Source organism: Lethenteron reissneri, chromosome 29 (assembly GCF_015708825.2).
Source record: "Lethenteron reissneri isolate LAM-NWPU_2019-01 chromosome 29, ASM1570882v1, whole genome shotgun sequence".
NCBI lineage: Eukaryota > Metazoa > Chordata > Hyperoartia > Petromyzontiformes > Petromyzontidae > Lethenteron > Lethenteron reissneri.
The window spans coordinates 14,922,745-14,994,833 of NC_083807.1; the positions used below are offsets into that span (position 1 = coordinate 14,922,745).

At 47.0% G+C, this 72,089-nt stretch overlaps 1 protein-coding gene and 3 non-coding genes across 6 annotated transcripts; 2 read left to right on the top strand and 2 right to left on the bottom strand.

The window, feature by feature from the left end:
* Positions 1 to 12,762: 12,762 nt before the first annotated feature.
* LOC133349287 (plectin-like) lies at positions 12,763 to 53,047 on the bottom strand. Of its 3 annotated transcripts, none has more exons than XM_061562666.1 (16): positions 52,684 to 53,047; positions 50,792 to 51,002; positions 48,592 to 48,720; positions 44,599 to 44,676; positions 40,813 to 40,974; positions 39,745 to 39,849; positions 36,211 to 36,306; positions 31,672 to 31,785; positions 29,210 to 29,362; positions 26,973 to 27,130; positions 26,003 to 26,129; positions 23,823 to 24,006; positions 22,725 to 22,870; positions 20,764 to 22,071; positions 15,168 to 18,161; positions 12,763 to 14,690 (listed from the first exon to the last, which is right to left on the bottom strand). In XM_061562666.1, the coding sequence occupies exons 1-16, from the start codon at positions 52,842 to 52,844 to the stop codon at positions 13,857 to 13,859; spliced, it is 6,960 nt and encodes a 2,319-aa protein (XP_061418650.1). In that variant the 5' UTR covers positions 52,845 to 53,047; the 3' UTR covers positions 12,763 to 13,856. The 3 variants fall into 3 exon arrangements, with proteins under 3 accessions (XP_061418650.1, XP_061418651.1, XP_061418649.1); XM_061562667.1 differs by having other exon boundaries at positions 20,845 to 22,071; positions 22,695 to 22,870; XM_061562665.1 differs by having other exon boundaries at positions 22,695 to 22,870.
* A 1,649-nt stretch (positions 53,048 to 54,696) lies between these two features.
* Positions 54,697 to 54,768, bottom strand: TRNAA-CGC (transfer RNA alanine (anticodon CGC)). Its single transcript has one exon. It is a non-coding gene; the product is annotated as a tRNA-Ala (tRNA).
* Positions 54,769 to 56,744: 1,976 nt separating this feature from the next.
* Positions 56,745 to 56,816, top strand: TRNAA-UGC (transfer RNA alanine (anticodon UGC)). Its single transcript has one exon. It is a non-coding gene; the product is annotated as a tRNA-Ala (tRNA).
* Positions 56,817 to 57,319: 503 nt separating this feature from the next.
* On the top strand, positions 57,320 to 57,391 carry TRNAA-CGC (transfer RNA alanine (anticodon CGC)). Its single transcript has one exon. It is a non-coding gene; the product is annotated as a tRNA-Ala (tRNA).
* The last annotated feature ends 14,698 nt before the right edge of the window (positions 57,392 to 72,089 follow it).

The window sequence follows — 72,089 nt, forward strand, 5'->3', positions numbered from 1 at the left end:
TGATGGCACTGTACACAGCACGCACTACTACTACAATATCGACGTGAGTCGTGACAGGCGTGCGTTAGCACAGGGCGACTCGGGAAGGGCAGGTGCAGACTTGAAATATGTCAATCGTCACGTGCGGGAGCTTACAGCCTGCAGGTTGGTGTCAAGCCTCTTCAGCAGCTCCTCAAACTTGGAGAATTCCATTTGAAAGTTGACGGGGAGACCGGAACCCTTGGGTAGGCTTCCTTTGGACCTGCGCAAAAATGGCCACACCGCACGCTCGCTGCATCATCCATCACGCGGCTACGGTTACATTCGCCCGTGCCGAGGGCTCGCTAAATGTATAATGAACTTCTTTCGCGCCGTACGTAGCCAACCGTGCTGATCGGAGGTATGGGGGGGGGGTACGCTATCTAGAAAAATATAGCAGCCAAAAATATGTCAAACTTCCTTCGACTTAAGTTTTGGTAACTGAGGAAGTAGTTTACTAAAAGTGGTTGCACGGATACTGTACAAGTGTAATGTTTCAAATGAACATGTACAGGATGAAGAATGTATGAGCAAAACTATTCTTGAGAGCATATGTTCTTTCTTGGCTTCTTAACTAATTAATTATATCAAGCGGCACAATTAAACGTCGCATTAATCGCAACCTCAAAAACACAGCACCACGCGCACTCACTGCGATTCTCGGCGTGATGCAAATCCGCGAAGGCTTTTTGCGCAAACCACAAACACGCACAAGTCAAGCCACTGCCGCCAACATCAACTCAATACTGCCATGAACACCATCGCCCACATCAACTCAATACTGCCATGAACACCATCGCCAACATCACCTCAATACTGCCATGAACACCATCGCCAACATCACCTCAATACTGCCATGGACACCATCGCCAACATCAACTCAATACTGCCATGAACACCATCGCCAACATCAACTCAATACTGCCATGGACACCATCGCCAACATCAACTCAATACTGCCATGAACACCATCGCCAACATCAACTCAATACTGCCATGAACACCATCGCCAACATCACCTCAATACTGCCATGGACACCATCGCCAACATCACCTCAATACTGCCATGGACACCATCGCCAACATCACCTCAATACTGCCATGGACACCATCGCCAACATCAACTCAATACTGCCATGGACACCATCGCCAACATCACCTCAATACTGCCATGAACACCATCGCCAACATCACCTCAATACTGCCATGAACACCATCGCCAACATCAACTCAATACTGCCATGAACACCATCGCCAACATCAACTCAATACTGCCATGAACACCATCGCCAACATCAACTCAATACTGCCATGAACACCATCGCCAACATCACCTCAATACTGCCATGGACACCATCGCCAACATCACCTCAATACTGCCATGGACACCATCGCCAACATCACCTCAATACTGCCATGGACACCATCGCCAACATCAACTCAATACTGCCATGGACACCATCGCCAACATCACCTCAATACTGCCATGAACACCATCGCCAACATCACCTCAATACTGCCATGAACACCATCGCCAACATCAACTCAATACTGCCATGAACACCATCGCCAACATCACCTCAATACTGCCATGAACACCATCGCCAACATCAACTCAATACTGCCATGAACACCATCGCCAACATCACCTCAATACTGCCATGAACACCATCGCCAACATCAACTCAATACTGCCATGACCACCATCGCCAACATCAACTCAATACTGCCATGAACACCATCGCCAACATCACCTCAATACTGCCATGACCACCATCGCCAACATAAACTCAATACTGCCATGACCACCATCGCCAACATCAACTTAATACTGCCATGAACACCATCGCCAACATCAACTCAATACTGCCATGACCACCATCGCCAACATCAACTCAATACTGCCATGACCACCATCGCCAACATCACCTCAATACTGCCATGGACACCATCGCCAACATCAACTCAATACTGCCATGAACACCATCGCCAACATCACCTCAATACTGCCATGGACACCATCGCCAACATCACCTCAATACTGCCATGACCACCATCGCCAACATCAACTCAATACTGCCATGACCACCATCGCCAACATCACCTCAATACTGCCATGGACACCATCGCCAACATCAACTCAATACTGCCATGAACACCATCGCCAACATCACCTCAATACTGCCATGGACACCATCGCCAACATCAACTCAATACTGCCATGAACACCATCGCCAACATCAACTCAATACTGCCATGCCATGACCACCATCGCCAACATCACCTCAATACTGCCATGGACACCATCGCCAACATCAACTCAATACTGCCATGAACACCATCGCCAACATCACCTCAATACTGCCATGGACACCATTGCCAACATCACCTCAATACTGCCATGACCACCATCGCCAACATCAACTCAATACTGCCATGACCACCATCGCCAACATCAACTCAATACTGCCATGACCACCATCGCCCACATCAACTCAATACTGCCATGACCACCATCGCCAACATCAACTCAATACTGCCATGACCACCATCGCCAACATCACCTCAATACTGCCATGACCACCATCGCCCACATCAACTCAATACTGCCATGACCACCATCGCCAACATCAACTCAATACTGCCATGGACACCATCGCCAACATCAACTCAATACTGCCATGACCACCATCGCCAACATCAACTCAATACTGCCATGACCACCATCGCCAACATCAACTCAATACTGCCATGAACGCCATCGCCAATCCGCCCAGCAGCCGTCACCACCCTCACCTGGCGGTGTTCGTGCTGCTGCTGTAGTTGGCCAAGTGGAGGCTGCCGCCCTTGCCGGCGTAGCGGGGGAAGTCTCCGTCGTAGGCGCCGAACTGGTTCCCTTGAGGCGGGAGCCCCATCTCCACAGGGTGCTGTTGCATGAGGGCGGTCGTTCGAAGCACTCTGGCCGAGCAGGACGGATCGGAGCGCAGCGCTAGGACCTGCCGGGTGACTGAACAGGGCACGGGAGGTGGGTGGGGGGTGGGTGGGGGGTGACGTCACAAACGCTGATGATCTGTGGTGGTGATGGTGGTGATGATGATGATGATTAACAACAGAAATGTCCGGTCAAAAAACGGCAGAGTTGGCCTACTGCTGCTGCGGGTGCAGGAAGAGGCTCGCGTCGTCAAGCCCGAGACACAGGGAAGGGGTAGGGCGAGGTGGCCCCTGAAAGTTCGCAAACAACCTGACACCCCACCGGCGATAGCCTTTCACGCGTCAAACTCCACCCCAGCCACGGGCGGTGGTTCACAAAGCCACCTCCCCTCCCCCCGCCCGCCACGGCGGACGGGTGAGTGAGTGGGTGGGTGGCTAGAACCGTCCCGACAAGTTCTCTCTTGCCGCCTCGAGGCACCCCACGTCTCCCTCCTTGCACCCTCCTCCTTGACCCCCCCCCCCCACACAGAGAGAGAGACAGGGCGGCAACCGGGCTCGTTATTTGAAGGCACTTTCAACAATGTTTTGAATTGCAGTGGGAAATGTTTATCGCGGCTGTACACGATACGAGGAGAGGTGGTGGCTGCGAAGGAACATTGATGTTGGTGTAGGTTTGAGGTTCACTTTGTCGGTGCTAAAAAAAATTGCCAACAACATTTTGTCTTGGCTGCTGCTAAGTCAACCACAGATTCCTTTGCTTTCACGTCATGGTTCACTCGCCTCTCGCCACCACCCCCTCGGGCGAGGCGCGGATCATGGGCGAATGAAATAATATTCTGCGAATGGCATAATGAGACCTTAAAAACACAGCCCCGTAAATTGCACCTAGTCATGCACTTACATGCAATTAGGTGATGGCGCATACCAAAGGTAATTATATTGTGGCGGAGTTAGCGCAGCGGTCCGCGCACTCTATGATCAACCCGACCACCTGAGTTGAATTCCTGACTATGGCTAAAATCGGTGGTGTGTAACACGTAAACCATGGGTCTCTCACCAACCCGCACTGACCAACGTAGTGAACTATGGCTAAGCAAAGCCCATGACCTACATACTGTGGAGCAGTCTTTAATCCAAGAGTGGATGTGTCATACGCCTTCTTTGCCTAAATGAGAACACTTAAAAGCCTCTACCTAAACAAGTACGCTCACACTCTTTGTATTGACAATGTAACTACAGTACATGTGTGTATGTTTTAGTGGGGAGCGGTAGTGGATTGGTTAGCGCGCTGCGCTACGAACCTGGCCACCCCGGTGTAAAAGGCTAAAATAACCTCTGCCCCGATTAAACCCGGGTATAGTTTGGCCCAGGCCAGAGTATACCCGGGGGGATAAAGTGTCCTAGGCTAAACTATACCCCCCGGGGGTTTAAACTAGACTGGGCCAGACCATACCCCTCCAGGCCAGAATATGCCCCATGTGAAAGTTCAAAGGCAATTATCCAGACAGAGAACAGCCGACAACGAACTTCAATCGATATCTAAAAAGCGTATAAATGGAAGTAAGAATCTCAATTTGATCAATTGAAACATTTTTAGGGTTAGGGTTATTAAAAATTTTCAGGTTGAAGCAATCAAAGTCTATGTGTTTACAGTTTTAAATAAAATGTTGGAAAATTTTAGTAATTCGTGTGTATATCGCTCAACACTATTACTATCATGGGGGTATGATTTGTCCTAGAGGGGCATAATTTGGCCCAGGCCATAATATACCCCAGAGTATAAATTGGCCAAGGCCATAAAATACCCGGGTATAATCTAGCCTAGGCCGTTTGAACCCCGGGTATACTACGGCCTGTGGGTACACTAAAGCCTGTTACACCGGTTCGATTCCCACTCACGGTCAACACCCATTGACGATTATCTGAACCGGTCCTGAGGCTCCCCTAGGTCGACTCAGCCTCAAATCAGTACCTGGTGCGTTCGTTATCTGCTTCAAGTTTATGCTGTGTTTGGTGCAGCGCCATCTGTCGACATTTTGCAAATATTCGGGTTTTTTTTTTACCCTTTCAGTGCTTGATCCCGCGATGCCGCATTGGCAAATCTATTCCGTGACCACCACGGAGGAATTAAACGAATTCCATTTCGACAGTGCTGCCTCTTTAAACGTGAAGACATGTAAACCGGTCATGTACACCTCCATATTTCGCTGTGCGGAACGCGTGCAAGATCGTGTGCTTACACGGTCGTGGCATGGAATACGGAGGATGAAAATTTCAAACGAAGCATTTCAGGCATGAGGAAGGACGTCGCAGCTTATTGTGCTTGACCTGACTTCACTTGCTATGTTCGTGAGGGACCACGTGTTACGTTCCGCACTGAATTCCTCTGTAAAACAACTAAAGCCGCTTTTCAATAGGCGCAGCCCATTTATGTAATTACAACGCTAAATGTATCTACTGACTACGTAATTGTTGCACATCAAGAGTGGTAAAAAGCCTCGCAAAAGAGACCCGTGAATCGTGAACTTTAGTGACAGCATGAGTTTTTTTTTTAAAGAAGGAACGTCTACTGCCGTGTCCCTTGGGCGATGTAACTTGCGAGATTTGTCTGCCTCTAACCTCATGATGCATCATACGATAGGTGTGCCTCTCTCCTAAAAAAAGACACCTTACGCTTACATATTTGGTAACTTACTGGTCTTACACTTTAAATGTTGAATATGCTCTCACGTATATTACTGTTTCTGCCTATATTACCACCAATATACCCGTGTCGTAAATACTTTATACTACCACAGCAAGTTGTTATAATTAAACTATTTCAAGATTGGTGAGAATTTTGAGACAGCATTTATTAGAAAGTGTGACAGTTAATACAACAAACTGGTGAGACCATGAAATCTAGTTGAGCTAGAGCAAGTACGCGTGTCTTTAGCAAATGAAATGTGTTATCCAAAATAATATTTTACCTACCATGTCACACGGATGAGACACTGGGACAATTGCAAAGAACATTAAAGAAAAGCTGAAAAGTGCACCAAGAAGTATAGGGAGATCTTGCTGGAAATTCCACTGGGAGAGAGGAACGCGTGATCATATTCTCAGCAACCTTTGGATGGCCATCGAACAAAGACGGTCACTACATCGCGCGCTTTCACATGCACTTCTGCGGTCGTCTGGAACGCCCTTCCTTCTGGAAGCTACTGGAGCCTATGCACTTGTAGTTTACATCGAAAACTAATTTATTTAGAACTGCTTTTTGCGTTTAGTTTGTTGCCCTCCCTCCGCACCTCCGATTGGCGCGGTCGGCTACGTGCGGTGCAAAATAAGTTCAACACACACACACATGCAACAAACACAAATTGAACACTTGTTTTTTTTTAGAAAGACGCAAGCAAGACAAGATGTCGTTAAAAGCTGAGACAATGGCCCATTGACGAGACTAGCGATGGAATGGCAGCAAAAGGAGTGAACGCACCCAAGCAGAGATGGAGAGATACGCCGCGCAGTAAGTAGCTCGCGCGCACGAGCGAGACGTATTGTGGTGGCATCGTGGGTCCGCGAGGGGTGCACGAATCTACGTTGAACTTTTTACCACCGTACGTAGCCAACCGCGCTAATCGGAGGTGCGGGAGAGGGGAAAAGGACAACAAAACAAAACACAAAAAACAGTTCTAAAAAAAACGAGTGTATCTATCTAGTGATAGTGGATACATCGTGGGGGACGATGATATGTTAATGTAAAGGTCTCTTGTCATTCACAATCCTCCCGACAGACTAATAATAGAGTCGTTTGAAGCAAAGCTTTTTTATGTCAAAGGTCAAATTGCAGCGCTGCAATTGCTTGTTCACTGAACGTGGAAGGTAGAGGGAGATATACAGAACCCCTCTATTAACCGCACCTTCGATTAGCACGTTGGCTGCGTACGGTGCAAAATAAGTTCAACACGCTGGGCAAGATGTCTTGGAATGGGTGGGGAGTACCCACAGTTTACCCCACCGCACGCGAGTCGCCGATCGACGAACCACGGTCTTCCCATGGAGACTGCCGGGTGGTGGATAGACGCGGGGGGTATTTAAACCTCTGATTTTTCACGTCCGGTGTTGTCCTCTACAGCAACTCATGCACAGCCCTACAAATGTCGGTTGATTAAAACACGGATTCCGTCTTGTCCCTCTCGATATCACAGCGCCCGCTCCCGCACGGGAACATCCCTGCTGCTTTTGTGCTCGCTGTTCCAAGACTCTACACATTCTCGTCTGTTCCGATGTATTGTTTGCCTCGCGTGCCAATATGTATCTTCCCCCCTCCCCCCCTATAAAACAGATAACAGAGCTGAAGGAATGAACCTTGACTGAGTGAAATACTTCAGTCGTATATCTATATATTTTTACTATTTCTAGACAGGATTTAAACTTTAAACAGCTTTAAGAGTGAAACAATGAGGTACCTCGTGTGTTTTTGTAAACTTATGGCAACTATGACCAAACTGGCGATAAATAGCAATACACAACTGCGTGATTTAAAAAACACGTCTTGAATGTAAACGTCGTTGCAAATGGTAAAACTGCATCGAGTCTTTAAGTTCAGCTTGGAGGTTTTTTTTTGTTATCCACATAAAAGCATTCCAGAGCGGCGAGGTAGCGCCACTCCCACGGCCAAGGAAAGTGCGTCCTGCCCTGCTGTGGTGGGTACTGTCTCACCAAGGGAGGGAGGGAGAAATGGATGGTTGGATAGGTGGGTGGTTGTGAGGAGTGGGTGGGGGTGGAGATGGGCCGGGCCAGCCTCAGCAGGGCTGGGTCTGTGGTTTTCCAGTCACCACACATTTTTTTTACCTTGGTGACGCTTATGTCACCGTAAACCATTAGGTGGCAGGGAGATGGGGGAGTGGTGTAGGCTGCATTTTATTACCAAAAGCACGACCATTTTAGGAATCAATTTGCGCAATGTGCTCGTAATGGACGATGATCGGTGCATTTATTGAAACGTAAAAAACACCTCAAACCCAGCCACCTTCATTCCCGGTCACGGTTATCGTCAGTGGTGAACGATATACAAACGCCTCCTCGCAAAGGCATTTCTTCACTGATCCGAACAACCCCCTATAATTCAATACATCTAAGCTAAGCAGGCCTGACCCTGGCAAGTGCATGTGTAGAGGTGTAATTGTGTATGGGTACGGATGGCTAACAAACACAAGGGGCGTGGTTAGGGCCGTACACAGAGGAGGTGCTCACACCGACGTCCGCACTTGCATCCCCCACGGGCCCCTCCCGGGGGCCGAGTGCTATTAAAGGTGGTGAGCCGGAGGGCTCGAGGTCGAGTATTAGCTTAAACCAGCGAAGACTGAAGACCAGCTACAATAGGCCCCGGAGCTCCCTTGGCTCGCTGTCCTTGTCAGGGCCGACCAGGGCAAGCCGGTGGCGTGGCCCCGAGAGCCCAGACTGACGTTCTTATAAGAGCCGGTCTGGAGACTCAGGGTGCCGGGATCCCAGCTTGACCAGGGCTGGGATAGGTAGCCTCCCCTAGCTCCGTAGTGGAGGACTCGGGCGTAGGTTAGCGGGGTTAGATGTTGTGTCTCCCTGTTAGACGAGTGAAGGGGACGATACACCTTTAAGTACTGTGTGTACGCGTTACTGTGCACAAGTTGGTGTTAATAAATAAGTGTGCCTCCGACCCCGTCGTCAAAGCCTCCTGAATACTTACTACACATGGATGGGTGACCGCCATGCAGGGCCACGTGATGAGCAGCAGAGGGCAGTGCTGCAAAGTCCGTTCCTCTGATTAGCACGCTTGGCCACGTACCGTGCGAAAATAACCGCTACGGCTGGCACTATGCAGCCCGGCAACTCAGCCAGCAGTTGATTGGCAAAAGTCTGTACGTGTACATATACAATAAAATCAGTAGCATTTGTGAAAAGGTTATTCAGAAAAATTATTTGTAAAATGCTGAGCACTTGATGCTCATGATACAGCGATGACGTAAGGATTAAAATATTGCAGTGTTCTTTAATTTGGCAGCTAATTGTTTTCACGTGCTTAGAGATGGAGTGATGAATTCAGTTTGAAGCTGCGAGGTGGCTTGTCACATTGCACATGCCTGTCAACCCCTTATCAGTGCCTACCTTATTACAGACCAACTCAGACCTTATTGGTCACCCCGTGCGCTTAAAAATCTCAACGTTCATCCTGCAAAGCCCCACCACAAGGGAGAAACACAAACAGAACATTTGTTTTTGCCCGTATTGTAACAGCTGTATGCCATATCGGACCTTAAAAACTCCTTTCCCTGTACAAGAATACGGGTTAAACCGTATGGGTTGACAGCTGTGCAATGCAGGAGGGCAAGAGATGGAAATGGCTTGAGGTAGGCCTTCATCCAGCAGTGGATTTAACAAATCTGATGATCAATGATGGCAATTTGTATACACAACGAGCAGTGCGAAATCCAAAGCAATGATAGGTGAGGTTTTACGCAGAGGCTTTCGCGACCAACTTTATGAACCATAATTGATTGTTGGGTCAAATGTGTGCGAGGAGAATACCGATGTGTGCTGTGCACCCTCCTCCACCTGACACACGTGTTAAGTGGTGTGGATCTCTCTCTGGAAAGGGTAAAACCTATTCTTACTTTTCATATTTTGATACTTGCAAAAAAGGTCCCATGATATAGCTGCTGACCCAAGCAAATAGATGCTTTGATACGTGCATTGTCTTTGTACTGTTCGGCATTTGGCGTTCTCTGGTCTCGCACCGGTGAGACTAGGCCACAGATATAAGGGATGTCAGGGGAAGGACTCCCACCAAAAGGAAGGGTGAGTGGAATGGTGGCAGTGGAAGGGGGAAGAGCAGGTGAGGAGATATAAGAGAGAACGGGCAGGAAAAAGAGGGAGAATGGGGGGAACCGGTTCGAGAAGGCTGGGAAGCAATAAAAGAAGAAGCCCGGCTCTCCTTTACACAGAGAAGGCTGTCTCTGGTGTAGGTCAATCCGTTTCAAAGACAATGAATATATTATCACCTGTGTGTTGGAGAGCCAAGCCATAATATTTACAAACTGAGTATGACGTTTCGCCAGTAATTACAACTAGCTTCATCAGGCGACAGCCAGATCTGTGGAGAAGTCTTACTGTTTCATTCCTGATAGGCGTAGATGTGTTGCACAATGTGGTGGGGGGGGGGGGGTTACTGTCTTAACGACACATTTATATATTTATGCAATCTAACCCAAAAACCTCTAAAGGATGATATTGGTCGCGAGAGCCTACGTGTTAAACTGATCTTAACACCTGTTTTATTTTCAAAAAAGGGTAAAGCCTATTCTTATTTTTGATAACTGCATATATATTTGACTGTATTCTTAGGTTTTTTTCGGTAAAGTCACGTAGGTAAAAAATTTATAAAAGTGAAATAAAAATAAAATAAAAATCACGACGTTTCGGAGGCAACACAAGCTTCCGTCTTCAGGTGGAACCGTTACAGCGCGATAGCTGCATCAAGTACTTGAACGGAAGCTTGTGTTGCCTCCGAAACGTCGTGATTTTTATTTTATTTTACTTTTATTAATTTTTTACCTACGTGACTTTACCGAAAAAACATAAAAATATGAATCATTGCAGTCACGAAAGCTTCAAATCTAGAAATATTTGACTGTGTCTAACGGAGGAGGGAGGTATGACTGGGATTGGCATGTTACTCATGTCGCAATCTGACCCAAACATCAATAATGAATCGGGCATGGTGAGGTTTGCAAATGTTCATTAAAGTGGTGTTCTGCTAACATGAAATATGGATTTTATGATCACTCACCATAGAAGGACATGTAAGCCAACTTTATCATCGTAAGTGCTTAGTTCAAGCAGTCACACTAATGTATCATTTACAGATTAGGGCCATTGTGGGAATTTTAAAGCATTAACAAAGGAATGTCATGTTCAACTAACCTTGCATCTATAATAGCCATCCTTTAACCTAAATTTACGTGATTTGATTTAGAAAAATGTGGTGTACTGAAATACATAAATGTTGGGATGGAGAGGTGGCACACTGGTGAGCACGCTGCATTAATAACTCCAACGACTTGAGTTTAATTCCCAGTCACAGCTAACGTCAGTGGCGAGTGACGTATGAAGCAGCCCAACCTGACCCCCCCCCCCCCATCCATTGTTGTAGTGTCATATTCCAAATATATGTTCCCACCTATCACAGCAACCTGCCATGACCAGTGTGGTGAAGTATGGTAAATCAGCCTCCATGGCCAAGGGTCGGCAACCTGCGGCTCTGTAAGGACTGCTTCGTGACGTAATTTATTCAGTGACCATCGTCTCGGATTCACCCACAGTGCATTGCGGCTCTTGATAGTTTTAGGAGAGGGGGGGTTACCGAATTCGAAAAAAAAATCTCTTCTTGTTTTGCTTTTCGACCCCCTGTCCATGGCTAGCTTGGCATGAAAGAGCCTTCATCCAGGAGTGGATAAGCAAATGATTGAACGTTTCATTGTTTTTATTTGGGTGTGACAGAGAAGATTATATTACCCTAAACTTTAATCGCAGTGCCAATTTGTTCGAGCAAATGCATTGTGGAAATGCCAGTGCACTCTGGTGCCACCTATTGAAACGAGCCTTGCTAAAGCATAGGCTCACATGAAATATAATACTGGTAGGAACCTCCTGGTTACACCAGCCCACAGGGGATTATTGTGTCAGTCCGTCCATCGTGCAGGGAGGGGCTGGGTGGGGAGGGGCTGGGTGGGGAGGGTGGGGCTGGGGAGGTGTGTGGCTAGGTGGGGAGGGGCTGGTCACCCCATGGTGCCCTTATAAAACTCAACGTTTGACCTACTCACGCCGGCTTGTGCCAGTCCTCACAGTCGGCCATATTTGCAGAATACACCACGCCGCCGTTGACCCTGGCCATTGACCGAGCAACCCAACGTTCCTACCAGCTCCCTCCGCAGGAATGTGTTACAAGGTGTTTCAAAAAAATGTTAACACTTAGGAAAATTTACAACAATACCACAATGTGCCTCCGGGCTCTGGAGATCACAGGAGAAGATTCCAGGCATGTGTTGTTAGTGTATTATCCCTTCTTTTTGCATGAAAAACGATAGTCCCATGTAAGTGTTAACATGTTTTTAAATCACCCTGTACAGTAATGTGCACCAATGGTTGCACCCCCTTTGTGTATCCACTACTGGACAAAGGCCTCTTACTGGGTCAGTCACGAGATTTGACGATACTTCACCACTCTAGTCAATGACCATACTTTATGACGGGGTGGTGGCCTGACCCAATGCTAGCTTGCTTACAGCTTGTTGTAGAGGTTTGCAGTTTGAATCTGGTAGATCGCACTGGTTATTGTTGAGTGCTAACAGTGGGGGTTAAAGATCACCTGATGTCGTTTGAAACGAGAGATACATTGTGTACTGTACTATCATCATGGTCCCAACTTGACATTCATAATAAATCACCTTGCAAATTACTCCTTTGGAATTATATACAATACAATCCTGATGATCGATAAATTTAACACAAGAACTGTGTAACACATTCCAGGTACTTGGGATTATACATAGCAACTATCGTCCCCTACTGTCAGATTAATGTCCCAGGTCACTCTTAGAAATGAGACTATTCTGATTACTTAAGTTCTCACCAGGTTAAACAAAATAAACTGAGTCCATATGTATAATCCTCAAGATCTGTTGGCCAAAGTATTTATACGTTGTAATTGCACAACTTTATTATTACAGGTAGTATAACGAATTGTATGTTACAAAAAAATACATGGCACGCAACATATAAACCACGGACACCAGATTCCCATTTTATAGAGGAGTATCTTTATTAATAACTTTGAGCATAGACATGCCTTCTGAAAAGAGAAAAGCAACACCAAAATGCAGCTGTGTTTACATGCATATTATGCTTTTTTGTTTATATATTTGCATAATTTAGTATTTAAAAGGTCAAGTGCTTTTGTAGATATTTTTTGGTACATGCAAAGAATTAAGGCAAAGTTGTGTTAATACAGACATGACTTATAAATGACTCTTTGGCAAATATAACAGTGTAAAGGACGACATTATAGGGCTGGTTCCAAAGGTGTTGTTGCAACAGGTAACTTATTAGTCGATTGTACCGCCACTGCTGGTTTTATGGGTATACAACCGAGCTATAGGTCAAGAAAAATAGCATAAAAGTCCAACCAGAACGAACTCGCAAATCCAAAATCTAGAGGGAAACTATAAGTTGTATAATGTTATACTTTCTCATTATTTATGCAAATAGCTGTAGGCACCTGCAGTGCCTAATACAACCAAGATCGCTCAAACATAGCCTTAAAATAATTAATGATTAGACATTGGTAGACTATTTTAAATATTTACAACTAATAGGTAAACCTTTAAAATTGGGTTAGACATAGAACGTGTGTATTTATAATGGCTTTAAAAAGTCCACATTCTATGCAAGTTCTAGTTTATACGTGGCAGCCAGGTGGATCCCTTTCCTCTTAGGATAAGTAAATAATGAACGTTTAAAAATATTCTATAAAATTAACGAATGCTTTCTGACTTACATACCTATTGATGCTGCAACCAAAAAAAATCACGAAAAATTATTTAATGAAAAATACGAATACGTTCCTCTCTTGCTCTATTTTCATATACATCCAGAGCCATATCTAGACACGTTTGCGGCTGGCGCAGGGTGCCTTCTCAGGATCATTATGTTTATTTATACTGGAGGAATCCGATGAGCCATGAAGCTCTTTTTTCACAGATGTCCAGTCGCTGTCCATCTACCCCCCCACCCCCCGAAGATGCTGCAGCAACAATGAGCCGCTGCCACCGCTTGCTTCATATCCAACAATTGGGTTTTACACACGCGGGCAGCACCAGCTCCCGCCCTCACTACGGCACCGAAGACACGATCTTGCGATACAAACTGTTGACGTCCCGGTATATCTTCACCCTCCCGTGAGCGAACTGCAGGTCCGCCGGCTCTGCCCTGCTGCCAGATTTCGGGACGAGGGGCAGCAGCAGGAGATCGCCCACGGGGTCCGGGACGCAGCGGTGCTGCAGCTGCGTGTACGTGAGATTCTCGTCGGTGTTAGGGTCAAAGAAGCCCTTGTTGTCGTCGCTCAGGTCGGCCAGGGTGCACGTGATGCCCCTGTCGATGAGGCCCCTGGCGTACGCCACCTCGAGCGGCAGGCGGTGACTGAACGTGGGGTCGATGATTCCACCGGTGGCCACCTGCGCCTCCAGCAGGCGCAGGCCGTGCACCCTCACGATCATCCCACGCTGCATGGCCTGGAAGAGCGAGAGGTGCTCTCCGGTAATCGGGTCCTTGTAGCCCGTGACGGCCTGCTCGGCCGACAGCAGCTTGTCGTAGAACTCCGGGCCAATGACCCCGTGGCGCATCGCCTCGTCCACGCTCAGCTTGCGCCGCGTCTCGGGCTCGATGATGAAGCCCGTGGCGGCCTGAGCTTCGAGCAGCTGGAGGCCCGAACCGGGCCGGATGATCTGCCGCCGGATGGCGTTGTAGATGGACACCCTCTCCCTGACCGATTCGATGTAGAGGCCACCGATGACCTTGTTGCCCTGCAGGTACGGCGCCAGCCGCCTCGAGGCCTCCTGGACTGTCACGGCCCCGCTCTTGATTTGCGTCGCCGTTTTATGATCGATCACCTTCGACGAGATCAGCTCATTGAGCGTCACCGGCGCACGCAGGCCTTGCAGAGTGACCTGAAAAGAGGAGAGAGATACCCGTGCAGGTATTCAATGCTGCACATACGAAGAACACCCATTGGAGAACGTGTTTAAGTGGCACGGGACACGGTAGGGCGCTGTAGCCAGCACCGTGCCTGGCCACCTTTGTCTCCCTCATTTAAGTCTGAGTTGACCTTGGGGAGACCCAGGACTGCTCAGATATAATTGCGACTGTTTCCATGGCCAGGAACTCAACACTCTGCCACTATTCTCTGCACACATTCACACACGGAAATACATCAAAAACATAACTGCAGTATGTGCACAACTATTTGATATTAAGATCTTGCACACTTCTAAAGCATTACCAAGTAAGCACGGTTGGCTCTGCACGGAGCGATAGAAGTTCTCATACATACGGACATATTAGTGTATTATTACAAATGTGCTCATAGACATTGCCCTAAAACACAGCAGAACAATACGTGAGTAGTAAATTAATAAATACGCTACCTCCTGTGGTTTTGTTTCGAGAGATGTCCTCTCAAGCGTGCCTGTGTACGTTGTCGAAAATGCAGGAGCATTGCAATCCCACGCGCTGCATTCATTGTCCCGGTGCCTGGCAGAGTGATCTTCAAGTGACGCAGCCTGCACTTGGGTGATCGCATAACTGGTGCTGACATCCATCGTGCTGTTGAGTCCCACTCCAGGAGTAAATGTTGATGAATGACCGGATGCAGCTGAATTTAGAAAACAAGGGTCATACTCATCTCTGTATATTCGCTCATTTGCCGGTGGTATATGCAGGCGAGCGGAACTGGTTTCACTGACGGTCTGCAACAGTAGCTCCAGCTCGCTCTTCATGCACTTAATCTTATCGTCGAGTGAGCTGTCCCCTTGAAACATGCTGGTTTTTTTCCTGCTTTGATGAACCAAAGTATTTTTCGTGGGCCTTTCCGTAAAAGAACTTCCGTCTTGCACAGTGGCCTCTGCTTCCTTCCTGATTTTCTCCGCCCTGTAGTTTTTATCATATTCACCAACGGAGGCGTGATTCATTCTTGCAGAAGGCAGCTGAGGAAAGTATAACCCCTTGGATGCCATTTTGGAATTATTAAATAATATCACCTTACTAGGTTGGCTCTCTGTCGCGGGATGCAGCTGAGGTAGCCCCGCTGTGGTGAACACATGAGGAAGTCGGTAACTGTTGTACGATAGTGGGACAAGATTATCGCTGGCCAATGTCACTTCCGCGTCTCTCATTTCCTCGCTTGCTTCATTTGAGCTCTGAACCCAATCATGTTCAACTACCACTTGCCTTTTGTTGATATCCGGAGCAACAGATGACTCTTGCAGTATTTGCCGAGCAACCCCAGTCACACCAAACCCCCCATGGTACTCGTCACTGTATTTCAGCCCTGAAAAATCACCGTCGGTTGCCATGCTGTAATGTTCACCCTGACCTGACGTCACATACATTCTCGGGCGTTCAACGTATCGTAGACTTTGGCCAGGAACGTAGGCGGTTTCCTCCAAGAAAAGTTTATTTTCTGTTACTGATATCCATTGCTCAGGGATTGCTTCATCGTAGCCATGAGAGTCAGTGGAAGAATCTGCATCGGTAGATGTCTGTGCGTTGTTAATGTCCATTTTTATTTCAAATGCATTCAGCTCTCTGTTATTAAATGCATTTTCCTGGTTTTCGCCACCCTGCGACAGCAATTTGCTGAAGTAGTATCTCTCTGTCTCCACACTGTCAACTACAACCTCGACATCTCTTTCCTGGGAAGGATGCTCCTGAATATTTGTTTCAACAATGACGTTTGCGTCAATGTCATCCGATTCATTATGACTGCCAAAACCGTTTTCATTCGGGTCAACGTCTAACTTGGCTTCAGCAATTCTTTGAACGGAAATTTCTTCTCCCAACATATCAGACCCATTAACTGCACGAGCATAGGTAACATTGACCCCCTCAGCAACTTGACCAGGAATCACCATTTCATTTGGACCGCTTCTTGCGACAGACATTCGCGAGTCGGATGTTTTTGAACCCACGGTGGGTTTCCATATATATTCCTCCACGTATTGACTTGAGACGTTCTCCTCAAGAAATGGGATCGAGATGTCACCTTCTGGACTTGTGTTTGAGAAATTCCCTTCCACGGTTGGTGTTGAACCGCCCTTCACAAATTGGTTTGAGGTGTCTTCCGAGGATGAATCTGAGGTGTTGTCATCCATGCTTGAATCAAATTCGGTACTGTTTAGTGTCGATTTAACGATGTCACCCTCAGTAGTTGGTATTGCGCTGTTGTTTTCTACATCTTGGTTTGACAATGAGATAATTTCTTCCTCTGTTCGTCTCGATATTCTTTCTTCAAGCAATATGTTTGTGACATTCTCTTCCACAGTTACGCTTGGTTCACAGGTATTCTCTTCTGGCGTTAAGCTTGATTCTAACAGGATTTCACCCTGGTCTGGACGTGAAATTACTTCATCAACTGGTGTTTTTGTAATATTTCCATCCGTAATTGATGCTGAGATGCTATCGTCCAGAGGGGATTCATCGCTGCTATATTCTTCATTTGGATTCAATCCATAATCAAAAGAGGTTGTTGGTTCTTCGAAATAGTTTTCAACACTTTGGACATGTTTTAAAATACTCTCATTTCCAGTTGATGTTGGGTTGACTCCTTCAAATGTTGGTATTGAGGTGTTGTCTTCAATTGATATGTCAGTAACAGTTTCACTTACATCCAAGTTTGTTTGTACTTCCACTGCATTTGAAGCATCTTCTTCAATATCCGATTTTGATATATCCTCTATGCTGAACTCCACAGTCGAAATGCTGTCATTTAGCGCTGACATTGAGATGGGCTTTTCATCACTTGTTACCAGAATATCTTCCTCCAAGCTTGGCTTTGAGATGATATCTTCCGCAACCAATGTTAAGGAAATATCACCCCCTGAACCTGGCTTCTCAATATCCTTGTGCACAGTTACCTTTGAGATAAGACCATCCAAAGTTGACACTTCTGAATCATGTTCTTCTGAATTATTTTCAAGAGTGTTCTCCTCCACAGTCTGGCTTGAGCAAGATTGTTCTACCTTTGGTTCGTATACACGTTCCTCAAAGGCCGAAACATAGATATTCTCTTCCCGAGTTGTTTCTGTTAACTGCTCACCTTGGCTCGGTTGTGAGATGTCACCACAATGAACAGCATGGCTCCGTTGCTTAATAACTAAATCGGATGTTTCACTATTTGCATCAGCCTCTTCAAAATTGTCGTCAGCAATCTGATGATGATTCACCACTGGAGGAATGTCATCTTGCTTTTTTAAACTTCCAGTGTCCACATTGTTCTCATGGGGAATGAATTTGGTATTAAAAGCATGGCTAAGTGTAGAGCTTTCAGTGTCAGGATCATCTTTGGATGATAATTCTTGTTCATCTTCAAGGTCTTGAGTTGGTATTGCTCTTGCCCATTTGGTGACTCCATACCGAGTTTCCTGCGTAAAAATACAACAATTACATTATCAGTTTTCACCAATACAATATTCCAATCACAAGTAATGGACTACAATTGGCGCACGCTGGCAGGCTGCAGGAGATGCTGAATGGCTTGCGGAGGCTGTGGAGGCTGTGGAGGCAGGTGCATGCGGACACGGAAGCTGCGCTGCTCTGGTACACGCTGTGAGAGGTCACCACCGTGCACACGTGGACACTCACAGTGGTGCGTAAATACAAAGACCCCCGTATAGTCTTTAACAGACTTGGGGCAAGTGCTGTTAGGGTGCACCTATGAAGGCCAGCACGGCACACGAGGGGTGGGTGGCCAGCACCACGCCTGGCCGTCTTTGTCTCCCCAGTAGCAATGTTTACACATCGCACCAGGTACTATTTTTCTAGGCTGAGTCGACCTAGAGGAGGCCTAGGACCGGTTCAGATAATTGTCACTGGTGTTGGCCATGAGCGGGAATCCGACCCGGGTCGCCGAGTCCGTAGCACAGCGCGCTGACCGCTGCGTACACATGCAAACACACGCACGCACAAGACAGTTAACACCTTGTAATGATTACACTAAATTGCATCATCCCAAAGTTAGTTTGACTTTGACCCCCTTCTTTGCAAGAGCATTAATATTTACTTATTGAGCTTGAGGATGCAGCCCTGCAGTTTCTTGCTCGCACCGTTACTAGCGGAAGAGCCTCTGTTCGAGGGAGCTGCAGAGACGCCCTCTGGAGGGCACTTTGGCCGACTCTTCCATGCTCATCAGACGTCGAGGAAGAGGTTTAAGCACCCACATTTTAACCCACCACACGCTTTTGAAAAATAAGTGAATACCTCAATGGGAATTGTCTGGTAGGATGGGGATGGTTTAGTTTTATCTGTATGTGTTTGGGCGATTTGTTTATTTTTCTTGTACTTGGTATTGTATTGTTTGTTCATGTTCCTTACCTGCCCTGACTAGATATCTGTGAAAAAGAGCTTTATAGCTCACCAGATGCCTCCAGTATAAATAAATATTCTGATTCTGAATCAACTAACTGTGGTGTACCCATTTAGAAACTGATGGTTGGACAAGAGGCGAGGGGCCGTGATTTTTCTTTTTAACTTGGCGATTCTTTCAACTGCCATGCCATGAGATCGAATCGGTGACCTCTGGATTGAAATTCCAGGGTATTAACCACTACATCATGGGAGGATCCATTTATTTATAACGGGCTATTAAAATTTGTGTTGTAAAGTACAACCACTGCACTTCTGTGCAATGTGAATTTTAGATATCTCGAAAACAATTTCACCTCTTCTTGAACACATCAAATGGTTTGTACGCAGCACAACTAAAATAGCTTTGTGCAATTTACACTTCAGGCATGTTTCATATATGCCGTTACAGGCGTGTGCGCTTGCAGAATCGACTTTAATATAATCATCTGCACACAATGCCCAGCGTGGCGAGCAAGCAACAACAAAGGGGAAGAGAAAGGGAAAATGTCAATGGAAATAAATAACAAAGCATTCGTAGTACATTAAGGAAATGTTTGCAGACCCATAAAATGAAATGGCTGAGAAAGCCTTCAGTTTCTGCGAGCCACAGATTGTCCATGCATGCTTCACCACACATTTCAGTTTTTGCAGAATCACGAAAGGCCGAGGGAAGAATCTGCGCTGCTTGAAATGAATTGTCTGGCATTTACAGTGAAGAAATAATACAAAATGATCAGGCAACAACAACGATGCATGAACGGTCACTAAAGTTGACAATGTGTGTAAATATAGGAATGTGCTTTTATATAGAAATTCCTAACCCTTTTTCAACCATCGAACAAAGACGGTCACTGCATTGTGCACCTTCAGATGTGCTACTGCGGCCGTCTGGAATGCTCTACCTTCCGTTATTACGAAGCCACTGGAGCTATGCACTTTTAAATTTAGATTGAAGATAATTCTTTTTCACTGCTTTTTGTGTTTATATTCTTGTTCTTCCCCCGCACCTCTGATTAGCACGGTTAGATACGTACGGTGCGAAAGAAGTTCAACATACATACGACAACAAACCATTAACAGTCCCTAAAGTTGACTATGTGTGTAAATATAGATAAAAACCGCAAACATATATATGTAAAAACACAAAAAAACGGAAGAGAAAAAAAGATTTTAGCCTCAGATGAAAGGCAGCAAAAAGGAGCATTGTGTCAAGTGACCCCAGGGGCCCAAGGTGAGCAGCCCAATGAAACAAAGTAATGCAGCGGTGAGCTGTACGCTTCAGAAAGACATTGCGTGCACTCCAAGGACAAATCCCTGGCGTCAGCGTCACTAATGATGTTATTGTTAAACGAAGTATGCAATGAAATGGATAAGGCATTTTTAGATTTCAATAAAGTTTTTGTAATTAAATTTTGGGTTAATACATTACAAAAAAAATATGTTCTCTTCTAAAAAAAAAAGAAAAAAATGCAACTGAATGTTTGAACAGAATCATACAAAACAGGTCTTGCCCCATAAATGGAAAATCAATCCAAACTTAATTTTCCTTCCCAAGGAATTCCTCCCTTCCATAAATGAGCAATTCAACGACCAAGACAAAAAATAATAATTTAAAAAAACCTGCTGCTGGCTTTGGCTTGCAGAGCTGCCCCTCTGCATTTCCAGCATCTGCGCCCTGAGCGTCTGCAGTTCAGCTTCCACCTTCTCCTTCTTGAGCGTGACGTCCCTGACCTCCGCCCGGAGCTCCTCCTTTTCCCCGGCGAGCTGCAGCTGCTGGCCCCGCATCTCCCGCAGCAGGGCCCTGAACCCAGCCAGCTCCCGCTCGGCGCCCTCCCTCTGCGCCGCCGTCTCCTCCAGCACCGCGCGCTGCCGCTCCATCTCTCGCTCCGCACACTCCCGCAGGTGCAGGGCCCGCGTCTCCGCCTCGCCCCGCTGCTGAGCCGCCCTCTCCGCCTCGTGCCGCAGAGACTCCGCCTCGGCCTGGGCCCGGGCCCTCGCCGCCGCCTCTCCTTCCGCCAGAGCCTTCAGCCGATGCACCTCGTCCAGCTGCCGCTGGTACCGGGCCGTCTGTCGGTCCGCTTCCACCTTGGCCTCGTCCACCTGCGACATGATGATGTTCACATTCTCCAGGCGCACCTGCGCCGCCCTGACACATCGACCGGACAAATCGCCGGCGGCACTCTCTTCCCGATGCTGCCAACTCATTTGCTTGATTTCCATGGCCTCCTTTCTGAGCCTGGAGAGCCGATGGGCTTCTTTCTCCGCTTGCTGCTTGAGACCCAGCGCCTCCTCCGCTTTCTGCCTCAGCTTCTCCACCTCGCTCATCGCCGACTGGTACAACGCTGCCGCTTCCTTCTCCGCTCGGGCCAGAGCGAGCACTTTCTCCTCCGCCCCGCACTTTTCCTGCATGGCACGCTCCGCCAGCATCCTCTGGCGTACTGCCTCCTCCTCAGCGCGCCGCTTCAACCTCTCCGTCTCCGCGGCGACTCTTCTCAGCTGACTCATCTCCTCCTCCATGTTTGCTTTGTCCCCAAACAGCTTAGCCATCTCAGCTTTCAGCTTCTCGATGTGGGCCGTGATCTCTGCGTTCTTGTAGCTTTCCTCCTGGCTCTGCGCTGCACTCTTCGTTACGACCATGCTGCTGCTGTGGAGCTCCTGGGTCATTGTTATCACTTGCTGCTCCTCTGTGACCGTTTTTGCTTCGACGTGACACAGCTCATATCCTGGCTCGTCCGTCGGTGTGCCGCTGGTGTCTCCGCCGCGTTGGGACGCGGTTAGTTGGGTTACAGCTGGTCGAGCCTGCTCTTGGCTCACCTCAACAGAGATTATGACATCTTCCTGAAGTGCCCTGGCTAAAGACTTTTGGGGTGTGATGTCAACTACATCTTCCTTTGTTACATCATGGTTCTCATCATTTCCTGTAAAACTCTGCAAATACAAACAGGAAAATACAATGAGCAAAATTATTATTATTATTATTAGCAGCCAATGTAATGGCATGTTAGTTGTGATATAATATATAGCCATGAGGAATAGCAAATCAATTACATGTAAATATATATTAACATAAAATAAAGAAGACTAATATAATATGACATTACTGTACACCACAGTTAGTCGATCGACAGGTTGCGTGTAATGGGGTAAAGTGTGGGTACTCCCACCCATTCCAAGATGTCTGGTCAATGTGGAAGAGTAGGCCAAAGCACCCCCGAGATAGGCTCTCTACAGCTCTTCTCGTGAAAGCCCTCCTGTCAGCAGTGGCAGGAGCTCATCATTTCAGAGCTGCACCTTAACCTTTATACACAGCGTCAACATCCTACTATTATTTACTGTCAACACAATTGACTAGATTGTCATGATAAATATACAAATTCTTCTTTTAAATGTTCATTGACTTTGCAGATGCTCAACCGACAATCACAGCGCAACTCCTCCCTTCACGATTTTTTCCGCACCTCCGACGAGCATGGCTGGCTACACACGGTGCGAAAGAAAGTTCAACACACGTGCGTATACAACAACAACACACAGTGACATTTAAAACGAACAGTCGGGGGGTTGCCGTAAAGATGGCTTGCCGCGGCTTGTGAGGCCCCATGGCGTGTTGGGTCGCCTTCTCCTCCATCGCGGGGCAGAGGGTGAGGAGAGACGCCGTCTCCCCGCAGCTCCACGCTCACCTCAGAGGGCTTCCTCGCCCTCGCCCGGGCTGGAGGGGGCGTATAGGCTGTCGCAGAACCGCGCAGAAAATAAATGCCCATGGCAATGACTAAGCGGGGAGGGGGGGAAATATCAAGGTGATCTTCATACGAGTGAGAAATCAATTTGAAAAAAATGTATATATATTTGTATTGTAGGAGCCTGGTACAGAGCACAAAACTTCAGCACGAGGTGGGAGGAGGGGTACAGAAAGTGCCATTCCCAACATTACGCATCTGGGTTTAAAGTAGGGGAGAAAGTGGGCTCCCCCCTGAGTGAGAAATCACCTTGAATTTTCTTTGGGTGGCCACGTTATCGATTAACTCATTCATAATTAGGTTTTTGGGGGGGTGTTTTAGGAGGGAGGAGGAGGGTGGGGGGTTCCGATCTTGTGGGTATATCATGTGAATGAGGGCTATGCACCATCCATCAGCAGACACAGCCAACCAAATCAAGTTTGACACCCTGATGTTTTTTTAGCAAAGCGGTTCCGTTGAAAAGCAAGTATAACTCAACAATTATGCACTGTACGAATTTTATATTGACATTTGAACCAGCATCATCATCAGGTTTAGCAAAAGTTCATGTCTCGAGTGAACCACGCTTCAGTGCCTGGGCGATTAGTTAGGTGCCGTGATGTCAGCCATGCAGGTGAACCTGGATTAAACATTTAACTTAATTACAGATTGATTGGTTACAATTTGCATGGTTAAATTGCTTAACAATACCCCAACTTGCTGACCCGCAACCCAAACTGGACATCTGTGAACAAAGAGCTCCATAGCTCATCGGATTCCCCCTGCAGTCTAAATAAAGATTCTGATCAAGATTCTGATTATGAGCAAAGTGCACCTACTGGTGGCGAAAATAGGCCGAAAACTCTAATTGACATTATACTCACACCCCAAAAATATAATAGCGAATCATAATATCGGTCGTGAATGCCTACGTGTTAACAGAAACAAAGCGATTTGCTGTACCTTGCCCGATGGCCTTGAGGAGGTTCTTGTAGTGCTGCTGCGTGGCCCACACGTTGGCCTCCATGTGAGCGTAGTTCTCGTCGCCCAGGATCTCGCAAGTGCTCTGGGTGCCCTGGAACTCCTCGTAGTGCTCCTGCAAGTTGCTCATCACGCTCATGTGCTCCTCCTCCTTCATCCTCTTGAACTGGGAGACGGGGGTGGAGGGACCGTCCGTCAGCATTTGCCAACTCCTCGAAGTGGAGAGGGCACCGAGCAAACCTCGGAGAATCACTGCATGTCACCAAATGAACCATCCAAGGCCATCAATAGTGTCACGAGACAACCAGCCATGAAACGCACAGAGGATCTACAATGCAAACCTGCACTCACTGCTGCAGCTGTAAAACGTCTTCGCACCAGACATTCACCCAATGTGAGGCTTTGTCTAAGTGTTGACGCTTGGGAAAAGCCCAACAAGTCGGCAGATATAGCCACAAAATGTCTAAGCTGGAAACACTGCAGTTCACATGTAAATACTGGGGAGATGATGATACGCCTCCCACCCCAGCCATCCGGTAAATTGCCATAATTTGGGCTCACATTTCAAATCAAGAATCTCCTCTCTTTTCTCTCTCTCTCATTTTTTGTGCCATTGTGTTGGTATTATTTTCTTTTTAGTCACGTTTTGGCCACTGCATGAGCCTAAATGGAAAATGAGCATACCATTTTCAGGTAATTGACATCCATTTAAAATAGTTAATTACGTGCGGAAAATACAACAAAATATGTATTGAGTGCATGCAATAACTCTATATTTAATGACAATGTTTAGTTCCAATGGGGACCGGTATTCTGCTCTCTTCTGTAACTGAAGGCATTAAGAAGGCATTAAGTGACAGGGAAATAATGTGTTCTCATAAGATTTGAGCACAATGATAAAGCATCTGAGACACATCGTTTTAACAGCATAAGATATGTCACCACTCGATGTCCCCAGCACTTCCAACCCAATAAAACCTTCCGCCTACGCCACCAGGTTTGGTTGAACTTCAGAATCAGAATATGTGTTGATACTGGAGGAATCTGATGAGCTTTGAAGCTCTATGTCCAGCCGGGCCGGTCAGAATGCTACAACAATAGAAAAACACGAGAGGAGTGAAAAGTATAGGAAAGGTAAACAAATCACTAAAAAGATACAAATCAAACCAAAATTTTATTTCCATCAGGTAAAGCCCACTTGGTCTCCCTACAACCCAGTCCCTTCATAACAAACATAAAACAATCAATCTGATGGTAATATTGAGCAGCAACTTTCGGGAGATTCCCAGCACACATTGCTGTTATATTTTTTATTATAATTTTCAAATGATTATACATTTTACAAATGATAATCCACTTCACTGAGCTACCATTTGGGGCCAGGCTGCTTCTGAAAAAGAGCTATGAAGCTCAGTGGGCCTTACCTGGTCGAATAAAAAAAAAATTTGTTTATCCTTTCATAGCAGAACCACTCCAAAGTGTCTACACATCACACATCATCACACCACACTAAAATATTAATCAAGCAACACGTAATCACTTGTTTCTCATCTTCTCATAAGCATTATAATAAACATACCCATTGCACCATCATCACAGCACACTCGTATTTTGAATTATGCAGCATCGAACCATTTTTTCCACACATCCTCTTCTCATAAGCCTTGCTCATTTTTAAATAAAAAAAAGACAGCAAAGGAGAGCAGCTGCAAAGATCGAGCTAAGCTCCCAAGTGCGTGCCGCGGAATGGAAAAAAGATTGACAATCGCTGACCTAGACGGTATGCGACCAACGCGTGTACACGTGCATTCCTGCGGTTGCCTTTTCCGCGGTCGCCTGGCCGAGCGTAGGTGAACCGACGCGGAATGTTGGCGGGGAGCGGTGGTACAGCGGTTAGTGCTGCGTTACGAACCCGGCGGCCCGATTTCGGTTCCCGCTCATGGCCAACATCGGTGACGAATATCTGAATCGGTCTTAAGCCTCCCCTAGGACGACTCTGACTCAAATGAGTACCTGGTGCGGTGTGTAAAGATCATCACTCGCACGTGGTGCTGGCCATCCCACCGCCTCATGTACCATTCCGGGCTTCATAGGTGATCACTAACAACACTTGCCCCAACAATCTGTTTCGGCTATATGGGGGGATCTTGGTTTTTACGCACCACTGTGAGTGTCCACGTGTGCACGGTGGTGACCTCCTCTCGCAGCGTGTGCCAGAGCAGCGCAGCCTCCATGTCCGCATGCACCTGCCTCCACAGCCTCCGCACGTCATTCAGCATCTCCTGCAGCCTGCCAGCATAAGGCAAACGCAAGGACAGCCCGCACATGTATGTTTGTATGATGAACCTCTTTCGCACCATACGTAGCCAACCGTGCCAATCAGAGGTGCGGGGAAGGACAACAAACTATGTCAGGTCCACACTCCACACACCAATGATGCGGACATTTTCTTGAGGTTTGTAATGATTTCCCCGTGACCCCTGGCTACCCGTAAATATGTACTTATGTTGAACTTCTTTCGCACCGTACGTAGCCAACCGTGAGAGTCGGAGGTGCGAGGGAAGAACAACAAACTTCACACAAAAAGCAATTCTAAAGAAATTAATTTTCAATCTAGATGATTTAAAAGTGCACAGCTCCACTGGCTTCCTAATGTCAGAAGGAAGAGCATTCCAGACGGCCGCAGGAGCGCATCTGAAAGCGAGCAACGCGCAGCCTATAACAGCTTGCTGTGGATGGTGGCCACGCATCCAAGCACTACTGAGGTTCAACCATGAAACGGGGGGGTGTGTGTGGCAGAGGCGGGGGGGGTAGCGGTGAGCGCTACGCTGCACTATGAACCCAGCGACCCGGGTTCGATTCCCTCTCATGGCCAACACCAGTGACGATTATCTGCCATGTGTAAACATCGTCACGAGGGAGACAAAGGCGGCCGGGCGTGGTGCTGGCCACCCACCCCCTCGTGTGCTGTGCCGGCCTTCGTCGGTGCTCGCTAATAGCACTTGCCCCAACAGTCTGTTACAGGCTACACGGGGGGTCTTTGTCTTTGGGGGGGCTGGGGGCTATGTGGCAGTGGCTATGGACAACAACAACACAACCCGAGAGCACATCGACCGGGGCGGCCTCGACTACCTCTCTGAGGCAGCGATAGCCTCCCCGTTGGGAGGCAGGATGATGTAGCATACGGAGGGCACGGTGGCTTGCGTTCCGCCCGGCAGGAACACGCGCCAGCACACTCGCCGTGAGTTGTCCTGGAGGAAGTACGCCTGGTCCTTCTGGCACACGCACACCTGAGTGGGCAAGAACGAGCCTCGTTCATGAGGAGACTCTTTTTTTACGAGAAACATTTTTTTTAGGGGAAAAAAGAAAAGATTTCTGCCACTTTGGCCGACGTTGCAGTTTTGCCACAAGAGGTGAATAATTGCTACTGGCAAAGGAGGTTCTAATGGTGTAAATGCTTACCCTGAGCTCTCATACTCTGATGGTGCATTGTCTTTGAGTTGTGCGCCTTTTGGCGTCATCTGGCCCAACACCATGTGAGACTAGGCTCTAAGGAAAGCTGTCTCGGGTGTGGACCAATCAATATCAAGGACAGTGCATACATTATCAGAGTTGTGTTTTTGGTTTGCATTCCGACCGCAGGTATTGTGGTCATTGCAAACATGACTCCTTGTAAAAAAGGTGTCAGTTTTGTTGCCAGATAAAAAGGTAAAAAAATGCCAATAAATGTGATTGTCTGTGCAGGCATCAGATGCGAGTGTACGTCATTACAGCAGACTGTGCGCACTACAAGGTCTCTTCCTTTCACGTCAATGATGTGTCCCACTGACTTCTATACGGACTTAATGTCAAACAGTGTCATCCTGATTCTTAACTGAAATGCAGGAAAGAAATTTGCTAAAATTGGAACCACAAAAAACAACCTTGCTAAATTTGTATATCTGTTTACATAAAGCAGGTCTTACAAACACAGTACATTAAATAAGCATTGTACATTAAATAAGCATTGATCCATTAATGATCATAACCTGATATTATCATATACTCTACAGCTATGAATTGAATTATGTATTGTATGCTATTTTTTATGTATTTTACTTTTAAGATATTTAAATATTTCATCCGGATAATCCCTTGAGATGGAACATCTCATTTGCAAGGGTTGGCCATGGTCTCAATTCACATCTTACATTGCAAACACATCATGACTTAAATACCAATATTTTGAATCTGTAACTTATCCATAATAAAATATATAATTTTTACGGAATGTCATTGATTAATTAGTCCTAGGCTTACGGTTACACTTAAACGTTTACTTAGCAAATTGCATTCATAAACTCATGTTAAAAGCGAAGCTCAAAATCTGGTTTAAATAAAAAAGAAAAACCCTGAAGATTTGTATGTTTTCCCAAAGAAGTAAACCGCAATATTGCAAACTTTAAAGGTGTTAACCCAAAGGAACACTGGCGTGAAATCAATGCTACTGTAAAGCAACGTGTTAGTTTTAAAATTAGCATTGAGTGTGCAAGATTCCTCAACATAACCAAAGCTAATTAATGTAGGCGTGACGCTGAACGTGGTCACTTATTCTGACGGGTGTTGCGGTTGTATTTACCGTCAATAAGTTTTAATGATGATTTTTAGTTTGTTTCTCTCAAAAGGCAAACAGGCAAAGTTTGTCGAGGCCCACTTATCATGTAGAATTTTACTGCAGAAAGAGTTTGACAGTTTCTCCATGACACATCCCCTTATTTTTGGCAATATACTTCAAAAGAATAATTTTGAAAAATAAAACGTCACTTGATTACCTCAGCTTTACAATAATTATGTCTTTATAACACAAGTTCTCTATATGCAAGTGCTCTCGATGGAAACGTGTTTGTTTAACACCAATAATGCCTGTACGCTGCATGTAGATCTATAACTCTGAGACTACTGATGTGGTACCGTGTGCATAGCACTGGTAGCCAAAAAAAACAGTCGCTCACGATAATAAAATATTACATAGATCAGAAAGTGAAATAAGCCCATTGTAATAAAACACACACGACAAAAAAGTTGAGAAGCAGTACGTACAAAGATGCCTCATCTAGCCTTGAACAGACTGTTAGGGAAAGTTAGCGAGCACCTATAAAGGCCGACAGGGCACACAAAGGGGTGGGGTGGCCAGCACCATGCCCGGCCAACTTAGTCTCCCCGGTGCTGATGTTCACACACCGCTCAGAGGTACTCATTTAAGGCCGAGTCGACCAAAGGGAGGCCCACGACCGGTTCAGATATCTGCCACCAATGTTGGCTGTGAGCGAGTTCATAGCATGGTGCCCCAACCGGAGCGCGAGCACCGGACGGGCCCCGCGGTGGCTCACCCCGTCCTGCTTGTAATCGCAGATGGCCTTGATGGGCAGGGGGGCAGCGACGGCGTGGTCGGGGCGGCGTGGCTTGAGCTGTACGATCTGCGTGGACTTGCGGGAGAGGTTTCCCACGGCCACCTCCACCTCCTCCAGCCGCTCCAGGATTACCTACAAGGGCCCTCGGTTAAAAGTGCAGTATCGGCAAGGGGGTTTTGGAAAGGCACCGTTTATATTTTTGACGAAAAATGCAGAGAGCACAAACAACAAGGGGCATACATCCTTCCGAGTGAGTGATCAACGTACAGCCCACATGCATGAGCACAGCGATTACCCCGGGGGTGTGATCTAGAGAGAGCGAGAGGGAGAGGCGGGATAGATGGGCAGAGAGATGGAGAATAATAGGAGAGATCACGTGAGGAGTGTACAGGAGTATAGGGGCAAGGCTTTTTTTAAACGCTTTCCAATAAAGATTGAATGCACACAATGGGGTAGCTCTGTCCACGTCTTCCTTTATGTCCATCTGTAGCGAGGGGTGGGGGGCTCTCATAAAGCTTATCCAATCTTAATGAAACTTTAGTGAAAAATTTAGTTGCTGTGAGGAAATTACGCACGCGAAAACTGAGCAATATGACAACAGGTTTTTCCAAACTTGGCGAAAAAAACCTGTGATATTAAAAAAGATTATTTGGCTGAGGATGATGACGTTACACGCCATGCATGTGCCTCACCTCCTGTCTCGATTACGTCATTACGCGTGCTGTGACGTCGCACAATGACACGATTGCATGCGGTGTCATACCATCGAAGTGGCTTGAAGCGTAATGTTATTAATAATTATCGCTCATGGTAATACTTCCACGGATAAACGCATGTTGGGAAGCGTCGCAGAACCTATTGCATGTCAGCAGCGGTCGTGAGAAGCACATGATTTTATGGCCATTAGCAAGAAAACATAACATATTTTGGAAGGTGTGCTAAGAAGCATGGAGCGGTGCATGCTTGGAATTACATCGAGAGACAGGAAGAGAAAGACATGGACAAGAGAACAAACACAAGTTAGTGACAGCATATTAAATCTTTTTATAAAAGTAAGTGGGCTAAGGCAGGCCACATTGGTAGGGGGGATGAGAGCTAGTGGTCGAGACTAACAACTGAGTGGTGGCATATGGAGCAGTGAGACAAGCTTGTGTGCAAGAGCTCGCGAGACATGCCTGTTCCTGTACGTACGTTGAGCTTCTTTCGCACCATATGTAGCCAACCGTGTTAATCGGAAGTACAGGGGGCTGGTCAATAAAATAAGCACAAAAATTAGTTCTAAAGAAATGAGTTTGTCAATGGAGATGATGTAAAAGTGCATCGCTCCAGTGGCTTCCTAATATCCGAAGGAAGAGCGTTCCAGACGGCCGCAGAAGCACATCTGATGAGGCCCGGGTTGCCACGGCGTTCATCTACCAGTGGATAGATCATAGCTGATGATGATAATGAGAATGAGCAAACCCCCCAAACCGCCACCCTCTCTTAAATTAGCGTTTAACAGGAGGCGGAGCGCCATGAGCAGTGAACAACTACTTCAAATAGGCGTCACTCGAACAGCACTTGCCAAAAAAGCAGGCCAGGGGCGTCTCAAGCATTACACAAGCAGGGGCGCATTGCACACAGAAGGAATCAGCGGGCACACATTTTAATGCGGGTTGAAGTGTGCGTGCGTGCGTGCGTTTATTCCAGCCGTGCGTGGAAATCCCCGCCGGCCTGTGAGTGTACGCACGGCACAGAATACACGCGAGTTTGCCAAAAAAAAAATGTGCGGCACACCGCCACCTCGCCCCCCCCTTCCTCCTCCTCGCCCACCCCGTACCTCCTCAGCAGACGTGCCTCAGGAAATTTGTACGTCTGGCTTTTATTTCTCGGAGCTATTGTGTTCGTAGCATCACATGAAAATTAATCGGGAAATAAGACCTCTGCGAAGGTTTTTTTAATTTTCCGAAAAACACCCCGCGAGGCATCCACTCGACCGACGATAACTCGATCCCCCACTCCATTAGAGCCATCTTAAAAAACGAAAAACAACTCTGCATATGATCATGTCACCTTTTACGACAGATTCGATATTGTGGGGGGGGGGGAATTTTGAGCATATTTGAATATTGGGGGGGATGTGTCCCCCTCAATATATATTATAATATATTATAATTACAGCCTTGGAATGAACCCAGCCACCAAAGTTCAATTCCCGGCCGTGATGAACATCGGCAGCAGCAAGCGATATCTGAACTCATCGTGGGCCTTCTCCCTTCACCAAGCACGCGCTGACCAGCACGGTGAAGTACGGTTCAATCACCCCCACAGCATTTGGAGGCCTTCATCCAGCAGTGGATTGAAAGTAGGCCGAATATTATTGACGTTATTTTAATAGCAGCCACCCCAACGACTCCATCCAAGGGAGTCTCAGTGGGTCTTGCGTAAGGTAATGGGCGTACCTTCGAAGTTTTCTTGACGTCTCTGTAATCAGCGAGCGAGTTGGCACGTTGCTTCTGCATCAGACCGTGCAGCTCCAGAAGCTGACGTTCGGCATCCTGCGCGTCTCTGAAAAACTGAAATTCGAAGAGGTTTTATTGAGAGCGCATCGGGGTTATTGTTTTTTTATTCCTCAATGATATTTCTCGTAAAAAAATATATGAAAGATACATTTGACTAATATCGTTGCATTGCAGGATAAATAACACTTTCTATTGTAGAACAGGGGATTGCGCACAATTATTAAACTTGGTGGCATGAGTTTAATTCCCAGAAGAGGCTAACATCTGATTCGAATGATACCGACACTATCTTGGGCCTCCCCCTCCCCGAACTACATTAACTAGCATGGTGGAGTATGGCCCCACGACTCAAAGGCGTGAAGAGGCCTTTATCCAGCACCGGCTTGACAAATGACTGAACATTATTTCATTATAAAGTATTACTCCGTTTACTATAATATAGAGGCATGTACTTATTTGCCCACCCCCAAAGTAATTAAATAAATGATTAGAGTCGTGGTAATTTGATACTCATGATGTCCTGCCTTGTTTTTACCACTGTATTTACTCCATTTGTGTACATGTAATATTCGCACGTGCATTTCATATAATTCGTTACGAAAAATAACGATTGATTCTCCCGTACACAAAATTCGATGTGTGCATCGGGAGCGGATGCGTCGATTTTAACCAACGTCTTCGTTCATCCGCCGTCATAACACATCGACCGCTGCGCTTCCATCAACACGCGACGAATTTTGAAATGCCATTTCTACGAAGCACGTAAAGAGTACATCGGAGCCCATTGGTGACCCGTGGCTGAGTCCTTCACGTGGGACTGTGCCCCGAGCTGTTTAGTTCCACACGACATATGCAGGGCAGTGTGGTTGATTCAAAACAACTGGACAGGCCGAGACAGTTTGTGTCGGGGTCGATACTGACAATTTGAACCCTTCATCTGTCCCGCCAACATCTGTAGCTTTTTTATTCTTGTTATCAAAGTCGGTGCAAAGTGTAGATTCAAATCTTTGTTATCATAACTCAGACTTAGGCCCACTGTGAAAGATTCAAAGCCAACATACCAATGTTGTAATGTAATCTGTAATTACATTGAGAACGAATGATACTCATATAGGTATTCGAGATGGCTTCCGTATGAAAAAGTATGGATATCTAAATACAATTTTGGATATTTCACGGATTTTACATTTTGTAACGAATGTAATATATGCACGTAACAATGAGCCCACTATTAAATGTATAAATTTATCATTGTGCTTATCTAATGTTTACTGTGTCATTGTTTCTCGTTTTTTTCTGTCTCACTTGTATAGCTTTGTTCACTCCATTGGACTACAAGCACCACTGCCAAAATCATCGGTACGAATTGTAAATGCCGTTTTTGCATGGCACAATTCAACGCGTGCATCGCGAGCACAATGATAGGTTTTAATCAATGAGCAGATGCATTGTTTTGTGCCAAGCTGCATAATCCACGATGTTTTGCAAATCCCCATCAGATTTCCAGCAGAGCTTGTGCCTCCCCTCAGAGCCTCAAGCAGTCTGTCACATTCTGCAGACGGCAGCTGCCATTGATCCATACATTGTGCTTATCGACTAAAGCACCTTTGCAATTTTAGATTCGTCATTGTTATTATTATTGTGCGTGTTTACCCAGTAAATCCTCAAGATTGTTTCGGGAGGGTCTTGCTGTGTGTTCACAGTACGGCAGGGAGCTATGTTGTTACATAGGATCCCAAATGAGTAATTTGCAGGTATTTTTTTCTTAAGTACAGTAGAACCCCTCTTAACGATGGTAATTGCTTCCACGAAACCGGTCGTTAAGCGATTTGGTCGTTAAGCGATTATAGGAAATACACGGTAAAGGCTTAAATCGTTCCGATAGCATGGAGAGTTACCCTTTTTCACCCAAAAAAACGTACTTAATAATATTTAAACAACGGATATTAATACATAAATATACGAACAACATTAGACACACATAATATAAAAATAAACATGGTTAATTGATGGATTAATTAATATTTACTGTACCTACAACAGTCCATCGTTAACAGGGGAATCGTCGGTAAGCGAACACATTGGGCTATATGGAGAACAACAGGGGTGGTCGTTAAGAGGGGTTCTACTCTACACTACTAAACACTACACTACTATACACTATACGTTGGGCTCTATGGAGGCCCATCGTTAAGCTATTAGTCGTGAACAGGGGTGGTCGTTAAGAGGGGTTCTACTTTAATCAATTTATTTTACAAATCGTCATTCATGAAACTTGCATCTCTAAATGCTGCACATCACAAAATGCTTCAGGTCATAAAATGCTTGACAACATCGAACGAGGCACGAGAACGCCACAGCGAATCAAACATGAGTACGAGCACAATGCGATGTTTGGCCAATGCTTATTACATTACACGTTTTTTTGAACTGGTAATTAGCTCTTTATATGAATAAATAAGGGAGCAATTGTGTCACGTTGCCCGTGAGCAGTTCCAACATCTCGCTGTCGTGGTGAGATATTGACTACCTCGCTTGGCATATAGGATGTTGTGAGTTCGATCCTGACCCTGACGCCTGTATATTTGGAGTTTTCCTGTTCTCCCCGTGGTGGCATAGATTTTTCCCTGGGTCCTCCGGTTTTTCCCTCCACATTTACGAAACATATGTTTAGAGTATTTGTGTGCTATACATTTCCATGTAATAAGCCACTTTGTTGAACTATCTTTTCTGGCGAGGTCGCATCTTAAAAAGAGCTGTAGAGTTCAGTGGGCCTTATCTGATAGAATAAAAAAAGTTTAAATAGTTTAACATTAGGCAAACTTGAAAAAGCATCCTAATAATATTATATATATGTAATATCTTCAATAATGGCGGGAGACGAGTTGACGGGGCAGCACTCTTTATTCCCAACGGTTGCACACGTAACAGTCCCAACCGAGATAACACCTATGTCACACGTGCCTGACTCGGCCACGTACTCCGTCTTCCCCGTGGGGTACGCGCACCTATCTCTGCCTCGACTCAGGCTCTCTTGCTATGCTCTCCCCACGGGGAGCTATCAGACCCCTACGTGCACTCGGCTCGGGCCGTACTCAGTCTCCCCCGTAGGGTACGCGTGCCTATCTCTGCCTTGACTCAGGCTCTCTGGCTACACTCTCCCTACGGGGAGCTATCAGACCCCTCTTGTCAGACTACGGGTCTCGACCACTGGGCTACACAGCCCGAGCCCTTACAAGGGCGTCGGACCGTGAATCCCAAGGCCTTGCCTCTGAGCCTCTCAGAACCCCGGCCCTTACAAGGGCAGCGGGGCTAGGGGTCCCAGGGACTATCTCTTCCTCCATCTTCTGTCTTCACCGGTTACCAACTCCCCGAGTGCCAGCGCGCATCGCCTTACATAGCCCTCCGCTCCCGAGGGGGCGGAGCCTATGCGGACCGCGATGTGAGCACCCACTCGATGTAACCAATCACCACGCGCTGCCTCACGATCCCTCCTGGCAGCGCGTATCACCACTACATGAGCACCCACTCGATGTAACCAATCACCACGCGCTGCCTCACGATCCCTCCTGCCAGCGCGTATCACCACTACATCTACATGGGGTGTCATTTTGAGGGCATTTCTCTTATGTTTAAAAAAGATGCGACTTAAATACAATTGCCATAGCTTTGACACACGCTTGAGACTGAATGCACCATCGCTATCCCAACGTGAAGGAAGGAGTTCGTTTTGTCTGAGAGACACTAGAGTATTTTATGAGCATTTCCTTTCTCATTCGGACAGGTGGACAATTTATTGCCATCTGAATTATGGCCCTAATTCGCTGACTTTCAAAGTCAAAGTAAGCAGCCTTTTCACGCTTCTATGAATAATCGATGGCTGTTGCGGAGAAACGATGATGACGGTCCAGTGAGTGTAAAACGGATGGTACAAAACCATGAATGGGTTGGAGTTACATCTCACGAGACCAATCCTGGCTGCACGGTACTTCCTGCAACTTTGGGCAGACGTGGACATTATTTAACGTGTGTATATATCTCTGTGAGTGACTCTACACAGACACGGACCGAGTCTTGCATTGCATATTTGGTCTGGTGCTCTCTCTTGGAGTCGTGATTATACTGTGTGATTACAAAAATCGTTAGTAAACTAAACTTAAACTAAACAAGTTTTATTTTAGCAGGTAAGGCCTACTGAATGAACTGTATAGCTCTATTTTGAAAAGCGTCCTGACCACAAATGATAGTTCAGTGAAGAAGTGGCTTATCACGTGGAAATTTATCGCAGCCAAATACTCGAAACGCACATTGATTCGAAACGTGGTTGCAAAAAACCGGAGGAAATTCTACGCAACCACGGGGAAAGAGAGAACACACAAACCCAAAAAATACAACAGGCGTCGTCTGGGTCGGGATCGAATCGACGCCCTCCTGCGTAAGAGGAAACACACGTGGAAGTGCCCTGGTGCAATGCGCCACCTGAAAGTAAGCGGTGTTCTCCAGGAGATGCTTCCCCACGCAGAGGCATAGCTGCAGCACCCAGCCCCACTGCACCTGCAGCACCGCCAGGAGGGCCTGGGAGGGCACAGGTCAAGCGGGTCACAGTGGTAGCGTGCCACCGCAGGCGAGCAGTCGTTAGTAGCAGATCCACGGTGTGGGGGGGGGGGGGTAATTCTGCACAATCCTCACACGACGACACAACACAACTCTATGCCATAGCAGCTGACATGTTTATCACAGAGGGGGTTTGCCCGACAGGAGGCAGACGACTTCACAGCCCACTCACTGCGGTGCAGTTTTTACGTGGAACTCCATGCCCTAAATTCACGCAGAGCAGCGTTGATGCACTCACGTCGCCTCTCGGTGACGGGTTAAGGTAAAACGGCAGTGCACATTGACGCATGTGCGTTGAACTTCTTTCGCGCTGCATGTAGCCCATCCGTGCTAATCGGAGGTGTGTGGGAGGACAACAAACGAAACACGCAAAAAAAACATTACAAAAGAAATTAGTTTTCAATATAGATTTGAGAGTATATAAGCTCCAGTGGCTTCGAAATATCGGACTCCATGTTGGGTTATCCGACTGCCGACGGACTGAGGTATAGGCAGATATGTTAAAAAGTTTTGGATATGCTAACATCGATGAAAAATGCTTGTTAAACTACGCACAATAGGTTACTGGACAGAAATAAAGAGCAAACTGCTTTTAACGTGAGAAACTGCTCGACTCTACTTTAGAAGTGAGTGAATGTACGCGAGATTAAGGACAGACGAATGTGCATGGAAAGGTCAGAGTATTTATATGAAATGACAGTTGCACCGTGCACAAATACTGTACTGGGTGTGCCAGATAATTGTTCAGAGCGTATACGTGACATTTGGATATATGATGTTGTACTGTGGTTGTGGAGGTTTACACGTCAATCCTGCAAATTTCATTCCAAGCGATCAATCTCAGCCTGGAGGTACTCATATTGTACACCACTAGATGAGTCGTGGTACAGTGGTTAGCACCATGCTTTGTGATCCCCGAGATCCAAGTGGACTTCCCATCCATGATTAATGTTCGTGGCGAGTTACATCTAAACCGATTCTGGGTTGTCCCTCCGCTAATCCACGGTGCCGAGATGTTAACTATCTCGCCTGGTATACAGGAGTTCGTGGGTTTGATCCTGACCCTGACGCCTGCATGAAAATTTGTAGTTTGCGTGTCTCTTTCCCCATGGTCGCGTGGATTTTTCTCTGGGTCCTTCGGTTCTTCCCTCCGCATTTAGAATCAACCTGCAGTTAGAGTATTTGGCTGCTGTAAATTTCCACATGATAAGCCACTTCGTTGAGCTATCATTTGTGGCCAGGTTGCCTCTGAAAAAGAGCTACATAGCTCAGTGGGCCTTACCTGGTTAAATAAAAATAGTTTAGTTGAATGGTTTGAATTTAATCCCCACTGACCAACATGGTGACAGAAACCAAACAACCGCCATGACCGACACAGAGTGGGGCAAGCCTTCATCTAGTCACGGATTTACAAAGATCTGTCATTATTATTACTCCTGTACTCTATCCTAAGGGGGGTTCCGTTAATGTATTGCAGTTCATTAAACGAATGATGCAGGGAGAAACTTCATTGTGGTATCGTCACCGACACTTTTGTTGCACATTGCTATCTCAAACCTGTCAACCCCTTACCAGTGTCCTACCTTATTACAGACCAATTCAGACCTTATTGGTCACCCCATGCCCTTATAAATATCAATGAACATCCTACAAAGTCCCATCACAAGGGAGAAACACAAACAAATATATTTTTTTTGCCCGTATTGACACGGCTGTACGCCGTATGGACCTGAAAACTCAAGTTCCCTGTAGATGAATGCGAGTGAACTGTATGGGTTAACATGTACGCGATCTACACCTTTCAGTAGTTGTACAAAAGTGTCTGAAACACTCTTCTTCATATCGATCACTGGTAGCGGTTGCTGCAATTTTCCACACTGATATGTCAGAGTTGTATGGTGACTCCATTAACGGTATATTTGGCAGTGCATTGGCTGAGTTGTCAGCATTCTGGCCATACTGTCCCATGATGAGCCACTTTCCCAGTGGCAACAATAACAACAAAAACAACACGTGGAAGTTAGAGTAACCCAGCAAACAGTGTTTATAATAAATGTCAATGAACTCCCAAAATTACTCTTCCCAATTACACCAGTGACTTTTAAGAGTATCAACTGCCTCAGAGAAACAAGCTCACTGATCAACATGCTCTTTTAAAAACATCCCAATCTTTAGTAATGCAGTTGAAGCTGGATTTAAACACGTTCCTTTGGAGCTAGACCAGTTGTGCTTATGTAGTGAGTTCTCAGGGAGACAGACGACGTAGTTGAGGCACACTCTTTTATTTAACCAAAAGGCGGTAACAATACTTGAAGGGGTAATGGCCCCTTCACCCGTACTCAATGGGGACACCCCTAGCACTATTCTCCGACTGTCCTATTCCCAGTCCTCCGCTATGAGTGCTAGGGGAGGCTATCTGATCCGGCCCTGGTCAAGCACGGATCCCGGCACCCATCTAACCAGGCCGTGCTCTTACAAGAGCAGCGGTCCTGGAGCTCTTGGGGCCACGCCACTGGCTTACCCTGCTCGGCCCTGACAAGGACAGCGAGCCAGGGGAGTTCCAGGGCCTATTCTGCCGGTTTTCAGTCTTCACTCGGAAGCTTCTAACACACTGGCCCCGAGCCCTCTGGCTCCCCGCCTTTTATAGGAATCCTCTCCGAGGGGTGGGGCTATGGGGGATCACAGCGCCCCCATGGCCCCCCAGGGTTAACCGATGCGGACGTGGATGTAGACACCCGTGTGTGGGTGCAGACACCCTTGTGTTTCTGTCCGCCTTTCTCCCCGTAACAACCCCTACACTTATATCCGAAGTGTGCTCGTATAAGCACATGTTGCTTCTATGAGAACTGTGCTTAGAATAGGCGTGCTTACATGCAGCATCTACCGTATTCCGGGATTGTTACCGCACGTTATTATATGCAGTGGAGGTGAACAACTGGACAGCTGTGCCAGATATTGATAGTATCATAAGGGTCAAGGTCACCTGTGGTCAAGATGCTGTCAATGCCATCACACATCACCATCACTTCCTTCCTGCTGATAGATCCTGGAGTTGTTGTAAAGTTGACACCCAACCTTGAAATTCTGCTCTCATAGTATCCTGCAACCTCACTTCAGGTCTACCTCTTAATCGCCAACCTCTGAGTGTCACTCCAACGATCCTGCCCTCCCCACCCCACCTATCCCGATTGCATCCATGATACGTTCTTGCCAAGTTCCATTCCCAAATTCCAAGCTGTCGAGAAAGTCCTAGTGTCCCCTTGCATGCAGCTGTGTCTAAAGGTCATCGGTTAACTTTTCCAGTTGCACTTTCTCCGCATCATTAGCACCTCCGATGAGCACGGGTGGCTACGTACGGTGCGAGAGAAGTTCAACATACATACACGCATCTTTGCTCACCTCGATAGTCTTCCCAGCTGGGTGGCCCTGCTGAAGCCAGTGCTCTCCGTGCTTGTGGATTTGATTCAACGTCAGTTCCATTTTCTCCAAGTCCTTCATCAGCACCTTCGTCCGAGAAACATTAAAGTTGCATGAGCCTAAATGCCCCACTTTCTGAAGCTGTATACTGCGGCAGCGGTTGACGATTCCAGCCGTCAATAAGCCTGCAGGAGGAGCAGCCACATTTGGTTGTGCACAGTTTTCAGTTCTGTTGGCCGGATATCCCCATTCTTACAAAATAACTATTTGACTTTTTCCCATTCAGGTTTAGCTTACAAAAACATTGTCAAGCAAAAAGAAACATATCGTTCATTTATAATTTCTATGCGAGGCACTGCGCGTAGGTTTTTTGCTGCATAGCCCTCTGATGATGTTTTTTTTCAGGTTGTACCATGTGCCGAATGGCATACTGTCTGACGTTTCGCTCTGTAGGAACAGAAGAAGCTCCTGGCACATGGAGCGAAACATCGGAGACTGTGCCCGACACAGTTGGTTGTGCTACTGGAAGAAAACACGTGGGAAAGCCGAGGCAAAGCTGTGCTTCATAAGCAGTGCGTCCCACCATCAGGGCGATGTACATTTTAACCCCTTTAGAAAGACAGTCTTGTTCTCCTATAATGCGGTAGCTGTGTTCCCGAAGAACACCATGTAGAATAATCGCGTTATAATAAACAATCGAGGGTCAAGCACAGCCCGCGATAACACGTGAGATGCATACGCAGGCTGAACAAAGACTGAGGTGCACATGGGTAGCATCTAGAAGCATCCAGCAGCATCCCACCTTGTGCGATGCTGCCGAGTCAAACGTACAACCCGCTCATTCATCCTCACGCAACGTAGTTCCGTTCACTCAATCGCGTTATATCCATTTCGAAACTGCGTTTTATGCATATATAAAATGTGTTCCCTAATACATTCATGCGATATATCAAATTGGCGTTCATGAAAACACTCGTTTTCGGAGAACAGACTACAAATGCATCTCTCCACTTCCCCACGTGTCCCCACGTGTCCCCCCGTGTCACTGACAGCGTGGGCATCTCTCTTGGCACCCATGTCGGGGTTTTGGTCGCTCCAGTCGAACGACAGCTCCGCCTCCTCCTGCTCGTTGAGATGCATCAACTGCTCCGTGGCGTGCGTGACCAGTACCCTCAAACACTCCAGGTTCTGGAGCCGCCGCTCGGACGAGACCTGGCAAGTTACAGAGAGAGAGAGTGGGCAACATCGCGCAGTCTGGCTGCTGGTGGCAGAGATTGTGACTTTTGTGGGTATCTCCACGGTTGGGCATCTAACTCTGGTGGCTGGGTTCACAGCGAAGCGCACTCATCACTGTAACACCACCCCACCATAACAGTTATTAAGACCCCTTCAAATGTGTCAGCTGTGTAAATAACGACGTGGCTGTCGAACGTGCAATGCATTGGAACACACTTGAAGCACGTGACACGATGAACAATACCCACGACTTGAGCCCATTTCACACACACAAAAAAACATTTATTAGCCAGACGGTTTAGGTCATGTGGAAAGAAGGGATCCGTACATAAATGTTGTGGGTGTAATGCCAAGTTAGCGGAACAGTTCTAAAGCAATGGCAACGTGTAGACCAGGGGTCGGCAACCAAAATAACAAGAAGAGCCATTTCTTTCCAATTCGGTACAAAATTCAGTATTTCAAGAGCCGCAATGCATCTGAGTACATACTGTACATACGTACATATCGTCAAGAAGCAGCCCGTAAAGAGCCGCATGCGGCTCCGGAGCCGTAGGTTGCCGACCCCTGGTGTAGACTATGGTTTAAGAAAAAAACACTGCACCCACCCACAGAGTAATCCAAGTGGGAGGGCCATTTAAAATTCCACGCGACAGGTGTGCCAAACAACTACCGTCTTCTGTCATTGAAAGGCAGGTAGATCAAAAGGTATTGGCAAAAGCCCCATGGGATGCAGATGCCTAACAAAACAATAACAACATACAACAACAACAACAAAAACACCGTCTCATTTTTTTGTTTTTTTTTGACTATGCTCGCTCGCTCCATACGCCACCAGCACAAACTGTGCGAGAGGTTACCGTTCATCACAGAATCAACAATAGCATGGATAGAGTGGAATGCAGCAAACATAACTACCCCACCGGCTGATGCCAGAATAGTCTGGGGGACAAGATTCTCACCAAAACAAATGACGAAAACCCGCCACCAATGAATCAGGATTCCTGCGTAAATGCCTTGAATTACAGTCTTATCGGTACACATTTGTACACACCGCGCGTGCACACACACACAACACACAAGCACACAGCAGATATCCAGCGTGTGCGTGAAAGCAAGTTGCAATGCTTGAGTAGCCCGGGATAATTATGGTGACGCATATTTGAAGAAAGGCTGCTTTGAATAGGAGTCTTTGTATGAAATATTCATATAAATAATAATAACAACGATTCTTTAGGAGATATCTATGCAGGATTTTTTTCTGTTTTCCTTGTACTTGCACATGTTTGTGTGATATTGTATAAAGTGTTTTGTCAGTCCACTGCTGAATGAAGGCCACCCTGTCGGCCTTGCGGGTTGTTTAACCATACCTCGCCACGCTGGTCAATGTGGGTGCATGAAAGGGGTGGGTGGAGCAAAGATGGGTACGGATATCACTCGGTACTAATTTTAGCCATGGCCATGAATCAAACTCGGGTCACTAGGCTAATAGCGCTACTGTTGTGATAACCAAGCCTACCGATGCTTCCCCCACTGCTTATAGTGCATGCTGTGTTATATTATGATACTGATTGTCTACTTGGGAATTTAACAGCCGTTGGTGACACGATTGCATTCCAAACACAATTTAAACAATGAAGAAGATCGATTCTCAACACATACACGCACACACAATCCGATGCACGTTATACTGCACTGCATTGCGACCTTAAAAAAGTATCTATGTCAACCGAGGCGTCATTCAACGCCGAGTATATTTAGACACGTGCACGTGAACGCCGTGCTAACGTGTTCCGACTTTACCCTCACCCTAATCCTGTTTGCACTGCCCATGCAGTCAGTAACGCAACGGTGGTCAAACTGGAAACTTGCGAAATGCGGTCAAAAATGCCACAGAATGCAACATTACAAGGTCACGACAACCCACGGTTATGCCGATGCCCTGTGATCAAAGCGAATGTTAATCTACTCGAGAGGGTTTCCACGTTGATATCAATATGCTACTCTCGAAAGGGTCGCACTGATCTCATAAAAATAAATGCTATATTTTGGATTATGTAAGGTCATAAGCATAGCTGGCTATCCAGTTCATTTAAACAAAAACAGCATTGACTTAATCCGTAGGAATAAACCGATGCATCGATTAATATTGAATTCTTAACTCACGATGCAAGCTGCACACCACGCGTGCAAGTTATCATGACGTTTCGATGTGTATGCTGTAAGTTGCAAGTAATGGCTTCTCGGGACCCGGACACCGGAGGCTGCTACAGCCACCGCAATATCAATAAAATGATATTGATTATTGCATTCAATCGCATCAAGTCTTTTGCATCACAACTGGGCTGAATCATTAGCTCCCTCACTTTTTAATGAATAAGCCAAGCGCAGGTGTGGTCCGGCAGCCAAAGTAACAAGAAGAGCCATTTTTTCGAATGCACGTGATGGATACTAGGAGGCCGGTTTGGTCCATTATAAATAAATAATTGTCCTTAAAGGGCTGCATTCTCCTCCGGAGCCGTAGGTTGCCAACCGCTGCCCTAGCAGATTGATACAACTGGCACGGTAATTTAGTGCAGCCCCGGTTTACATCGGGGGATGCGTTCCTGAAAGGTGCGACGACGAATATTTAAATGATATCAATCGAAGCGATTGACCAGGTAGTGGTAGTAGTAGTTGGTGGTGGTAGTGATGGTAGCAGTGGGTGGTGGTGGTAGTAGTAGTGGGTGGTGAGTGGGTGGATGGTGGTGGTGGAGGTGAAGGCTAAGAGGTGACGGATTACGAGAAAGGACGGACAATGCTGTGAGCGACGTGAGTGTGTGGGGGGTTGAAGCAACGCGAATGGGGTAGCGGTGTTAATAAAGTTACGACTTCATAGTCGGAATCTGACTTCTATACTTGGGGGGGTGGGGGCAAGGATTCGCTTTGTACTTCACATTAGGAACCGCGGGTACATATAATTAGTTATTTTTACATCTTAATTGTGTAATGACAGTCGAGTCAGCCTGCAGTGTGAGTGGACTGGTGGCCACGGGAGGTAGTGACAGGGGGAGTCAGCCTGCGGTGCGAGAAGACTAGTGGCCACGGGAGGTAATGACAGGGTAGTCAGCCTGCAGTGCGAATGGACTAGTGGCAACGGGAGGTAATGACAGGGTAGTCAGCCTGCAGTGTTAATGGACTGGTGGCCACGGGAATGATCGAGAATAGGAGCGTGGCTAGGTGACGTAAGAGGACAGGAGAGTCTTCTGGTAGAAGGAGCGGTCTAGAACCAGCGAGAAGGTTCGAGAATGGAGGCATGTCCACAGACCGTATATAAGGGAAATGCGCGGGGCTTGTTGCAGTGTGGTCTCCGCCTGTCCGAGTGTGTGCACGTGTCTCCATAATAAAGAAAACCTTCCCAGGACAATTGCGTCATAGTCATCTTTACAATTGTAACGAACTGAAAATAAATTGATAAATGTTCCCCAAACTCCACCCATGGACGACGTATTGTGAAATGACGTAAAAGGGAGTGACGTAAATCGGGGTATTGCTATACTGTAATGTTAGACATGTTCAATACCACGATGTGTTTTCAGAGTTTATTATCAAGCAGAGACTTACGAGCAGAATCTGGTAGTGTTGGTACAGCACGCCAAGGTGTTCACCGTAGCACATCTTGTGGTATTGCGAGATATCATTCTGGTGATGATAAAAAAACAATTATAACATGTTAACAACATGAAAGGATATTTCCTACTTAGCCCTTTTAAAACGGCACTTGCATTGCCCATCAATAATAATCATAATTTACTGCCCAAAAAATCCATAAGTCTCAGGAAGGCTTTCCTGAGTGAAGTTGTAGTATCGTTATTAAAAGGTAAATGTAGATGTTCGCTCCGTTTTCAATTCACAGCTGGATGAAGGCCTCCCCCACACTGTATCGATCAAGGGGACTGATTGGTGCGAGATGTTAACTCCCTTGGCTGGTATGCAGGTGTACATGGGTTCATTCCCAACCCTGACGTCTGTATATTTAAAATTTAAATGTTTCTCACCGTAGTCGCGTGGATTTGTCTCAGTGTCCTCCGATTTTTCCCTCCACATTTAGAATCAACGTGCGCTTAAGCCAAAGACTTGCAACGTGCGAGTCTTTGGCTGCTATACATTTCCACATGATTAGCCACTTCGTTGAGCTATCATTTGTGGCCAGGTGGCTTCTGAAAAAAATCTATATAGCTCAGCGGGCCTTACCTGGTAAACCACAACATAGTTTAAATAGTTTTGTAGTTCATAACACTGATCAGCTAGGGTTGATGAAGGGGGGGTGACCCAGGAGCGAATCAGATATCACTCGCCACTGATGTTAGCCATGGCGAGGAATCGAACTAAGGTCGCCGGGTTCATCGTGCAGTAAGCTAACCACTGCACAATCATTATACCAATTTGTACACAGCCATCATATCATTGAGCAAATCATTCTAATACATAGTAACTAGTTTGGACATTTAGCAGATGGCAATGCATAATATATGTTGCTTAACATTCACATTCAATCTATACATATTTCATCCCATTTTAAATGTCAATAAACACACATTTTCAGAGGATGCAAATATATAGGTAAACAATAAATTTGTCAACAATAATGAAATTAATATAGCCAAATATTAAGGGCAATGTACAAAATTTGGCTTATTAAGGAAATGTCATTCCATACAAATTGGATTTAGGAGCATGCTGTGTCATCATAGTGTTCATCATTTATCAGATAAGCAACGATAGCTCCAATGCGTTTGACTTTTCAAGCTGGAAAATTAGCTTTTGCCAAACTTTGGAGGTTAAAATGTCCCACATTGATATGCCACTATCATGCAGGCCTGACAAAGCTGAAAGTTCTAATTAAGCAAATATTTAAGGCCGGGGTTCACGGTCTTATACGTAATAGGGCTTCTGCTAGATGCATTGCTCAAGCATTTCCTGAGGCGTCCAAATCCCCCCTTTGCAAAACATTAGTGGAATGAAGCATCGTACCCGAGTTTAATGTGCGTCATACTGGAGGTTCCTTTATTCATAAAAACATGCGAGTTACTCTCACTTTATTTATTTCAACACAGTGAAAGCTGTACGGACCTCCGACGTGTTTCCAGGCCCATATTGCATGTTGTTTGACAAGATGCCCGACGTTTCGCTCCACATGCTGGGAGCTTCTTCAGGACATGAAACGTCGGACATCGCACCAAACGACAGTATGATCCGAAAACACATCGCAGAGCTATATATACGCGCTAGAGTAAAACAGGATTCGTTCATCGCTTGCATTTCTTGAGAGCCCGTGTCATGATTCAACGGGGTTTTACACGTAACAGTGAAAAGCGCATCCGAATACGGATGCACTTTTTCACCGACAAAGAAGCTGTGATTTTGCCCGAACAACATGCACGCATGTTTGTGTTATCAGAGCATTAAACTATTTCAGGCTTTGCGCTGCCAAACGTATTTTTTTCTCCACCGACAACAATATTTTGGCCTGGGGCGTGAATGCAATATTGTCAAAGTTAAGCCATGCAATGCAAATCCCCTCTGTCTCAACATCCTACGCCCTGCACCCACCGCACAGCTGAGCCAGGACTTTGAGAAGGGTGATTTGGGGTAGAGCTTACATTTAAAAAATGTCACCGCAGTAACTGCGAGGCTGCAACAAAAACATAGGGATGTTTTCGTTACACAACCGCCGATCTCGTGTAAGTCAGCATTTCATTAAGAGGTCGGTCAGCAAGTGCAAGTTGGTGAAGTGGGGAGTGGCAGTATAGCGGTTAGCGTGTTATGGCGACCCGGGTTTGGTTCCCATTCATGGCCAACACCATTGACGATTATCTGAACCGATCCTGGGCCTCTCCTAGGTCGACTCAGCCTGGTGAAGTGTGTAAACATCGTTACTCGGAATAAAAAGGCTGCTGGCCGTGGTGATGGCCACCCAACACCCTTGTGTGCCGTGCTTGCTAACAGCACTTGGCCCAATAGTCTGGTAAGGCTATACAGACGATATTTGCCTTTGTTGTCGGTGAAGTGGGGGATACAAGACTGGTTCAGATGTCACTCGCCACTAACATTAGCCTTGGCTGGAAATCACTCAGGTTGGCTGGGTCCATAGTGCTCAAATCACTACACCACTGTTCCCGCAGCTGAACCACGACTTTGGGATATCCATTTGGGGTAGAGCTTAAATTAAAGCTATCACTGCATAAACAGTAGGGAGAGGCTACTAACGAACAAAGGGATGCAGCTACATACAACTGCCGATCGTGTATCATCCAGAGTGGAGAGGTCAGTTGGCACCATAAGAAAGCCATACACCAACAGCATACACATCCACAACACATCACACATTCATCGCTTTCATTATCCTCATCATTGTCATCAGTTTCAGTCTTCGTCATCCTAACGTTTGGCATATTCTTCCAACTTCCCCTTTCCCCTCACTCTCTTCATAATGCTATGATGGTGACCATTCTCTGATGTCATCCATCCACATTCCACATTCCTTGTGGCCCATCTCATGGTTTTCTGCGCCACAGATTATTCCTGCCGTTGTGTTAAGTAACCTCTCTCCGCTTGAGCCTCTCAACACATGTTCTACGAATTCCATTTTGTTAAAATGCCGATAATTAGTGGCAATCCTCCTTTTAAAACCTCGTCATTATTAATGTCATCCTTCCAACACCACAACAATATTATCATCATCATATTACCATCATTCACGACCACAGAGTGATGAAGTGTGTTCGCAACATCTTAGCATCCTGTTCTTAGTTGTTACACGCGTAGACAACGTGAGGTCAAGAGTTGCATTAGGCCAGTCTTCTTTGCTAATTTTCAGAGGGGTGGCCCATTTCGCCGATAAGACATCATTAGTGCGAGAGCCGCCGAACATTTGCAACCATTGTGAGGTTTGACAGCAGCACAATGATGGGGGGTGGGGGGGGGGAGTTGTCACGTGTCGTGTATTGTCGGGGGCCACACTAAAGGGCACCGGGGGCCGCCAGTGGCCCGCGGGCCTTGCAATGAAGAGCACTGCATTTTAGGGGGCCGATTGAAACACCTGTGCGCCTCAATACCGTACTGCTTGTGAGCACGGGGCGCCTCCCTTTCCGAGTGGGGCGGTTCGTGAATGGCTACAGGTGTAGAGACGGTTGACGGGTGCATTTTGATCATTGGGAATTTGCCATGGGTGGCGAAACTGGATGGGGACATGTAACGACAGAGCAGAGCGTGGTTGAGGGCGTCTTCTCGTGCTGGGGCCGTCGCTGCCATGGCCGGGTATTACAGCGGTTGAAATAAAGAAGCTATCTTCTGCAATCTCGACTTTGTTTGAAGTCCTTTAATATGTCAAGGCACTTCTCATAGAGCTCTTTACATATCCCACACCATCTGATTAGCACAGTATGGTGCGAAAAAAATTCAACACCGCGGGAGCTGGAATCGCAAAAGCCGGGAAAGCGGAGCCCTGGACACCCTTACAAATGCGGTGTTTCATGTCAAAGTGAAAAAAAAAATCTTGCAAAATATGTTTTCTAATTAAAAATATATATATATACACACACAAACAAAACTTGCCTCGTACTTCTTTGCCTCGTCTAGCTTGCTTTTGAAGTTGCTGATGGTGGCGTGCTGAGCGGTTTGCTTCTGCAGGTGCAGGTCGACTTCTCGCATGTCCTTGCCCCAACCTGCGTGGTCCACCTTGGCCTGCGGGAGACGCTTTCAATTATTCACAGCGATTGTCCCTACCCCCCCCACCTTCCTCCCACCCCACCCCAGGGTACAAGGCAGCCCGTGGCGCTCACACCGGGGCTGAAACACAAAAGGAGCTGAAGCCGCTGCATGTCCATTGTGCGACGCTGCCCAGCATTGTGGCAACAAGCAGCTTTTGTTTGCCTGCAAATAGTTTTCCAGGAGACACAAAAAAATCTGATTACCGATCGGCACGCATTGTGTGTGCGTTGATGAGATGACACGAGGTACCAAATGGTACTTCGAGATATTTCGATTAATAATAATGCTAATTTGTAACACGTACAATTTTCACTTGCCTGAAGGCAGCGACCTCACCAACTAGCTGGGCTTTTGGTCAAACACAAGTACAGCTCCTATTGAGCATTTGCAAAGTCAACATCTCTTGTTTGACCATACTTCACCCTGCCGGTCAGTGTGGGAGTGAGGGGGTAGAGGGTCCATGACTGCTTCAGATATAAGTCACCACTGATGTTAGCCGTGGCTGGGAATTGAACGCAGGTTTGCCGGGTTATAGTGCAGCGCGCTTATCACTGCAGCCATCACTTCCCCCGCACATCTATGATACAAACCAAATACAAACTCGGGTGAGGTATAAGGAGATGGTTTAACACAGCAGGTATGCCTTATTTTTCGCTTTTCTAAAGTATAAAGTGGCATTTCTATGATCCTACAAAAAAAACGTGTGGAATTTACAGATTTATTTAATTCTGTGAACATTTCCCAGCCTTTTGTGAGGTTTGCATGCAATGGGTGATGCAAGTTAAACATTGTTTTGTAATCATAACAGTGCCGGCTCAGTGCTCTGACTCCTGCGTCACCTGATCAGTGCGTATATGTATGTTTTTGTGTGTGTATGCTTGTGTTTGTGAGTGGAGCAGTAGTGTTGTGGTTATAACGCTGTGCCACGAACCTGGCGACCCGAGTTAAATTCCCACTCACGGCCAACACCAGCGATGATTATATGAACTGGTCCTAGGACTCCCCTAGGTCGACTCGGCCTCAAAATTAGTACCGTACCTGGTGAAGTGTTTAAACATTGCCACTCGGAAGACAAAGGTTGCCGGGCGTAGTGCTGGCCACCCACCCCTCGTGTGGTCTACCAGCCTTCATAGGTGCTCGCTAGCAGCACTTTCCCCAACAATATGTTACAGGCTAAATAATAAATACATTTGAATGCGATGTTGTCCATTATTGTGTTTCCCTTTCATTTATTGTCAGCACTTCTTTTCATAAAAAAAAATATAACAGATCAGTCACACCTCTTTGTCAATCCATCACTGGCTGACGAAAGTCAAAAAGCCGACTGGCCAGCCAATGCCTGGCCAGTACGGCTTGGTAAAGGAAGGGTACGGGTCCGGTTGAGATATCGCTCAACACTGATGTTAACCATCGCCAAGAGTTAAACTCAGTTGGCCGAGTTCATAACTAAAGCACACAAACCATTGCACCACCACTACCACCACTTATCTTCATGCAAACTTGCTACTGAGCACAATTGTCTTAACAATTTAATTCAGTACCGCTGCATAGGTTTTTTTTTTTGCAGTCGTGAAGTGTAGCTCTCTAACGATTTGTTTTCAGGTTGCACCGCCAGTTGTCCAGCACATTGCCCGACGTTTCGCTCTACAAAGCTCCTGCCCAACAACACGTGGTAACAACCCTGACAACACATCATCAAAGAGCCATTTAAATTAGTTAATTTTCACATAGCCCTGTACTGATAGACTCCCCCCCCCCCACCAATATTATCCATAGTAAAGATTTTTTTGGGGTTTGATGGCGTAAATATAAATGTGTCGTTAGACCCACCACCACCCGACACAGCCAATTAGTAAGGTTTGTCAATGTAAACAAAACGTACCAATTAGTGACGACTTCAGCACACCGGTGGTGTGTTGTTGGAGAATAAACCCACACCATTTCACTGATGATTACAACAACCGGCTTCATCAGGCGACTATCCAGAATTGTGAAGAAGTCCTCCTGTTTCGGTCTCCCACCCACCCACCACGTCTCCACTCACCTGCTGCACGTGCACCCATTCCTGAAGTTCTTGCACGAAGCGCAAGAGCGCCAGCTCATCTGAGTCCATGGTGCTCGCGGGAGAGCTCAGCGTTCGATGGACCCGGAGCAAGGGGGCGTGGGCCCGGCGCTCGTGGGAGCCCGAGTCGGAGCTGCCCACCTCCGAGCAGGAGTCGCTCAGAGTGCGGATCTGCCTGGCGGAGCCGGCACGCCTGCGTTGCGCATCGAGCGGGACATATCGGAATGAACAATCCGATTGCGTGTTCGTCACTCCACGTCAGCTCTTGTCACCGTGTGGTATGTCGCGCGCAGGCACGGAGGAATCCTGGCTGATCTCAAAATAGCGCACATCGAGTTCTGCTGCAAAGAGTTCTAGAGATTCCTGGTTGGATGATAGCGTGAAGGTGACAATTCTGTTAAACGCCAAGTCTTCCAATGCAATGTGCCGCCTATGTTTACGACACTTTCATTTGTTGATGTGTCTTTGAATTGGATGAACAATACATTTTTGCCATTCACCTAATAATCGGAATAAACTGAATAGAAAAAACATGTACTTAAACAGTGAGAGCCATAAATGTATCAATGTGTTTTGTGGATCAGTGGTGCGGTGAATAGAGCGCTGTGCTATGAACCGAGGGACCTCAGATCAATTTTCAGCCACAGCGAACATCAGTGGCGAGCGATATCTGGAACTGGTCCTGGGTTCCCCATTCACCATGTGGTACTGACCAATGTGTCGAGGTATGATAAAAACAGCTGCCGTGTATGTGTATGTATGGGGAGGCCGTTATTCAGCAGTGATTTAACAACAAAAGGATGTAGGTGAGTATATAACAATTATTTACATCTGTTCTTGGCAGTAGTTTGTGAACAATTCAACAGTAATTAGACGTGACATTTCCGTTCATCACGGTGTGGTGACAGGGCCGTGAGTATTGAGTCATCTTTTATTTTGAGTCAATGAACTTGCACATATCTTTGTGATATATACAATCACCTGTTAAAAGTATTGTTTTGCAGTATTATATGAATTGAATTACAATATATTAATAATCAGTCTCCGAAGAGGACGAAATTAAAGCGTAGCAAAACAAGTCTAACGTTTGACTGCTGAACATTTAAGACGCTCAGAATTGCCAAACCTACCACTACTAAAATGAACTTACCATATATATGAAGAATGTACCAGTTTACAGTATAAATGAACTTATATTCATCTATCGGTATAAATAAACAGCGCACGTATTACTCTCCCAAGCTCAAGATGTACAATGTTAAACAAAACTGATCATAAAAAAAGCTATAGTAATCAAAAAACACTGCAAACACGCGCACGCAAAATGTGAAGGCGCTGGGAATTCTCATGAGACCTCGCAATGTAACGAAGGCACTTCAAAAAGCGAGAATGTTAAAGAGTGGTGTACGTCCAATTAAAATTCAGTATTCATTGACACTATTTTCTCGGACAAGTCTCGTCTTGCTTTGGCAAACACACAACGTGTTCCCCTTCGATACAACATCACAGCATCCACGGTCAACTTGCATGGATACATTTCAACCTGGAAGTCGCGAGCACAATCTATATCTTTTAAAAATATATAACAATCAAGAATATTTCGAGTCGGGCAATATACCTCTGATCGTATCAGGTTATATTACATTGACATATAAAACGATAAGTCAACTCATATAGCACCCCTTAAAACGTTCAAACTTTTGAGTATAACAAACCTCAATTGTGTTATTTTAAAGGAACACCGTTCCCTTACGTTTGACTACACAAATTCCCACTACAGCACTCGTATAAACTTCCTAATCAATGATGAGCCACCGTTCTTTTTTGAGAGCACAGAAGTAACAACCCACGCGCACGTCGCAGACGATGCTTACTTGTCGCTCCTCCGAACGTTGCTGTCATAGCCGCCGTTAACTGAAGGGGTCGAGCGAGGTCTGTCCCTTCTGCTACCGCCGTGGCTCGACAACGATTCACCATCGTCCCTCGCGCAAGCCCTGGGACGCTCCACTGAGCTGCGTTTGTAGGATCCTTCCATCTTTAAGGCTTCGTCATCGCACAACACCGCGCGTGGGCAAGTCGTGATCGCAACCCAACTACACACAGTGTGTGGTTGTCTGACAGCATTCTTAGTGGCTTGCCAGAAAGCCAACAGACCGGTTTCTATTTTTTTTACCACCAAATCGTGATCCACGCTGTTCCCATCGTGAAGACAATCGCCACTATTTAGGCACTACCGCTCCTGGCGGTGTAGGGTTTTGCCTGCGCATAAAAACGCACGCGTGCATGTCAACACATGACATACGCACCAACTGGCTCTCCCCTGCCTGTGAGAGGCAGACCACAGACACCCACCCGCACGTCAACACACACCCACAATTCATGCATGCATGATTCACAAACACACTGGTGTGCTGTACTCAAACTCGCGACGAGGCTTAACAGGCAGATGGTCCGTGATCAAATTGCGACAACGCGCACACAAAAAAGGCACGTTGCAGCTTTTCCAACGCAACCACTTTTTTTACGCGATGACATGCTGCGACACAACAGAAATGTGCCATCTTCAATATTAAATGAGTTACAACAATAACCTTTCAAAAGTAGTCAGTCAACCATGAGGCTCATGATAAGGAAGATATTCATTTGATTAGATAGGAGCATTGTTTTTATTGATTTCTACAGTAAACATGTATAATTATGATGCTGTGCTTTACCACAGTTTTACAATTTTGTGTATAATTGTGTTGACATTTCTGGGAACATATCAATCAATACCTTCAAATCAAATGGGATCATGTGTGTAATTACTAAATTAAATACCTGACGTTAAAAAGAAACCTTACATAATAAAAAAAATATGTCACGTACACACCCATCCCACATCCATAAACACAACAGGAAAGGATCTGCCAAAGAGTTAATGGGCATCCAAAAAAAATACACCCCCCTCTCCACCGCTACATTAATTCAATGCATGAAAAGAAGTTGCACATAATAGCATTTATTTTGTTAAGTGATTATGTGTGCATACCCACAGCATTGTAAAAGTGCAGCGGAAGAGATGACAGCATCAGCAGTTGCGGAATGTTGTTGACCTTTTGGCTGACCCTAAGAGCTTAGGGTTACTCTCTGCACAAATATAATACGCAAGCATTTTAGTTGAGCAAAAACACAATATGCCGAATAATTATCATTGCACATGGTGGTCCAGATGTCTTGTGAACTCCAATGAATTGACACCTAACATGTTTTTTTCCTTAGCATATTTATTTATGTTTTCAATAGACCTTATTTTGAAAACATATTAAGTTTAAGAGAATTCAATTGGGGTCATAAGACATCTGGACCGCCCTGTATAGGTTAATTTGCATTAGTTTAATTTACAGGCATTATTGAGAGTGACTGGTATACTTTAAAATATTACTCTTTAATCATGTTTTATTACTATTAATTTAAATATATATAAACGCAGGAACAAATCCCTCGAGAAGTAAATTGATTAAATGCAAGTTAACAGGTTCCTTCGGAGTGGGCAGGTAGGAACTTGGTTGGACAACGCATTCGTGCGATCCGTGTCACGCGGCGCAACTGCGTGGGGCGGCGCGTCACGTGGTCCTGAGCCCCCCCGAAGCGCTCTATGAAATACAAATCGAGGGCGTGGCTGTGCACGACAGACAGACAAATAATCCCTGGTGGGCAGTGTGGAACTGTTGTTTCTACCTGTAATATGTTAACTCTTATCGACGACAACTTTGATTATAGTGCTGTTCATTGCTGACCCGATGACATGTTGGTCTTCTGGATCTGTGCTCAGCAACCATAACGAATGAAAACAAGCCACGCATATTCCTTCGAGTAAAATTGTCCACCGGCAAAATACTACCTCGTGGAGATGCCGGGGATTGAACCCGGGGCCTCACACATGCGAAGCGTGCGCTCTACCACTGAGCTACATCCCCATGCTGGTGCCATCCGGGCGCAGTTCCACCTAGGTACGGGGTGAAACTTCGTCAACAGCTTCTTCCCCTCCCTCGTCACCCCACTCACTCTCCTGTTGGCCCTGGGCCCTGTACCCATCGAGTCTGCAGAGTCCAAGCAAAATATATATTTTTGAAACAAAAATAAATAACAAGAATACATGTGGATGGATCCTAAAATGCTTTCCCAATTTATTTATTCTTGGAAATATTACTGGTAGGAACCTCCTGGTTACACCAGCCCACAGGGGATTATTTTGTCCGTCCGTCCATCGTGCATCCAAAAATGGGAGGGGTGGGGCTGGGTGGAGAGGGGAGGGTGGGGAGGGGCTGGGTGGGGAGGGTGGGGAGGGGCTGGGTGGGGAGGGTGGGAAGGGGCTGGGTGGGGCTGGGTTGGGGGTGGGAGGGGTGGGGCTGGGTGGGGAGGGGCTGGTCAGCCCGTGATGCCTTGATAAAACTCAACGTTTAACCTACTCACACCGGCTTGTGCCAGCCCTCACAGTCGGCCATATTTTCGGAATACACCACGCCGCCGTTGACCCTGGCCATTGACCGAGCAACCCAACGTTCCTACCAGCTCCCTACGCAGGAATGTGTTAAATTCGGAAATAAAAAAGTGTTTTGGATCCTTTTAAGCACTTGTTTTCATCTACAAATTTTTTAATAAACGATTTGATAACTGTGTGCATTGCTAGTTATACAAATAGCAAGTTCCTGAAATCAACAGAAATTAATCGGAAGGAATCGTTCATTTAGGGTAATATTTACGAAAGTTAATGTGCACCCTGATTACAGGGACATTGACACAGCCCATTGATTTTGGAAATCAACCTTTGTCGGAAACATAAATTAACCAAAAGGTTCCAACATGGATATGCCAGGGATTGAACCCGGGGCCTTACACATGCGAAGCGCATGTTCTACCACTGAGCTACATCCCCACCACACTGGGTCAGTCTGAACCCAGTAACGTGACCTCGTTGTGTAAGGGGGCTATCGGGGTCATGGCCTGAGTTGAAGAATCTACTCGGAAACCTCGCAGATCTGTTCCATTTCCCGGTTGTTAGATAGCGGCACTTGGAAGCAAGCATTACCTGGGCTACTTCTGAGGACCATGAAAGTGACATCTCATCCACATTAGGGGTCATCACAAAGAACACACGGCTAGATGAATATGGCCCAGTGGCCTAATGGATAAGGCACCAGCTTCTGGTAGCTGGGGGATTGTGGGTTTGAGTCCCATCTGGGTCTTTAGTGTTTTGTTAAAAATTCAACGATCATATTTCTTCTTCAAATCCCAATTTGATTTCCCATTCAATTACCTAGGCATAATTTACCTCTACTCTTTTCAAGAAAATTTTCCAAGTATCCTGATATAATTCCACTCGTTGAGTTCTCCAGACTGATTTTCGTCTCACCCACTCCGTTTGACCACCACTCGGCAGGTCACACCACTTTTATATCGGCTTCTTCCACGCACTGCACGAATTTGGAAGTCCATGCAACGATATAAAGTCTAATAATACAGGTAGGAACAATATGTTCCACACTGCCCACCAGGGATTTTCTGTCTGTCTGTCGTGCATAAATAAATATATAATATAAACAGCTCTTTGATTGGTGGAGACCTTCTGCCGGGTTCAGAGAGGGGAGGTGCCTAAGGGAGGAGGGTCAGAGGAGGGGCCTAAGGATATTTGGGGGGATGGTCAGTGGAGGGGCCTAAGGGAAGGTGGGTCAGGGGAGGGGCCAAAGGATATGGGGGGTGGTCAGGGGAGGGACCTAAGGATATGGGGGGTGGTCAGAGGAGGGGCCTAAGGGAGGGGGCGTCAGCGGAGGGGGTTGAGGGAGGGGGGAGGGGCCTAAGGGAAGGGGGGTGGGGGAGGGGCCTAAGGGAGGGGGGGTAAGGGGAGGGGCCGATAGTTAAGGGGGTTGGCTCCCTGCCTGGCTGCCAGCGTGGTGGGGATGTAGCTCAGTGGTACAGCGCACGCTTTGCATGTGTGAGGGACCGGGTTCAAGCCCTGGCATCTCCATGTTGGAAGCTTTTATTTAATTTATGTTTCCAACAAAGGTTGATTTCCAAAATTAATTGGCTGTGTCCATGTCCCTGTAATCGGGGTGCACGTGAACTCTGGTAAATATTACCGATATGAACGATACCTTCGGATGAATTTGTCTTGATTTCCGGAACTTGCTGTTTGTATAACTAGCGATGCACACAGTGATCAAATGGTTTACTTAAACATTTGGAGATGAAAACAAGTGCTTAGAAGTATCCAAAACACTTTTTTATTTCCGAATTAAAAATTTCCAAGAATAAATAAATTGGGAAAGCATTATAGTAGCCATCAACATGTATTCTTGTTATTTCTTTTTGTTTCAAAGAAATACATTTTGCTTGGACTTTGTGCAAACACCATGTGTACAAGGCCCAGGGCCAACAGCAGAGTGAGTCGGGTGACAAGGGAAAGGAAGATGCTGATGACGAAGTTTCACCCCGTACCGAGGTGGAACTGCGCCCAGGTAGAGCCACCATGGGGATGTAGCTCAGTGGTAGAGCGCACGCTTCGCATGTGTGAGGCCCCGGGTTCAATCCCCGGCATCTCCACGAGGTGATGTTTTGTCAGTGGCCAATTTTACTCAAAGGTATATGCGCGTGGCCTGGACAAAAACGCCTGCTTGTTTTCATTCGTTATGGTTGCTGAGCACAGATCCCAGAAGACCAACATGTCATACGGCCAGCAATGAACAGCACTACAACCAAAGTTGTAGTCGATAAGAGTAAACATATTTATGGAAATTAGTAGTTTGACGGAGAAAAATAAAGGATTTTACTTTTTTTTTTCCTAAAAAGTGGAAAATTTTGGAAAAAAATTTTCACGAAAATAAATTGTCACGCACAACGAGTCTGTGTGCAAAATGTCAGCTCGATTGGATCACGGGGAGTGGGTTAAAAAACGACCGAAAGATTTGCACGGTCGTAAGCGCGCAAGCAAGTGAACTTAATATAAAGGATTTAAAAAAAGAGCAAGATGGAGCCATAACACACGTAGATGTCGTCATAAACACGCGTGGAAGAATTCTATGCCGCAAACAAATTATTTTCCCCAGAACACTAATAAGGCCTCGCATCTGAAGTGCTAACCACTTCCCTTCGCAGCATGAAAACCCTAAATGCTCCCAAACACCGAAGCATGATCAGCTAGTGGATTAGCGGGCCTGGTAATTAAATGTCTACACACTCTTCTATTCAAACAGGGAGGCAACACACACATGAAGAATCACACAATAATTCGCCTCTAATGAAACAGATATAAATTGCATAGCCAGCTAGTGGATCAAACACCTCAATCAAAGCATCTGTTCTAAATAATTATTCTATTCAAACAGGGAGGCAAAGCATATATGAAGAATCACAGATTAATTAGCCTCTTATCAAAGAGATATAAATTGTCCCCGTAGAGATCATAGGGAAATTAAAATGGCCAATGTGTAGTGGTGATACGCGCTGACAGTGGGGATCGTGGGGCAGCGCGTGGTGATTGGCTGTGTGCCGGTGACGCGCACTGACGGTGAGGGATCACAGGGCAGCGCGGGGTCATGGGTTATGTGGTGGTGATTGGCTGTGTGTCGGTGATGCGCGCTGACAGGGAGTGTAGTGGTAACACGCGCTGGGAAAACGGATCGTAGGAACAGCGCGCCGTGATTGGTCGACTAGTGGGTGCTCACATCGCGGTCCGCAAGAGGGCTATATAAGGCGGTGCGCGCGGGCGCTCGGGGAGTTGGTGACCAGCGAAGACTGAAGACGGCGGAAGAAGAGATAGGGCCCTGCGGCACCTAGTCCCGCTGTCCTTGTAAGGGCCGGGGCTCTGTGTGACCCAGAGGCGGGACCCTGGGACCCGGGGCCGAACGTCCGTGTGAGGGCCGGCTCTCGGGACCCAGAGGTTGTGACCCACGCCCAAGCTGGGGTGGGTCTGTAGGCTCCACGGACGTTACGGGGCTGGAGTGTAGTGTGAGCATGCAGTGTGAGCATGCAGCGTGAGCCATAGTCACTACACGTGTCAGTGGAGTGTGTAGTGGGAGAGGTAGTGACCACACGTGTCAGTGAAGTGTGCGTAGTGTGAGGAATAGTGACAGCACGTTGTATCGTGACAAGTCAAGGTTTAATAAAAAGTGTGCTACCCGTCAAGAGGTTTCCTGCCGTCATTCCGATACTTCAACTGGCGTCAGAAGTGAAACAGTCTTCCAGGCATGGATACAAGGAAGACCCGTCGGACTCACGGGAACGACCGCGAGGATAACCTTGACGACTCGGGCCAGCTGGCATCGGGGGGAGAGGACGAGGAAATGCCGACGCCGCAGGACCCGCCGAGGGCGCCGGACGAGCGACTGGGGACTGAGGCCATACTCCGCGAGGCACACTCCCGTCTGGCAGAGTTGCTGCTAGCCGCCGCGTCCATCCTGGCAGAAATCAACACGTCGGGAGGAGTGGGGACGTCGGCGGACATTCAACAGGGTCGCCCCGCAGGTTCCCGCCAAAATGATTTGGCGATTCCCGCCATTTCAACTGCGCGGACATCTTTTGGCGGGAACGGCGAGCAACACGTGGCGGCGGTTCTCCAAGCGCGCCCGCTTACGTCATCAACGCGCGCTGCGGACCGCCATCAGCCACCCGCCATTGGGGCCGCCATCTTGCAGACCGACGGTGCGGCGGGGAGGAACCACGTGGCAGAGGACGACGACTTCATCTTCCAGCAGCACCTTCCCACATTGTCAGCCTTCAAGGTGGAAGGCGGGGACTGGGGCGCATTCCAGCGCAGGTTTCTGGCGCATCAGGAAATATCGGCCTGGTCCGACGCTACGGCGCTGCGGGCACTGCCTGCCATGTTGGACGACGACGCGCTCGCGGCCTTCAGGTCCGCACAGAGGTCGGACCGCTCCACGCTTAAGGCTGCGTTGGGTCTCATGGCCAAGGTCTACGGACCTCCCTCGGCGTGTCGCCATCACTTTTACGCCCGATGGAAGGCGGACACGGAGACCGTGCTCGCCTACCGCACGGCGTTGTTGGCTCTCGCCGACGCCGCGTTCCCTCGTATGGATGAGGAGGGCCAGGACGCGATGGTCTTGGAGCAACTGCTCAAGTTGGCGCAGGACCTGGGGGTCCCCATCAACACGGCCGACGAGGTCGATATTTCTTCTTTGCGGGTCGCAACAAGTATACAGGCGTACGAGGTCCTCCAGCGTAAACAGGGGGTCGTCTGCACAGCTGCTGTGGGCTCGGCTCCGGGCCCGGTGGTCACCGAGCCACAAGTTATCAGCCCACGAGAGGACGCGTTCACCACGGGACGACTGGGGGACTGGAGGTCGGGGGGTCGTTCGCCTCTGCGATCGGCCCGCAAGCTGGAGCAACCGAGACCTCCGACGTCCCTCATCACGTGTTACAACTGCGGCCTCCGGGGCCACGTGGCGTCCGGTTGCCGCGCTCCACGTCAGCGCGCCACGGGACCTCGGCTGGACAACGACCAAGGCCCCAAGTCATCCCTACTACCCCCGGCAAGTCGCGGCACTTCACATGCTCGGCCTACAGGCACGACACACATGGGCCGTCGCGTTGCGGCAGGGGAAGGCCGGTTAGGGATCGGTGATTCAGTTCGGCGAGGGGGGTTTGTGCAGGACCGAGGGGACATTGAATGGTCGGAGTTGGGGCACAGGATAGTGGCTGCGTCGGCGGGATCATCGGTCGTTACGGGATTCATTGACGGGGTCGAGGTCAGGGTGTTAGTGGACACGGGGGCGTCGGCGACTATTATATCAGACCTCATTTACAACATTCTCCCCGTCCAATGTCGACCTCTGCTTCCGGTGGACGTGCCATTTTACGCGGAAAATGGGGGCTCGTTGGGCATTGTCGGCCAGATTAGGGCGTCCATTTGCATTGGAGATATTAAATTGTCGGGACCCGTTTTCGTTTCTTCTTCCTTAGCGGTTCCTTGTCTGTTGGGCACAGACTTTTTGGCAAAAATGCCCATTAAAATTCTCATCGATCAGCGTTGCATTGAGCTACCATCGGGTCGCCGTATTTCATTTTTGACGAATCCTACCGAAATTCGGACGGCGTGCGCTACGATACAAGCGCTGGCGACACAGACCGTGCACGTGCCCCCGGGTTCACAGATGTTAATTCCCCTCCGGTTGAGGAAACCATTGCTTTTGGGTCCTTCGAATAGGGCTGTCGGGGGTCTCGATTTGTCGGTGGCTCAGACTTTGGTTCGGGCTGACAAGGACCCGTTCGTGATGGTTTTAAACGCTGGTTCGCGGCCGGCCGTTATTCAGCAGGGCACTGTGCTAGCTCACGCGGCACGGGTCCCTGCGGAAGAGCGCCTGGTTGCGCATGTTGATCCAAACCCGACGCAGGACAATCCATCGAGGGAGGATCTTGAATGGGTCGATTCGCTGTGCGCGGACTCGAACGATTTGTCAACAGTACAGTTGGGTGCGCTGCGTGCGTTGCTGTTGGAATTTTCTGATGTGTTCAGTAAGCATAAATATGACATTGGGTGCACGGACCTGTTGCGCCACCATATTGAAACAGGCGATGCGGCACCGGTCAGGCTAAATCCCTTCCGGCTGAGTCCTGTTGAGAAGGAACACGTTCAGTCGGCTGTCAACGATATGCTGGCGGCAGACATTATTTCGCCTTCTTCCAGTCCTTGGGGAGCACCTATTGTGCTGGTTAAAAAGCAAGACGGGTCCTTGCGATTTTGCGTAGATTTCCATCGCCTGAATAAAATATCCGTGGCTGACGCGTATCCGCTTCCCAGGATGGACGAGTCCCTCGATGCGTTGTCGGGTGCGCGATATTTTTCAACTCTTGATTTATTATCGGGATTCTGGCAGCTGCCACTCGACGCCAAGTCTAGACCTAAGACAGCATTTCGGACTCCAGGGGGCCTGTTCCAGTTTAACCGGTTACCCATGGGACTTCACTCCGCTCCTGCGACGTTTCAGCGCCTTATGGAGTTGGTTTTGTCGGGCTTGCAATGAGATACTTGCTTGATTTACCTAGACGATGTCATTGTTTTCAGTAAAATGTTTGAGGAACACCTCCAGCGGTTGAGAGGGGTATTCTTGCGGATGCGATCGGCTAAATTAAAGTTTAAACCGGCCAAATGCCACCTTCTTCGTAAGTCCGTGAGATACTTGGGCCACATTGTCGATTCTTCGGGGATCTCTACCGATCCCGTGAAGACAAACTGTGTCAGTTCATGGCCAACGCCCACATCAGTTTCGAACGTGCGGAGTTTCATCGGTTTTGCTTCTTACTACCGCCGATTCGTTGAGCACTTCGCCACCATTGCAAAACCCTTGCACGCTCTAACGGCAAAAGGAGTCAAGTTCCGATGGGGACCGGAGGAGGAGGCCGCATTCTGGTGGGTGCCCTGCCCTTGCGTTATCCTGACTTTACAAGTCCCTTCTTGCTAGACACAGATGCTAGCAACACGGGCATTGGGGGGGTGCTCTCACAGGTCGTTGGGGGAGTCGAAAGGGTGGTCGCCTATGGTAGCAGGGTTTTGTCGCCGGCGGAGCAGCGCTACTGCGTCACCCGTCGCGAGTTGCTGGCTATTGTTTTTTTTGTACAGCAATTTAGGCCGTATCTCTATGGCCGTCACTTTACGGTCTGGACGGACCACGCGGCGCTTCAGTATTCATTGAGGGTCGCCCAACCCTCGGGCCAATTGTCACGGTGGTTGGAAGTCCTCCAGGACTATCAGTTCACGACCACATACCGTAAGGGGTTGCGCCACACTAACGCCGATGCCCTGTCGCGATTGTCGCCTTGTCACAAATGTGCGTGCTTTATGGGATCGGCGCGCTGTAAACCGCCAGCTGCGGAAAGTAGGGGGGCGTTGGCCGCGACCGCGGATGCACCGATCGGTGATGTTCCCGCTACCCCTGAGGGAGAGGACTCGCTGCTCTCACTGTCGCTCATTGAGTGGGGCCGTCTCCAAATGGCTGACAGCTCCCTGCTAGCGTTGCGTCGCAGGGCGGGGGGTCCCGAGGAGGGCCGGGAGTGAACTGGCTCCTGGGTACTCAAGCAGGGCCTGTTGATGAGATGGGACAATTTGTCCCGGCGGCACGCACTCATGGTGCCTTCCGCTGTGCGGGGGAAAGTTGTCCTGGCCGCACATGAACGCCTCTTGCATTTGGGAGTAAACAAAACGCTTGCTCTGCTTCAGCGTGACTATTATTGGCCGGGGATGGGGAGTGATGTGGTGAATATTCTAAAGGGGTGTGTTGAGTGCGCCAGACGGAAACCGCCGCCCGTGGCGTCAAATCCACCCCTGCAATCTATTCAGGTCTAGCGCACTAACGAGCTCGTTGCGCTCGATATTTTGGGGCCTTTTCCAGTCACGCCTATGGGAAATAAGTACCTTTTGGTTGGTGTCGAATACTTTACCCGGTGGCCTATGGCGTGGCCACTCGCCAACCAGTCGGCGGCGGCTGTGACGGACACCTTTGTCCAGGGCTACGTGCTGGATAAGGGGACTCCCGAACGCTTGCTGACCGACCAAGGGAAAAATTTTTCAAGTAAATTGCTGCAAGAGGTGTGCGACCTATTGGGTACTAAGAAGGTGCGCACCTCCCCGTACCACCCACAGACAGACGGGATGGTGGAGCGACTCCACAGGACTTTGACTTCTATGCTGTGCCAGCAGGTGTGTGAGGCACATGTTGACTGGGACCTGCAGGTCCCGGGGGTCCTCGTCGCGTATAGAATGGCCCCCCATGCAGCAACGGGATTTTCCCCATTCTATCTAATGTATGGTCGGGAAGCCGACCCGCCCATGGAAACGCAGCTGGGACTGTCCGCGCCACGTACGAATTCGAAATTGGCTGAACATATTAAATTTAATATTCATAAGCTGACCGAGGCACGGGAGGCCGCACGACTTAATTCGCGGGCTCGCCAAATTGCCAACGAGCGGTTGCGTGCACGGAAGGTGTCCGTGCACAACTGGAAACCAGGCGATAGGGCCTGGCTGCACTGCCCTCAGGCATCTTTGGCTACGTCGCCTAAATTGTTGAAGCCATGGCGGGGACCCGTGGAGGTCGTGCGGGTTGCACGCCCCCAGTGTGTTCAGATAAAATGGGGAAAGCGCTGTTGGTATGTCCACCCCTCCCGACTGAAACCGTTCTCGCCTCCATATGGCCTCCCTTTGTGTCGTGAGGGCCGAGCATGTGACGTGACCGACGACCCAAGGGGGGAAATGTCTCCGCCTGATCCTCACGTGTCTCCGCCTGATCCGCTCCCAGGTGTCTCGGAACTGACAGCTGCCGACCACCAGCGGCCGGATCCCCGCGGCGTGGCCGGTCCTTCCAGGCCCGATACGCGCCTTCCGGGGCTGCCGGAGCCACCAGACGGTCGTCAGCGTCCCGTCCCATACGATGGACCGGCCAGGCAGACTCGCGCTCAGTCGCGCAACTTTTCTTGACCAACCGAATGAGGGGCCGATGCGGCCGGAGCGCCTCGTCACTGCGTTCCTCTTCCGCTCGACCGCTCCATCACCCCGGTGGAGGAGCGAGCGGAGCGGGGGGGGGGATCGATAGTCACAGAGACACTGGACACGTTCTTTTTCTCGGACTTGCTTTTATTGTGTTGTTCGTCGGTTTGTACATAACTTGTTGTCTAGGTGTTGTGTGTTGTTGTTGTTTTTTTTTTATTGTGTTGTCGGTTTGTACATAGGTTGTTGTTTGGTGTTATGTCATTGTGTTGTTGTTGTTGTGTTACGGGGCACACTGGGGGGTTGGGTTTTTGTTGTGTTACTATTGTTGTTGTTGTTGTGTTGTTTAGCAGCCGGGCCGGCTACGAGCTATGTGGGAGGGGGTGATGTAGTGGTGATACGCGCTGACAGTGGGGATCGTGGGGCAGCGCGTGGTGATTGGCTGTGTGCCGGTGACGCGCGCTGACGGTGAGGGATCACAGGGCAGCGCGAGGTCATGGGTTATGTGGTGGTGATTGGCTGTGTGTCGGTGACGCGCGCTGACAGGGAGTGATCGTGTGGCAGCGCGGGGCGATTGGTTGTGTAGTGGTAACACGCGCTGGGAAAACGGATCGTAGGAACAGCGCGCCGTGATTGGTCGACTAGTGGGTGCTCACATCGCGGTCCGCAAGAGGGCTATATAAGGCGGTGCGCGCGGGCGCTCGGGGAGTTGGTGACCAGCGAAGACTGAAGACGGCGGAAGAAGAGATAGGGCCCTGCGGCACCTAGTCCCGCTGTCCTTGTAAGGGCCGGGGCTCTGTGTGACCCAGAGGCGGGACCCTGGGACCCGGGGCCGAACGTCCGTGTGAGGGCCGGCTCTCGGGACCCAGAGGTTGTGACCCACGCCCAAGCTGGGGTGGGTCTGTAGGCTCCACGGACGTTACGGGGCTGGAGTGTAGTGTGAGCATGCAGTGTGAGCATGCAGCGTGAGCCATAGTCACTACACGTGTCAGTGTAGTGTGTAGTGGGAGAGGTAGTGACCACACGTGTCAGTGAAGTGTGTGTAGTGTGAGGAATAGTGACAGCACGTTGTATCGTGACAAGTCAAGGTTTAATAAAAAGTGTGCTACCCGTCAAGAGGTTTCCTGCCGTCATTCCGATACTTCAAATGTATCGAGCTGGTTTAGACTTGGGTTTCTAATATCAACCACATACAGTAGGTACTGTCGATCAGGTCGTAGAACATACAAAGGAACATTAAATATTGTTATGTTCAGCTTTTGTAGACGATTGATAAGCATTTGATCGTGTATACAATAAATAAATGAGCAAGCAGTTAATACATCTCCTTCCCATAAATGTCCCTCCACATAAATAATTCAGAGGACGACCATCGTGAATATGAAACGATGAGATCAGCTCATACTCCTGGTCGGAGCAGTGATGGATTGCAAGATTACAGGATTGCAAGATTACAGGATTGCAAGATTACAGGATTGCAAGATGACAGGATTGCAAGATTACAGGATTGTGAGCGACGTTGACTTGGGGAAATCTTCATTCAACAGTGGAGAGAACCATCGCTGATGATGACGGTGGTTTATATAAAATGTACATTTAATCAAATTCAATGCAACTCGCTGTCAATAGTTCTTCAAAAGTTATATCGATACGCGACTACATGGCACAAATACAGTACGCAACGTCCGTGTCATATTAAGTGAAGATAGAGCGTTACGAAACAAGGAGAAAACAAAACAACATAAAGTTTCAAACGTAATTAATGTGTCTACACGAGAAAATATTTATTAAGGCTTCGTAACCAACCACAGATCCAGCAACGTCATAATCAACCACAGATATATAGTTCATCACAACAAAGTAACCCTTGCCTGTTTACAAACATCGAATGCAAAATCTTTTAATTACAGTGGTGTTTCCATATTTTTACATCCCCAGTAAATCATTGTCAATCGAGATAAAGTATAATTATTATTTTCAAATGAATGATGCAATGGCACTTCATTGAAGTCACATTTATTTCTGCCAAAAGTTGTTTTCTGTAACTGTGCACACTTTATACCATGTTTATTAAATGCCTCCAGGTTTATAGATTGCCATTGCCTCGACTTGCAGCACACACTTGCACAGCTTGCAAATTGTGAGCTTATTGATATTGCAGTTAAATTTAATCAGCCCTCGTTATGTTGACTGAAGGGAGCACAGTAAATGTGGAAACTCCCCAAAATGTACAAAACACGAGAAATAAAGCCAGGATCCTCTAAGTGGGTTGGCCAAGCTCCCGTTTGTTCAAGCCAACTTGCGCACACAACTGCCTCCAGGCTTCTACTCAGACTGCGGATAGACATGCCGGAGGAGTAATATGTGTTACGAAACAATACGGTCTGAGTTGTGCGCCAACCTCAGGCGTCTTGAAAGAGGAGGGAGTACCCAGACTTTACCCGACCACGTGCAGCCTGCCAAACGACTTCCATACATTGCACAAACTAATAATGTGTGCATGTCGGAAAGTAAAATGTACCCAAAACGTGTAAACGTTGTGAATAAAGTTTTACACATCCGGTCACAAACATAAACCGAACAGATAAAAAGATGCATCCCCAACGTTTGCTGTTAAACAGAGGGTAAAAGAGCATCTTATAATCATGTGAATAGCGTATATCTTTGCGAAAACGTAAAATTTCACAAATGTGTGTAGTTACCGAGTGTTCTACCAAGACACACAGCAAATACATGGTTGTAATTTTAGAGACTGCTATACATTGCAAAGTACACAAAGTGAAGAGTTAATGCATGGCTTGCAAATAATGTCAAAATCCGTACACTCTGAAAAAAGCCAGGGATATATTGACAAGAAGAACCCACGGCATTGCAATGCAACACTTCTGTCATTTCATGTAAGAATTAGCAGAAGACAAAATGTATTTCCCATAGAAGATGAATTAACATTCAAACGCACTGCAGATGCTCTTGGCTGCACAGGTGTTGTATTCGACAGTGAGCAGGACAAGGCCTTCCACCTGTCTGTGCCTGTGTTGATACCAGTTGAACATGTTGAAACAAATATCTCAGTTGCATGATACTGCAATATCAGACATTCATGCATGTATAAATGTAACCAAGATATTTGCAAGTATATTTCTGCAAGGTAATTGAAATTAATAAAGCCATCGTAATTGACCACAACTAAGTATATTTATGGGGCAGCAGTAGCTGAGTGATGAGTGCATTGCTTTACGAACCTAGTGACCTGAGTTAATATTTTGGCCATGGCGAACATCAATCGTGAATAGTATGTGAACATGTTCTGGGCCATTCTCCTAGCCATTCAGGACTGACCAGCACAGTGAAGAATAGTCAAACAACCCCCATGACCAACATAGCATGGGGGGGGGAGATGATCATCCAGCAGTGGACTGAAAAAGTGCGGTAAATTATTATTATACACTTATGATTGTCATATACTTGTTTTTTCATAACTCACAATATCTTATTCATACATGAGGCTGTTTTGTCCTCACGCGCGTAAACTTAAATCGTGGACTGTCAATACAAACTCATGCATTGGTGGGATATTTGCACGTAACAAAAAGACAAACAAATATAGGCTTTTATGCTGAACACACACCAGAAAGTCTTGGTCACGCAATGGAGTTGTCCTTAAGGCGCCCCTTCCTCACCCCCTGCTCCCCCCACGTGGACTTTGTGCCACATTAAACGCAATGTACTGTACTTGCCACGATGTTCCGCTAATGAAAAGACGAGTTGGTATTCACTGACCTTCACAGTAGCCAAGGCCATCTCGCCATCCAGAGCCATAATGGTTTACTCTACGGTTGCCACCTGTCCTGGTTTTCCAGGATAGTCCCGTTATTAAGGGAGCTCGTTCTGAGTAATCTTACTAGGACATTGAAGGTCCCGGTTTTTGTTGCGTAAGAATATGCCACTCTAGAAAGCACAGTTGCGTGCACTTCTTCCCTTTACCTGGTTTTGTGAGATATTTTTCTTCTGGTGATGTCCCAGTTATTGTTGTACCAGAGGTGGCAACACAAGGTCATTAAGTGTGGCTCTCCCCAGGGCTGCGTTCTCCTTTTCACAAGACACGTCGAAGAGGGCCCTTAGATGCAACAATCCTCGACGGTAGAGAATTAATATTTCACCTATTTATCTTGGCATGCTTACAGCTGTGGATGCTGCCACGGTGTAATGGTTAAGCTCACTGGACTTGTAATTCAGAGGTCGCCCGTTCGATCTCCCGGCACAACAGTTGAAACTGTGGACATTTGTGTTTAAACCCCTCCATCTCTGTCCACCCAGTAGTATAATTAGTTTTTTTTGCTGTGGTTGTCCCACCTGATGACGATTGCTTGTGTTGCGATCGAAACGTCGTCATCTATAATTTTTCTACCTACGTGACTTTACCGAAAGAACCAAAGAGTATAGATACAGCAGTTAGTTGATTGGTAGGTTATGTGTGGTCGGGTGAAGTATTGCTACTCCCACCTCGTCAAAGATGTCTCGCCAACGTGGAAGAGTAGGCCACATACCATTTGAGAGGGGCTCCCTCGAGTAGAGGCCCCTCTGCCAGCAGTGGTATGAACAAGCACTTGCAGGGCTGCACCTTTACCTGTTTACACTCAAAGCTTTATTTGAAAAAACAAGGGTTTGTATGACAATGTAAGGCAAACATGGCTCAATTCTTACGACGAGTCATAGATCACAACCTGCTGCTCGATTGCGTATTTTATCCTTCAAATGTGTGCTGAAAATTTCAGCCTACATTGTAAGTAATTACATTTTAGAATGCGTGAAAGTTATTTTATAATCTGTGAAAGTGTCGAAGACACACGAGCACAAATGTACTAATGAGTTTCCCTGTTTAAAAAAAGGTGCCAAAGTGACTCATTATTGTCATAAAAGCCGGTGTTAAATATATATCTACAAAATTACGTACGAAATTCTTAACAGGCAATAAAACATAATTGGTGTTAACAGCTGAACTTTTATCAAAACGCTAAATAAAGCATGATATAACAGCAGTTTCAGTGTCTGTTAGTTATTGGAGCACATGGAATAAAAAAATATAACACAGGAGAAAATGCATAGCTGCCTGCATTGTGTTTGAGTTCAGTACAACACTATATGCAATCCAGAGGTCACCGGTTTAGTTGAAAATGGCAGGTTTCTTAAAATCCTCCCCATCTCTCTCTAGCCAGCACCATAAATGAGTATAACACAGTCGATCATGCGTAGTCGGGTAAAGTGTGGGTACTCCTACTTTTCCAAGTCGTCTGGCGAGCGTTGAAGAATAGGCCAAATATCCTCTAGAACTGCCTTTGCCACCAGCAGTGGCATGAGCAAGCGATAGCTAGGCTGCACCATTACCTACCTTCACAAATGCTTTATGCTGCAACGTGTATCATATACTGCATTTTCGCCGTGCTGTAATTATCCATCGTAAAATCATCAAGTTTGTGACCTGTCTGCCCAACGTTAGTGCTCTCCCATCGTATGTGGTTTCTACAGACAGTCCGGGTTATCTTCAACTCACATAAAAAGAGATCTGAAATGGCAAAAGCCTTAACCCGGCCCAAGCAAGACGGCCCTGACAAAAAAAACTACGGACTCAATGAGGATTTAACACGGAGGCTTTCGCGACCAATGTTATTCATAATCAACGTTTTTGGGTTTAGATCGCGTTATTTATAAATGTGTCGTAACCCTCCACCACCCGACACGGCCAATCAGTAAAAAAAGTGTCACGTTGACAAAAGACAAATAGTTCACTGCTTTAGCCCACCGGTGTGTTGAAGCCACAACATTTAGAATGTTGTGGCTTCACCACACATGTAATAATTTTTTCATGAGATGTTATGCAAAGTTTAATCGATGCAGTAAAATCTGACAGCTTGGCACACGCGGTCCAATAGACTGGCAATGTGTACATGGTGTACCATGGCCTACCAAGAGGGGGAGCTATGGTGGCAGATGTCTGGGGCAGAGTGACCTCGACTCAATTGCGATATTGGTTGAATAAGTGAGGGAATGTTCCCGTCTACGAATGAGCAAATGAATAAGACTCTTCGTCTCATTTGGCAAGACATTAAATACTATTCGTGCCTGCTAAGTGTGCATATCAGTAAATTATACCTTTTATAAGTAAACGATCATGCCTACTGATGTTACCAATGCTGCCAGGAGTGAACGAATGAATGAATGCACAAACTTGCATGCCCAGCCAATGAATGCCATCAATCAGTGAGTAAACGAATGTCCATCCCACAGATGACCCAATCCTGGACTGCTTAAATAACCACGTGCATGGCACGTCCTTCTAAACCAGTGGTTCTTCACCTGGGGTGCACGCTGCACCCCCTGGGGGTGCGAGATGCCCTTTCTGGGGGTGCGAGACACGGTCAGATTTTTTTTAAGGCAAATTATCGAAACACAAATTAAGCACGGGCACGTAAGTACAACTACTTTGTTTCATCAAACCCCTATGTATTTATTAACATTTTATATTTTTACGATTGAGAACCAAAGGGGGGCAAGGCTGCAGTAAAGATGAAGAACCGCTGTTTTCATAAACCAAGCCGCCGACACGTAAATACCGTAAGAGGTCTACAGGAGGCAACTTTTGTAGGCAATGAGAAGCCTATATACCCTGATATTGAAGCATTTTATATAATGACGTCAACCACCTACACATTACCATACAGGTGGATGGGCAGAGAGTGGGAGTATTGGAAGGGAAGGGAGATACAGCTTGATGGTTATGTGGGGCGATGTGTGCGATGGTGCTTATGAATTACGATGACTGTCACTTATGGTGACGGGTTCATAATGTGCCTGGTAGTGAATGTGAGTGATGAGTGTTTGGTGTTATTGTACTGATGATGATGAGAGACGATGGTGATGATGAGATGAGATGATGTGTGTAATGGAATTAAAGACTGGTGATGGGGTCTATTATATGTGAGATGATGTTGGTATTAGTTTAGTGTGATGGTGCGAAATGGTGTGATGAGTGGTGAAGATGTTCATAATGGGTGGGATGCGTGGCGATTTGTGGTTACAGTGTTAACGAGTGTTATCAGTTGCGACGTCACTGAAGGGAGTGTGGGTTGTGGTGATTACGTTGAGTGGTAATTTTGTTGTTGTGTTTGATGGATGGTGATGGTATAACGCGGGTTGAGTGGTGATGTGGTATAAGGATGGCGCTGCTAATTCGTGGAGATGCGGTGACGGGTGGTGACGGTATTGTTAGGTATGATGAGTGTGATGCTTATGCGTGTTAGAGGAGCAATGGATGCTGATGGTAGTGATGCAGCAATAGGTGGTGATTGATAGCAATGATGCATGTGATGTATCTATGGTGACTTAGTGATATATGCTGATGTAGTAATAGGTGGTGTTCATGGTTATTTGCGACGTTGATAAGTGTGAGCAGTGAGTTTGTTTTAAATAAGTGGGATGAGTGATGTGATTATGGTTGATGTGGATGCTATGGTGGCGATGGCTTGGGTTAAATGGGTGTGATGCAATAATGGATTCTAATAGTGTGTGCAAGATAATGATATGATGTTAGATAGTTATGTGGTTGTGTGATTATGTGATATAATGTCTGTTCATGTACAGTAATACGTTTCTATATTGGTTATTGTTGGAGGCGAGTGTAGTTATGTATGATGACATGTCCACAGGTGTTGATGCGGTTGATGGGTGATGATGTGGGGGTCAATGGTGATATTTTGATGGTGTAATTAGTGGTACAGTAAAGTCAAATGGTGCTGATGGGTGCTA

Bases quoted from the DNA above. Each gene is read 5' to 3' on its own strand.
- LOC133349287 (XM_061562665.1), bottom strand. From the start codon at position 52,844: ATGGAAGGATCCTACAAACGCAGCTCAGTGGAGCGTCCCAGGGCTTGC. The intron at 51,003-52,683 runs GTAAGCATCGTC...TGCGCAACGCAG, and splicing joins AACGTTCGGAGGAGCGACAA to GCGTGCCGGCTCCGCCAGGC. The intron at 31,786-36,210 runs GTGGCGCATTGC...TTCGAATTTCAG, and splicing joins AGAACACCGCTTACTTTCAG to TTTTTCAGAGACGCGCAGGA.